Source organism: Anomaloglossus baeobatrachus, chromosome 9 (genome assembly GCF_048569485.1).
Source record: "Anomaloglossus baeobatrachus isolate aAnoBae1 chromosome 9, aAnoBae1.hap1, whole genome shotgun sequence".
Lineage (NCBI taxonomy): Eukaryota > Metazoa > Chordata > Amphibia > Anura > Aromobatidae > Anomaloglossus > Anomaloglossus baeobatrachus.
Window position 1 is genome coordinate 70,223,662 of NC_134361.1, and position 72,089 is coordinate 70,295,750.

A 72,089-nucleotide genomic window follows, 5' to 3' on the forward strand; every position below is an offset into this window, starting at 1 on the left:
TAATAGGGGGAGTAGTCCTGGGGGGGAGAGGAGGATAATAGGAGGAGTAGTCCTGGGGGGAGAGGAGGATAATATGAGGAGTAGTCCTGGGGGAGAGGAGTATAATAGGAGGAGTATTCCTGGGGTGAGAGGAGTATAATAGGGGGAGTAGTCCTGGGGGAGAGGAGGATAATAGGAGGACTAGTCCTGGGGGTGAGGAGTCTAGAAGGAAGATTAGTCTTGGGGGGAGAGGACTATAATAGGAGGAGTAGTCCTGGGGAGAGAGGAGGATAATAGAAAGAGTAGCCCTGAGGGGACAGGAGTATAATAGGAGGAGTAGTCCTGGGGGAGAGCAGGATAATAGGAGGAGTAGTCCTGGGGGGAGAGGAGTAAATTAGGAGGAGTAGTCCAGGGGGATAGGAGTATAATAGGAGAAGTAGTCCTGGGGGAGAGGAGTATAATTGGGGGAGTAGTCAAGGGGGGAGAGGAGGATAATAGGAGGAGTAGTTTTGGGGGGAGAGGAGTATAATAGGTGGAGTAGTCCTAGGGGGAGAGGAGGATAATAGGAGGAGTAGTCCTGGAGGTGAGTATAATAGGAGGAGTAGTCCTGGGGGGAGAGGAGGATAATAGGAGGAGTAGTCCTGGGGGTGAGGAGTAGAGTTGAGCGCGGTTCGCGGTTCTCCAGTTCGCGGTTCGAGTGATTTTGGGGCTCTTCTAGATCGAACTAGAACTCGAGCTTTTTTGCTAAAATTCTATAGTTCTAGATACGTTCGAGAACGGTTCTAGCAGCAAAAAGCAGGGCTTTTTACAGCTACAGTGTGCAGGAGCCATCGTTGGCAGCCTGCGTAAGCTGGTAACCAAGATAAACATCGGGTATCCAACCAAAGCGCTTTGGTTAGTAACCCGATGTTTATCCTAGTTACGTGCAGGAAGCCCATACTTCCCCGATCAGCTCGCTCCGCCCCCTCCTGCCCGCGGCATGTACACATATACACACACACACACACACACACACACACACTCTCTGCACACATGGCCCCGCTCGGCTTACCTGCGGTGATGAAGTCCCGCCATCCCGACCTCAGCGCTGTCACTGTCCTCCATGGCCGCCGCTTGTCACATCACCTTCTCTCGCTTCCGACCCGAGACTGACTAGCGGTGACGTCACGGGCCTCTCGCGATACTTGGCTGTGAAGGCGGCTGTCATTGAACTCAGTGACAGGTGCTGTCAGTGTGCTGGAGATCAGCGCAGGTAATGTACCTCGCTGAGAGTAGCACTTGTTATGCCCTGCAGTGACCTGGGCTGACCCATTGATGTTAGCTCAGGTCACTGCACTGCTCTCCCAGCCAATGGGGAACATCCTGCTCTTCATTGACTGGGACAGTGTGGATCGTCATGGCAACCCCTTGGATTACACCAGACTTGGATTTGTTTTTCTTTCTAATAAATTGGTTAAAGAGGGAATGTTTTGGGGAGTGTTTTTTCAAATAAAAATGTGTTTGTCGTCTATTTTTTTTATTACTGACTGGGTTGGTGATGTCGGGTATCTGATAGACGCCTGACCTCACCAACCCCAGGGCTTGATGCCAGGTGACATTACACATCTGGTATTAACCCCATATATTACCCTGTTTGCCACTGCACCAGGGCGCGGGATGAGCTGGGGCGAAGCACCAGGATTGGCGCATCTAAGGGATGCGCCACTTCTGGGGCGGCTGCGGCCTGCTATTTTTAGGCTGGGGAGAGTCCAATAACCATGGACCTCCCTAGTCTGAGAATATCAGACCCCAGCTGTCTGCTTTACCTTGGCTGGTGATCCAATTTTGGGGGGACCCCCTACGTGGTTTTTTTTTTTAATTATTTATTTAATTTAAAATAACAGCGTGGGGTGCCCTCAGTTTTGGATTACCAGCCAAGGTGAGGTTGCCAGCTGTGGTCTGCAGGCTGCAGCCGTCTGCTTTACCCTAGCTGGCTACAAAACTAGGGGGAACCCTACGTCATTTTTTTTTTCATTTTTTTGGCTAAATACAAAGCTAAGCACCCCTTAGTGCCACATGAAAGGCACCAAAGGGTGCAAAATTACAAAATGCAGGACAGTGGGACATTATGTGTCTTTCTGCCATTATAATGACAGAAAAGACTGATATGAAGTTTACAAACACAAGAAAATCACCAGAGCGCTCTACGCTGTGAAAAGCAGTAGAAAATGGCACTGGAGTGAACATGTGACCGCCTCATGTAAGATGAAGCTATGGATCCTGGGTAAATTTAGGCATTTACCCTCCTTCAGTTTTTTTGCAGTACACAAAAAAATCGGAAGGCACACGGATGACAAACAGATGACATACGGACCGTCTACGGAACGGAAACGGATGCCACATGGATGCACCCGTGAAAAAAAACGGACTGTTTTTTGCAGACCGCAAAAATGGATCGGTCGTGTTAATGTAGCCTTATTGTGATCTGAATTTTATAAACAGCAGGCAGAAATAAGTGAATAACGCCCCCCGGCGTCAGAAAATCTCCGGGGTTTCAGGGCTAGCTGAGACCCTGGAGATCATGATTCAGGACGATTTTTCCGGTCCCCGCTCACGTGATCACAGGTATACACCGTACACTGATGATCACGTTACAGTAAATGACAGAGCCGGTAAAAAATTATTTATCTCCTATCTGGCATGAACAAACACTTCTCCACTTCTTCTCCACTTCTTCTCCACTTCTTCTCCACTTTTTCTCCACTTTTTTTCCACCTTTTCTCCACTTTTTCTCCACTTTTTCTCCACTTTTTCTCCATTTTTTCTCCATTTTTTCTCCACTTTTTCTCCACTTTTTCTCCATTTTTTCTCCACTTTTTCTCCACTTTTTCTCCACTTTTTCTCCACTTCTTCTCTACTTCTTCTCCACTTCTCCACTTTTTCTCCACCTTTTCTCCACTTTTTCTCCATTTTTTCTCCACTTTTTCTCCACTTTTTCTCCACTTTTTCTCCACTTTTTCTCCATTTTTTCTCCACTTTTTCTCCACTTTTTCTCCACTTTTTCTCCATTTTTTCTCCACTTTTTCTCCACTTTTTCTCCATTTTTTCTCCACTTTTTCTCCACTTTTTCTCCACTTTTTCTCCATTTTTTTCTCCACTTTTTCTCCACTTTTTCTCCATTTTTTCTCCGTTCTTTTTCTATGGTCGGTCTACCCATTAGCTCTGCCATGCATAGTGTAGCTCTACACCTACTGCACATGTTACTTTATGATTGACATCTCTATCGTACCAGAGCTGTCTAAGCCTACTTTGACCCCATATTTGTCATTACTATATTGTCCTTGTACTGTATTATGACATTTGTATCATGTGTTTCATTTCTTGCTGTGTTGCAATTTTTTTGCTGCAACCCAATTGTACCTCTACATTGTTCGAGTTTATGTTATTGTTCTCTCACTCTTATGTGATACTGATTATTGTCATTTTTCATGATTACATGCAGATAAGTCCAATCTGACGAAGGCTCAGGCCGAAACGTCATTTATAACTTGTTTTGGACAAAAACATATATGCTTATGAAAAAATTATTTTTCTTAATACGGACCAATAAAGAGTGATTTTGCATTACTATCCGTTGTGACTTACTGACTTAGTCTGGGAGATTTAGAGTGCCGAGGTTACTCGCTAATTTTATCTATTATTACCTCTGAGAAGCTATATACCAGTGAGCAGAGCTTCCTCTACAGTAGATCTCCTGATTAGGCATGCCCTTACCTCATGAGCAGGGCATTGCAGCTTTGGTAGCAACCATTACGACATGGACTCTGCTGCTGTGGACCCGGGGAGAGTGAGTGCAGATTCATTGCACCCACACTCCTCAAATGAAGGGTCCGCACTCCTAGAAAATGGGGGATACGTTCCCTGAGTGTCTCCCCCCCATATTCTAGATGGTCCAGAGTCGTCGTGGGACCCCTTTATTTTTTTTCTTACAATAAATTGGTGAAAGAGGAAATGTTTTGGGGACTGTTTTTTCAAATAAATTTCTTTTGTCGATTTTTTTTTTTGTTAGTACTGACAGTTTATGATGTTGGGTATCTAATAGATGCCATGACATCACAAACTGCTGGGCTTGATCTCAAGTGACTTTACTGCTAGTATCAAATCGATTTATTACTCCGTTTGCCACTGCACAAGGGCACGGGATGAGCTGGGGTGAAGCGCCAGGATTGGCGCATCTAGTGGATGCGCCACGTATAGGGTGCCTGCGGCCTGCTATTTTTAGGCTGTGAAGGCCCAATAACTATGGACCTTCCCACCCTGAGAATAGCAGACCACAGCTGTCCGCTTTACCTTGGCTGGTGATCCAATTTGGGGGGGACCCTACTTCTATTGTGTAATTATTAATATTTATAAAATAATTATAAAAAAGAGCCTGAGGGGACCACCACATTGGATCCCCAACCACGGTAAAGCTGCCAGCTGTGGTTTTCAGGCTACAGCCGTCTGCTTTACCCTAGCTGGCTATCAAAAATGGGGGGACTCAACGTCATTTTTTTTTTAACTATTTTTTAAATAGAAAAAATTAATGGGCTTCCCTGTATTTTGATTGCCAACCAAGGTAACGGCAGGCAGATGGGGGTGGCAACCCATAGATGTCTGCTTTATCTGCGCTGAGAATCAAAAATACCGCGGAGCGCTACGTCATTTTTTTTAAAGATTTATGTTTACAGCACTGTGATGTCCAGCAATCAAAATACAGGGAAGCCCACCTTGTTTTTTTAGTTATTTAAATAAATAATTAAAAAAAAAATATATGGGCTCCCGCTGCATTTTTTGTATTGCTAGCTAAGGGTAATCCAAGCAGCTACTGGCTGCTAACCCCCACTGCTTGGTGTTATCTTCACTGGCAATGGAAAATCCAGGGAAGCATTTTTTATTTTTTTTGCCAAAAAACTACAAAAAAAGGACGTGAGCTTCGCCATTTTTTTGTATGCTAGCCAGGTATAGCAGGCAGGTGCTGGAAGAGTTGGATACAGCGCCAGAAGATGGCGCTTCTATGAAAATGCCATTTTCTGAGGCGGCTGCAGACTGCAATTCGCAGCAGTGGGGCCCAGAAAGCTCAGGCCAACCTGTGCTGCGGATTCCAATCCCCAGCTGCCTAGTTGTACCTGGCTGGACACAAAAATGGGGCGAAGCCTACGTCATTTGTTTTCTAATTATTTCATGAAATTCATGAAATAATAAAAAAAGGGCTTCCCTTTATTTTTGGTTCCCAGCCGGGTACAAATAGGCAACTGGGGGTTGTGAGCAGCCGTACCTGCCTGCTGTACCTGGCTAGCATACAAAAATATGGCGAAGCCCACATAATTTTTTCAGGGGGCAAAAACTTCTGCATACAGTCCTGGATGGAGTATGCTGAGCTTTGTAGTTCTGCAGCTGCGGTCTGTCTGTATGGAGAAGAGCAGACAGCAGCTGCAGAACTACAAGGCTCAGCATACTCCATCCAGGACTGTATGCAGAAGTTTTTTGCCCACCAAAAAAATGACGTGGGCTTCGCCATATTTTTGTATGCTAGCCAGGTACAGCAGGCAGCCACGGGCTGCATCCAACCCCCAGTTGCCTATTTGTACCCGGCTGGGAACCAAAAATATAGGGAAGCCCTTTTTTTTTAATTATTTCACTTATTTCATGAAATAATTAAAAAACAAATGACGTGGGCTTCGCCCCATTTTTGTGTCCAGCCAGGTACAACTAGGCAGCTGGGGATTGGAATCCGCAGCACAGGTTAACCCGAGGTTTCTGGGCGCCTCTGCTGCGAATTTCAGTCCGCAGCCGTCCCAGAAAACGGCACTCTCATAGAAGCGCCATCATCTGGCGCAGTATCCAACTCTTCCAACAGCCCTGGAGCCGGATGGGTTGTTGGGTAATCATGAGTTAATACTGGCTTTGTTTTACTAGCCAGTATTAAGCCAGAGATTCTTAATGTCAGGCACGTTTGACCCGGCCATTAAGAATCTCCAATAAAGGGTTAAAAAAAAGACACCACACAGAGAGAAAATACTTTAATAGAAATAAATACACAGACACATTAGAGACTCCATCTTTATTACCCCCTGTCAGCCCTCCACGATCCTGCTCTTCTGTCTTTCTCGTTCAACAAATGCAGCTCTGCTACATCACTGCTGCATGGGGGAAGACGCTGCTTTCCGTGGAGCCTTCACTCCGTGAGTAATTAGTGCTGCTAGCGGTAACAGCGGTAACGCTGACAGACGCATTACCATAGCAACGGTGCTCCCGGAGCCGCGGTTAGCGGTGACGTCACCGCTAACTGCGTTGCTATGGCAACGGTGATCTCCGTTAATGACCGGCTGTGTCAGCCGGTCCCTAACGGAACGGGGAGTCGACCGTGTGCTAGAGCATGTCGCCGGTACACAGCGATACACAAATGTGCACCGTGTACCGGAGAGATGCACTCGCAGGTCCTACATGACGCGTCATAGTCATGTGACCAGTCTGTAGCAAATGAGATAATAGCCACGTGACTGGTCACATGGCTATTTTGACATCACGATAGGTCCTGCATCTCTGCTGGCCGTGCCGGTCACCGGGAGGATTCAGCGATCATCGGATGGAATAGCGGCAGGAGACAGAGTGCAGGAGGGATCGCGGGGACCGGTAAGTGTTATGGCAATCTCAAATATTATTAAGGACCCCAGAATTATAATAATATCCTTTATTATAACAAAGCTAAAAATAACTCACAGACATAAATACATTCAATGTCTCAACTGGGTTCAACCAATTAGGGGGTAGATACATAACATTGCACAACTCATTTTTCCCTTTTTACAGTCCAATAGACACAGCTAAAATTTATCCTCCTCCAATATTCAAAAGGTAGATACCTCAGAAGCACAAAAAAGAAAGAACAAATGCAATCATAAATATTAGAGGGTTTGTGTACAAATCATATTGATACTCATCATTTTAACCCTCCAAACCCCTACTAAGCTCATTGCCAATCAATGGTAAAGGAGATGACTAAAGAGACAAAAAGATATTTCGTCTCTATGTCCAGTTCCAACCCCTACCCAGTTGTGGACCAATGATATATGACCATAGATATCCAGATATCACCCCTGGTAACCCCTATTGTGTGTTTTTAGTGACCGCTATTCAACATCCATATTACAGCTTTAGCCGGTCAAGAAAAATAGAGGAAAAACAGGGATAACCTTCAAATTATGCGCACCCTGGAATACCCACAGGTTATTCCCAACAGAACCAACACCCAACATGTAGTGTAAACCCATCCACTGAACTGTTGATTTAGATACCGTGCACACCCTGAAGTGCCAAAAAGGTCACTCCCTACAGGACAGAGATTTATTATCGGCCCAAGACCATCATCTGAACTGTTAGTTTAGAAAAATTTCATAGCAAAACAAACAAACACATATATGCCATAGATGGTACAAAAATAAAAAGTCCAATAACCATAACTTGTTCCTTAATAGGATTCTTGATAGATGAATTATTTATCACATATCCGCTGGAAAATATCCTGAAGGGAAATATTTTATAAATATCCTTCTTCACAGAGATAGTTGATTTCAGAAGCGTGACATGTCGCAGGTTCCTTCTGGTAATGGTTAGACACACTGTGATTGATAGCTTCACACTCTTAGGATACAGTTTACACCTTACACCTCGACGTGTTTTCCCCCTTGTATGATAAAACCAAAGGGTTCATCAGGAGGTTTCATTGATCCATGAGTTTAATATCAATATTCAATATGGATCTAAAAGAGGGGGAGAGAAATATATACAGTCTCTCAGTATAGATGAAGCACACTTCTTAATATATACATAAGAAAAATAGTTCATCAGGGTCTTTAAGCTATATAAGGCTACAAAATAGTCCCACATAAATAATGTCTGGGGAGAAAGATAGAACTTCCTAAAAAACAGGATAGTCCCCAAACCCTCAGATATCATGATTACCCCACTCCACACATGTAATCACTACACCGATATAAGTCTACTCCATATAAATTACATGGAGAACACACAGATACAAATATACATACCGCTATCACCCCAAAATTGTATAAGATAAACTCAGTCAGCTGATTCAAGATACACAATAAGTACACCCAATGTCACTTACACCAAGCACCTCAGATAAAGCGTATAATGCTAGACAGGACCACTACATCGATAGTTTAGGGGTCACAATGTCAAAAGACGGTATAAGCTGGCAAAACGCCATGATAACGTCCGTCACGGGAAATCCTGGAATAAGGATACCAGCACGCCAGCCAGCAGCCACCCGGCAGCCTTTTAAATGAGTGCGGGAGCCATTCTATTTCCGGCCCAGATCGCCCCCTACCATTCATCAGGACCGTGCACGCGCGCAGCCGCGTCACTCGCATCGTCATGTGGACAGCTCTAACACCAGTCCCACATACCTCATCAAGGCCACCGCGCATGCGCCATACTGCACCTTCTACGCAGCCACCGGTATTCTCCAAGCGGCTAAACGTAGGTTCCCACAGCGCAGCACCGCGCATGCGCCCAAGGTATTTCATATACATAGACCACAATCAAGAGCTGTTTATGTAAGGCAAGATTCAAAATAAACCCACGGGCCATACAGGGCTCTCAAAATCATTGATCTCCAATATCCCTCACCCCCTCACATCAAAATATACCCAAAACGGAGGTTGGGGGGTTGTTTATTACCTGACTGAAAAATGAGATATACACATAGGGGCTAAATATATATACCTAAGACCACTGGCACTCTAATATAGTTTAACCCCTTAACGACCGCGGGCCGTAAAATTACGTCCTAAATGACATAATCTTACTGCCCGCGGTCCTCCGGCGGCAGCATGCCGCGATCGGCACACATCTCAGCTGATTTTCACAGCTGAGATGTGTGCCTGCTAGGCACGAGCAGAATCGTTATCTGCTCGTGCCGATTAACCCCTTATAATGGCGCTGTCAATACATGACAGCGCCATTATAAGCGCAATCGCGGTAAAGTTTTACTTACCGCCGAAACCGGAAGTCACGTGACGCGATCACGTGACTCCCGATAGTTGTCATGGTAGTACAGGGTCATGTGATGACTCCTGTACTACACATGAATTGGTTTCACTTTCGCTGTGCCCGGGGCACAGCAAAAGAGAAAGAGAGCGTATCTGCTGTTTACAGCCTTCCAGCTGTGATCAGCAGATACTGCAGAGCGATCGGAATGCTGATCGCAATAGCCCCCTAGGGGGACTAGTAAAAAAAAAAAAAAAAGTAAAAAAATAAGTTTTAAAAAATTAAAAAAAAACAAAAAAACCTAAAAGTTCAAATCACCCCCCATTCGCCCCATTAAAAATTAAAGGGTTAAAAAAATAAAAAATATACACACATTTGGTATCGCCGCGTTCAGAAACGCCCGATCTATCAAAATATAAAATCAATTAATCTGATCAGTAAACGGCGTAGCGGCAAAAAAATTCCAAACGCCAAAACGACGTTTTTTTGTCGCCACAACTTTTGCGCAAAATGCAATAAGAGGCGATCAAAACGTAGCATCTGCGCAAAAATGGTACCGTTAAAAACGTCAGCTCGAGACGCAAAAAATAAGCCGTCATTGAGCCTAAGATCCCGAAAAATGAGAACGCTACGGGTCACGGAATATGGCGTAAAACGTGCGCCACTTTTTTCGGACAAACTTCCGATTTTTTTTTAACCCCTTATATAAAAGTAAACCTATACATGTTTGGTGTCTACGAACTCGCACTGACCTGAGGCATCACACCCACACATCAGTTTTACCATATAGTGAACACAGTGAATAAAATATCTCAAAAACCATAGTGCTATCGCACTTTTTTTGCAATTTTTCAGCATTTGGAATTTTTTTGCCATTTTCTAGTACACAATATGGTAAAACTGATGGTTTCATTTAAAAGTACAGCTCGTTCCGCAAAAAATGAGCCCTCACATGACCATATTGACTGAAAAATAAAAAAGTTACGTCTCTCAGAAAAAGAATGGCGAAAAAAAAAAACGGAAAGCGAAAAATCGGCCGGTCGTGAAAGGGTTAAGAGGCCCGTATGTATATGCATTTATATGTATTATTAAATGGGGCCAATTTACTAATCCCAGAGATGGGGACATTTCCACCCTAACAGACATTAATAATACTCCTTCCATTATAGATTATTGACCAAAAACCTTTAGCTTACTATTATTTTTGATAAAAACCAAATCCCAATAACGGGGGTTTGTGTTATAGGAAGCGACAATTCAGTCTCACCTCCTCTAGTCTTCCCAATATCACAGGGCCACGCACTAAAAACAATAAGGAGAAGAAAATATCCTCCCCACAGGGAAACCCTCTCTAGTCATCCCCAGACGCGCCTCTACCCACTATACCTCAATCCAGAAAACACCCATATGTTAAATTTTCATTAAGACCCATTGGTTGTACAGACCCCAAACGAAATATCCATTCCGTTTCCTTCCTAAGGATCTTATTATCCCAGTTTCCTCCTCTTTCATTTTGTGTGATTACTTCTAAGACCTCAAACTTAAGTATACCTGAGTAACCTCCATGGTTTTCCCAGATATGACGAGAAATAGGGGTATCTCGTTTGTGGCGAATATCCCCCAAATGATCTCCAATACGCCTTCGAAATTCACGTTGCGTTTTCCCAACGTAGTTCTTTGGGCATGTACATGTAGCCACATATACTACCCCTTTTGTCAGGCAGTTTGCAAAGTCCGTCAGAAAGTACTTGATTCCTGTCACTACACTGACCGAAAATTTAGAAACATTAATCCAGCCACAAAAGTGGCATCTACCACACCTAAAAGTACCACATACCCGACGGTTCAACCAAGTCCCTTCCAGCAGGGGTCTTTTATAGTGGCTATGAACCAATCGATCAGCTAGTGACCTACCTCTCCTGAAAGTAATTTTGGGATCCTCCGAAATATTTTCTCCTATAAGTTCATCCGCTTTCAAAATGCCCCAATGTCTTCTCAATATACTAAAAATTCGTTCCACCTGCACATTATAGGTCCCAATGACCCTGATTTCATCTGGATCAGTTCTCTTTATAGTTGGGACTAGCAGGGAACTTCTCTGTTTATGAAGAGCATGTTGAAAAGCTCCATTAAGGGCCATCTCTGGATACCCTCTGTCTCTAAATCTTCCCCTCAGACTGGAAGCCTCCAATCTGAATGAGTTGATCTCTGAACAGTTACGCCTTGCTCTAAGATATTGTCCCTTCGGGATACCCTTCCGAAGGGGCAATGGATGATGGCTCTCCCACCGCAATAAACTATTGGTTGATGTCGGTTTCCTAAAAATGATTGTATGAATGGAGCCTCTCTCATCCAAAGAGATAAGAAGATCAAGGAACGATATTTTTTGCTGGTCTATCCCGTATGTAAACCTTAGATTAAAGCTATTTATAGCTAGTTCATCCACCATTTGCACAAATTCATCCCTGGTCCCAGTCCAAATGATCAGAACGTCGTCTATATATCTGTACCACGCACTTACCTTATCCTGCCACCATTTCTGTTCCCCAGAAAATACGACGGTTTCCTCCCACCAACCCAGGAGGAGATTTGCATAGCTGGGCGCACATGAGCAGCCCATCGCAGTCCCCCTGAGTTGATGGAAGTACTTACCGCCGTATAAAAAATAATTGTGGTGCAGGATAAATGATAGTAGATCAAGGACAAACTCACTGTGCCGATTGAAGTGGACGGCCCTCCCTGATAGATAGTATCAAACAGCCTGTAGGCCCTTTTCATGTATGATACTACTATAGAGAGCCTCCACATCGCCCGACGCCAAGAATGTTCCTCGGTCCACCATCATCCCCTCTAATTTCAACAGAAGGTCCGATGTATCTCTTAAGTATGTGAACAGTGAAACGACAAAAGGCCGCAAGATTTTATCAATATAGACGCCGACGTTCTGACCAATTGAGCCTATTCCGGCCACAATGGGCCTTCCCTTCAGTGGTACCACCCCCTTATGCAATTTCGGAAGTGCATAGAAGGTAGGTACCACCGGGTGAGTAGGGACCAAGAATTTGTGCTCCTGGGCCGAGATCAAACCACTATCCAGAGCATCATCCAATAACACAACCATATCCTTAAGAAACCGTTCAGTGGGGTCAGTCTTAGGAACTCCATAAGTATCAACATCATTCAAAATTCTCATACACATGGAGTTATATTCTTCATGATCCAAAACAATAATGTTGCCCCCCTTGTCGGAGGACTTGAGGACAATATTCTTGTTTTTCTCCAAATTAGTCAATGCTTCCCATTCCAACTGATTAAAATTAGATGGCACATTACTATTATGAGGTTTTAGTTTCCCAAGATCTTTTTCAACTAGTTGTAAAAATAATTCAATCTTACCATAATCCCCAGAAGGAGGCATTTTAGTGCTCTTCCTTTTTAAATCGGTAAAGGGACCCTTTCCTAATTCTGGCAATTCATCATTGACAAGATCCATCAAATCTCCAAACACCTCAATATCCTCCTCCTCTACTCCCAGAGCAAGGCACTGTTCCTTACTGTTAGACTTAAAAAACTTTTTCCATTTCAATTTACGACAGAACAAATTCAGATCTTTTACCCAGGTAAACAGGTTAAAAGGCGTGGTAGGTACAAATGATAGGCCCTTCGATAGCAATTGAATTTCCTCATTTGAGAGGTGCTGTCGACTCAAGTTGACAACTTGTCCTGAATTCACTAAACCTATTGTACTCGACCTTTGTTGAGTAGATTGTTGGGTGCCACAAACGAGATACCCCTATTTCTCGTCATATCTGGGAAAACCATGGAGGTGACTCAGGTATACTTAAGTTTCAGGTCTTAGAAGTAATCACACAAAATGAAAGAGGAGGCAACTGGGATAATAAGATCCTTAGGAAGGAAACGGAATGGACATTTTGTTTGGGGTCTGTACAACCAATGGGTCTTAATGAAAATTTAACATATGGGTGTTTTCTGGATTGAGGTATAGTGGGTAGAGGCGCGTCTGGGGATGACTAGAGAGGGTTTCCCTGTGGGGAGGATATTTTTCTTCTCCTTATTGTTTTTAGTGCGTGGCCCTGTGATATTGGGAAGACTAGAGGAGGTGAGACTGAATTGTCGCTTCCTATAACACAAACCCCCGTTATTGGGATTTGGTTTTTATCAAAAATAATAGTAAGCTAAAGGTTTTTGGTCAATAATCTATAATGGAAGGGGTATTATTAATGTCTGTTAGGGTGGAAATGTCCCCATCTCTGGGATTAGTAAATTGGCCCCATTTAATAATAAATATAAATGCATATACATACGGGCCTCTTAAACTATATTAGAGTGCCAGTGGTCTTAGGTATATACATTTAGCCCCTATGTGTATATCTCATTTTTCAGTCAGGTAATAAACAACCCCCCAACCTCCGTTTTGGGTATATTTTGATGTGAGGGGGTGAGGGATATTGGAGATCAATGAGTTTGAGAGCCCTGTATGGCCCGTGGGTTTATTTTGAATCTTGCCTTACATAAACATCTCTTGATTGTGGTCTATGTATATGAAATACCTTGGGCGCATGCGCGGTGCTGCGCTGTGGGAACCTACGTTTAGCCGCTTGGAGAATACCGGTGGCTGCGTAGAAGGTGCAGTATGGCGCATGCGCGGTTTCCTTGATGAGATATGTGGGAGTGGTGTTAAAGCTGTCCACATGACGATGCGAGTGACGCGGCTGCGCGCGTGTGCGGTCCTGATGAATGGTAGGGGGCGGTCTGGGCCGGAAATAGAATGGCTCCCGCACTCATTTAAAAGGCTGCCGGGTGGCTGCTGGCTGGCGTGCTGGTATCCTTATTCCAGGATTTCCCGTGACGGACGTTATCATGGCGTTTTGCCAGCTTATACCGTCTTTTGACATTGGGACCCCTAAACTATCGATGTAGTGGTCCTGTCCAGCATTATACGCTTTATCTGAGGTGCTTGGGGTAAGTGACATTGGGTGTACTTATTGTGTATCTTGAATCAGCTGACTGAGTTTATCTAACAATTTTGGGGTGATAGCGGTATGTATATTTGTATCTGTGTGTTCTCCATGTAATTTATATGGAGTAGACTTATATCGGTGTAGTGATTACATGTGTGGAGTGGGGTAATCACGATATCTGAGGGTTTGGGGACTATCCTGTTTTTTAGGAAGTTCTATCTTTCTCCCCAGACATTATTTATGTGGGACTATTTTGTAGCCTTATATAGCTTAAAGACCCTGATGAACTATTTTTCTTATGTATATATTAAGAAGTGTGCTTCATCTATACTGAGAGACTGTATATATTTCTCTCCCCCTCTTTTAGATCCATATTGAATATTGATATTAAACTCATGGATCAATAAAACCTCCTGATGAACCCTTTGGTTTTATCATACAAGGGGGGAAACGCGTCGAGGTGTAAGGTGTAAACTGTATCCTAAGAGTGTGAAGCTATCAAGCACAGTGTGTCTAACCATTACCAGAAGGAACCTGCGACATGTCACGCTTCTGAAATCAACTATCTCAGTGAAGAAGGATATTTATAAAATATTTCCCTTCAGGATATTTTCCAGCGGATATGTGATAAATAATTCATCTATCAAGAATCCTATTAAGGAACAAGTTATGGTTATTGCACTTTTTATTATTGTACATTATTGTACCATCTATGGCATATATGTGTTTGTTTGTTTTGCTATGAAATTTTTCTAAACTAACAGTTCAGATGATGGTCTTGGGCCGATAATAAATCTCTGTCCTGTAAGGAGTGACCTTTTTGGCACTTCAGGGTGTGCACGGTATCTAAATCAACAGTTCAGTGGATGGGTTTACACTACATGTTGGGTGTTGGTTCTGTTGGGAATAACCTGTGGGTATTCCAGGGTACACATAATTTGAAGGTTATCCCTGTTTTTCCTCTGTTTTTCTTGACCGGCTAAAGCTGTGATATGGATGTTGAATAGCGGTCACTAAAAACACACAATAGGGGTTACCAGGGGTGATATCTGGATATCTATGGTCATATATCATTGGTCCACAACGGGGTAGGGGTTGGAACTGGACATAGAGACGAAATATCTTTTTGTCTCTTTAGTCAGCTCCTTTACCATTGATTGGCAGTGAGCTTAGTAGGGGTTTGGAGGGTTAAAATGATGAGTATCAATATGATTTGTACACAAACCCTCTAATATTTATGATTGCATTTTTTCTTTCTTTTTTGTGCTTCTGAGGTATCAACCTTTTGAATATTGGAGGAGGATAAATTTTTGCTGTGTCTATTGGACTGTAAAAGGGAAAAATGAGTTGTGCACTGTTATGTATCTACCCCCTAATTGGTTGAACCCAGTTGAGACATTGAATGTATTTATGTCTGTGAGTTATTTTTAGCTTTGTTATAATAAAGGATATTTTTATAATTCTGGGGTCCGTAATAATATTTGAGTTAATTTTTGACCCCTTCTACATATCGAATTGTATATGATAAGTGTTATGGCAATGTTTATTAACTGTATGTGTACATTTATAATGCATTTTTATGTGTTTGTGATTGCCTCCCATTATAGCCTATTGGTTCGAGTTCGGTTCGTCGAACGTTCGACGAACCGAACTCGAACGGGAGCTCCGTTCGGCGAACCGACTTCGAGCCGACCGGTTCGCTCATCTTTAGTGAGGAGTCTAATAGGAGGAGTAGTCCTGGGGGGAGAGGAGGATAATAGGAGGAGTAGTCCTGGGGTGATAGGAGGATAATAGGAGTACTAGTCCTGGGGTTGCGGAGTCTAATAGGAAGAGTAGTCCTGAGGGGAGAGCAGGATAATAGGAGGAATAGTCCTGGGGGGAGAGCAGGATAATAGGAGGAGGAGTCCTGGGGGAGAGGAGTATAATAGGAGGAGTAGTTCTGGGGAAGAGGAGTATAATAGGAGGAGTAGTCCTGGGGGGAGAGGAGGATAATAGGAGGCGTAGTCCTGGAGGGAGAGGAGTATAATAGGGGGAGTAGTCCTGGGGGAGAGGAGTATAATAGGAGGAGTAGTCCTGGGGAGAGAGGAAGATAATAGGAGGAGTAGTCCTGGGGGAGAGGAGTATAATAGGAGGAGTAGTCCTGGAGGTGAGGAGTATAATAGGTGGAGTAGTCCTGGCAGGAGAAGAGGATAATAGGAGAAGTAGTCCTGGGGGGAGAGGAGGATAATAGGAGGAATAGTCCTGGGGGGAGAGCAGGATAATAGGAGGAGGAGTCCTGGGGGGAGAGGAGTATAATAGGAGGAGTAGTCCTGGGGGGAGAGGAGGATAATAGGAGGAGTAGTCCTGGGGGGAGAGGAGTATAATAGGGGGAGTAGTCCTGGGGGAGAGGAGTATAATAGGAGGAGTAGTCCTGGGGGGAGAGGAAGATAATAGGAGAAGTAGTCCTGGGGGGAGAGGAGTATAATAGGAGGAGTAGTCCTGGGGAGAGGAGTATAATAGGAGGAGTAGTCCTGGAGGTGAGGAGTAAAATAGGAGGAGTAGTCCTGGCGGGAGAGGAGGATAATAGGAGAAGTAGTCCTGGGGGGAGAGGAGGATAATAGGAGGAGTAGTCCTGGAGGTGAGTATAATAGGAGGAGTAGTCCTGGAGGTGAGGAGTATAATAGGAGGAGTAGTCCTGGCGGGAGAGGAGTATAATAGGAGGAGTAGTCCTGGGGGAGAGGAGGATAATAGGAGGAGTAGTCCTGGGGGGTGAGGAGTCTAATAGGAGGAGTAGTCCTGGGGGTGAGGAGTCTAATAGGAGGAGTAGTCCTGGGGGGAGAGGAGTCTAATAGGAGGACTATTCCTGGGGGGAGAGGAGGATAATAGGAGGAGTAGTCCTGTGGGGAGAGGAGGATAATAGGAGAAGTAGTCCTGGGGGGAGAGGAGGATAATAGGAGGAGTAGTCCTGGAGGTGAGTATAATAGGAGGAGTAGTCCTGGGGGGAGAAGAGGATAATAGGAGGAGTAGTCCTGGGGGTGAGGAGTCTAATAGGAGGAGTAGGCCTGGGGGGAGAGCAGGATAATAGGAGGAATAGTCCAGGGGGGAGAGGAGGATAATAGGAGGAGTAGTCCTGGGGAGAAAGGAGGATAATAGGAGGCGTAGTCCTGGGGGGAGAGGAGGATAATAGGTGGAGTTGTCCTGGGGGGAGAGGAGTCTAATAGGAGGAGTATTCCTGGGGGGAGAAGAGTATAATAGGAGTAGTCCTGGGGGGAGAAGAGGATAATAGGAGGAGTAGTCCTGGGGGTGAGGAGTCTAATAGGAGGAGTAGTCCTGGGGGGAGAGGAGGATAATAGGAGGAGTAGTCCTGTGGGGAGAGCAGGATAATAGGAGGAGTAGTCCTGGGGAGAAAGGAGGATAATAGGAGGAGTAGTCCTGGGGGGAGAGGAGTATAATAGGAGGAGTAGTCCTAGGGGGAGAGGAGTATAATAGGAGGAGTAGTCCTGGGGGGAGAGGAGTATAATAGGAGGAGTAGACCTGGGGGGAGAGGAGTATAATAGGAAGAGTAGTCCTGGGGGGAGAGGAGGATAATAGGAGGAGTAGTCCTGGGGAGAGAGGAGGATAATAAGAAGAGTAGTCCTGGGGGGAGAGGAGTATAATAGGAGGAGTAGTCCTGGGGGGAGAGGAGGAAAATAGGAGAAGTAGTCCTGGGGAAGGGGAGTATAATAGGAGGAGTAGTCCTGGAGGAGAGGTGTCTGATAGGTGGAGTAGTCTTGGGGGGAGGTGTATAGGTGCCCAATGTGTGTGGGGGTCGTGGCTGTGTGGGGCAGACGTTGCCGAGCGTGTGGGGGCGTGGCTGAGGGGGGGCAGAGTATGAGGGCGTGGCCGAGGGGGGCAGAGTGTGAGGGGCGTGGCCGAGGGGGCATCTATGCAAAGTGGTTTCCATAGTTACCTGATGTGTATCATTGTTATCAGCGTACGTGTGCCGGGAGTCGGGGTATGCTAGTAAGCATGGTACACATCAGGTAAGTATTCAAAGAGACAGTGCTGGGTCACTTGTTGGTCTCCTGCTGTGCAACACGCATCAGCGTGACAGCGGGAGACCAACGATCTGAATGGGCAGGGAGCCGGCATACGCTGGTAACCATGCTACACAATATTACCCGATGTGTACCATGGTTACAAGCGTACCCCGCCCCCCGCACCAGCGTACGCCGGCAATCCCAGCAATGCGAGGGTATGTGTCGGCTGGGTTGCCGGCGTACGCTGGTGTGGGCTCCCGGGGATACAGCACTCACCTGGGAGTCGGGGCTCCGTGTCGGTTCGGGGAATGCGTGCGGCGGGCAGGGCCAGAGCAAGCGTGCAATTCGTGAGGGGGGCGGGGCGTGGCCGAGTTGCCAATGCTTGCAGGGGCGAGAGGCCAATCCGTGTGGGGGCGGAGCCTGGGCGAGCGGCCAATCCGTGCGGGGGGGGCGGAGGCGAGGCGAGCGACCAATGAGACGCTTGTCACGGTAACGACAGAATTTTGGACCAAGACAGACAGACAGACAGACAGATAGAATAAGGCAATTATATATATATATATATATATATATATATATACATATATATATATATATATATATATATATATATATACACATTTACTGTATTTTTAACCTTAAGAATTTTACCTTTCTTGTTAAATGTACATAAAAATTCATGTTATTGCACCCAGAGACAGATGGTCTATCAGTGTAGTATTATGCAGGAACAATTTCTGCTTTGCCTGAATAATATTGTTTTGCGGTAATTGTCTCGTTCTATGATAATTTGATTTCAGATACCAATAAGACCTCTCGAAATAATATCAGACGTCCTGTGATCAGAAACTGTTTTGACGATATGATCCTCTTTTTATATTTTTCTAGCATCTCAAAGATAAGAAATTAAATTAACTTTAAAGTTTATCTACCCTTGGGGGTTTACACATATCTTTTTTTCATTTTCTACTTATCAGATTGCAGAGTTTGTACATGCTGCTCTTCTATGTGCCTGCATTCCTAATTCTGTCTTTCTGTCTATATTAGAATACTTGTAACATTTGTCACAGCATCACTTCAGCATTTAGTTTTATTGCGCCACTGGAGTGGTGCTTTAAATGTAAGTCTCCTGCTTTGTGTCTTATACTCACCTTCTAGCATCTTCATCTGCTTCCAGCGCCCCTCCGGGCACTTTCCTGTCGTTTGTGACCTGTTGATTGGTCCAGTTTACTGGAGCGCGCCGGAAGTCACAACTCAATGCATTTCTATGAGAGCCTCATTTTAGCTTTGTTCTGGCCTCATTCTGGCTCGCATAGAGTCTTATTGAGACCTTGTGACATAGCTTCTGACTTTCGGCAAGTCAGTCGTTACTGGCACAAGACTGTGCCGAAAGGACAGCAGTGGTGTTGGTAAAACGGGACGCGGCTGTAAGCTGAGTATATGACAGGGGCAGGGTACTTATCTTTAAAGAGCTATACCAGCGCTAATCCTCCTTCCCCCACTGGAATTGTGCTTCAAGAAAGATGTTATTTACAGAAAACATTTAAAGCCTAAAAATATACAATACATGTCACCTACAGTTTTCATCAATGATGATGCTAGCACTTCACTTTCAGGGTATGTGTTCTGGTTTCTTTTGCTGATTGTCAAGATTGCCTACCAAAGATGTGGCTAATGTGGGAAAGCAAATCAACCAGTATCTTCTGAGAATCTGGAATCTAGTAGGAGTCATGTAATGACTGACAGACTGCTCTCTTGATGTAGCCCTATTCTGAAACCTAAGTCATTGCAAATCAAAGATGTATACAGGCAGGATGCCCAATGAAGCTGAAAGGAAGAGCAGTAAGGCAACAGGTTTGGGAAAGGGGTGAGATGAGTACTTTAATTGATATTAAAGCTAACCAATCACCAGGATTTTCCTCTATAAACTAAATCCAGTGCTATACTGGCACTATCAGGCTGATTCTATACATACCTTTAGTTGTTAGTTTGGATGTATAGTTTTTGAAATACAGGCAAGTAAAGTTACAGAAATGTACAGGTTTTTGATTGGCAGCAGCTGCCGAATAGCTAATATGTGGGTGGGGTTTTACTATCTATTCCCGCCCTTGTCTGCTGCCTGGCCTTGTAGATGTTAGACTGTATGGGCTGCATTTCTATCACCCCCCTATCACGTGACAGAAATGACTCATACCTGGAAGGAGCCCATACAGTCTAGCATCTATAGAGGCAAGGCAGATAGATAGGGGCGGGAATAGATAGCAAAACCCCACCTGCATATTAGCTATTTAGTAGCTGCTGCCAATCAAAAAGCTGTACATTTCTGTTACTTTACTTACCTGTATTTCAAAAACTATACAACCAATCTGACAACTAAAGGTATGTACAGTATAGAATCAGCATGATAGTGCCAGTATAGCACTGACATAATTTTATATAGGAAACTCCAGGTGATTGGTGAGCATGGTGAGGCATTCTCCTTGTCTCAGTTATTTTGAGGAACACGATGTAACCACTATTCAGACTGTAAGCTGTTCTTGGGGCAATTATGTTAAGTTATATAATTTGAGCGCTCTGAAGGGAAATTTCCCAACATAAATTCTATTGTAGAAGGTTGTCTTATTGAATTAATTATGTTGGAGACTCTAGTAATATGACAAGGACTAATATATTCTTGGCATAATTATTTTCATGGGTGCTGTTGGTACTTACTGGGCAGCGCAACATCTGGTTAATTCATTTATTTATGGAGCATTGGACAAGACTGTTACTTTTGGAAGAACTAAATCCTTTTCAGAGGTATAGTGGGCTGCTCTGTCTTTCATGGCAATTATAGTCTGAAACTGTATTCATGGCAATATAACCGTTAGACTTTGTTTGATACAATTATTTTGAGTGCATTGTAAGAGATCCTTTTACCTATTTGTTCAAGTGTTTCGAGTATCTCTACTGTGGTCACTGTATTTTAACATTTTTGGCAATGATAATATGTTTTTGGGGCATTATTTTAGATAGCAATTAGTGATGGGTGAATACAAAAAAATTCGGGTTTGAATTATTCATCTTAAATATATCGTACTATTGATGGATTTGTTATGAATAACAAATCTAATGCAAGTCAATGGGAAACTCAAAAAGTTTTCCGGTGGACCCTCCAAGGATGTCAAGTGGCGCTGTAAAAATGCTGAAATGGATGCAAAAGTGCTCAAATTGAATAGGAACAGCATAGCAAAAATGCCTGAATGCTACTTTGAAACACAGGTCACTTCTAGGAACAATCTTGTAAGAGCATTAGGCCACCTTGACATGTGGTCCCCGCCTACTTGCGATAACCAGCATAGATAAAGTAGATAGCTGAGGGCTGTAGTTTACAGCTGTGTGCTTTATCTTGTCTTGGTATTAAAAACATAGGTTCCCCATGCATTTTTTTTTAATTACTTAAATAAATAATAAAAATATGACGTGGGCTCCTGCCTATTTATTTATAACTGGCACTGATAAAGCAAACAGTTGGAGACTGGTATTTTCAGGCTGAGAAGGTTCATGGTTATTGGGCCCTCCTTAGCCTAAAAATAGCAGCCTGCAGCTGCCCCACAATTGGCGCGTCCATTAGATGCACCGATTGTGGCACTTTACCCCGCTCATCCCGATTGCTTTGATGCAGTGTCAATCAGGGTAATATAGAGGGTTAATGTCAAAAATCACAGCTGCCATCAAGCCCCAGGTTAGTAACGGAGAGATGTCTATGGGAGCCATTACCAACTCTGGAAGTAAAAAGAAAAAAAGCAGATACAAAGAAAAAAACCTTTACTTTACATTTTTTATAAAAATGCCCTTTCACCAATTTAATAACCTCAAAAATACCCCCTGAGGTACATCATAATCCATACGACTACCCATGAAAATCCCAGCGTTGCTACATTCAGAAGCTTCAGTGATGGAAAATGCGACCGATCACTGCAGCTTCTAGGACACACTGAGGGCAGTGGGGACCTTGTAGTGAGAAGCGGTGATATCAACCCCCAAGTTTTTTCTTTATCTCAGTCCTCATGTTTTCCACTGAAATGCTACTGTGTATACTCAGTTAAAATCATTCAGCCAGTGTCTGATACATGCAGCTTATGGATCGGGCAGCATGTATCATCTGTCAGGCTCCACTACAACTTGAATGTAAAAGTGAGCCCTTATATGGTTACTTAGATAAAATAATTTAAAAAAAAAACCAGGCTCTTAAAAAAGATGAGTAACAGATAAAGGAGCTAAAAGAAAAATTAGGTCTCTGTAGTGAAAGACAGAAGAGTATAAGTAAAAAGTCTTTTCTAGCTTTACTTGCTTGCATAACAGATTTTTCTAGTACTGGTGTATAAAACTCTTTAGTCAGAGCACATTTTCTCTTGACTCCATGTGGTTTCATTAATAGTTTATTTTTCTGATCTATATAACCTAAAAAAAGCTTCTAAATACTTTAAGGCTATGTGCCGACGGGGGAAAGTGTCCTGCGGTTATATCCGCAGGACATTCCGCAGCAGCTCCCAGAAAACCGCAGCACAACTTTGTCTGTTTCAATGCTGTGGTTTATTTGTGGAATGTCCTGCGGATATGCTGCGGGAATTCTGCATTGAGGATACAGTACCATGGCTTCGGCACTGCATCCTCAATGCAGAACAAGTGCTGCAGTGATCGGGGGAGGTCATACTTACCTCCATCACACAGCACTTCTCTCCGGCGTCTGTCAGCATCTCTACACTGTGCAGGAGAAGGTGGGCAGGCCTGAACTAGCTCTGGCTGTCATATGACCGGAGCTCGTGCAGGCCCCGCCCACCTCCTCCTTCCTGCTCATGGATCCACCGCGCTCCAGCCTCCTGTGCACCGAGGGAAAGTGACGGGGGTCTGCTATCAAGGCAGGTAAGTATGGGACCATCCGCAGGAATAATTGACATGCAGTTATGTGCAGCTGCGGGATATCCGCTACATATTCCGCAGTCGCACATTCTGCAACGTGGACACAGACACTCTACATGTCCCATAGGATAACATGGGGAGTGTCTGTACATGCTAAAACCTGTGGATCTATCTGGAAAATCCAGATAAAGCCACAGATTTTCCGAGGCAAAATCCGCAGAAGCAAGCTCCCGTGGGCACATGGCCTTAGGCCTGTAATCTACCATATATTCAGCTTAAAGGGAACCTGTCACCAGATTTGTCTCATATAAACTGTGGCAACCACCAGTGAGCTCTTATATACAGCATTCCAGAATGCTATATATAAGTGCCTAAACCAATCTGTATAACATCAAAAAGGCGCTCTATTATAGTCACCCATGGGGAACTTCAGTGCTTCTTTGCTTGCAAACACTGCTTTGTGCAAATGATGCATTCTTCATCATCCACACAATGTCCTCCATCGCGCTCCTGAGCAGGCACCCTTCTTTCTGACCTGCTGCTAGCAGTGCAAAAATCTGTAATGTGCAGGTGTGGGGAAAGGTCAAAGAACCCCGACGCATGCGCATTACAATACTTTGATCTGCTATCAGCAGGGCAGAGAGAAGTGAGCATGCGCGAGAATGCAATGGAAGACTCTATGTGGTTGCTGTAGGACGCGTCATCCACAAGAAGGAGGATGGCAATCTTAAGAATAGAGGAGGTGCCGGACCACCACGCAGTTGATATCATTGAAAGCTCTTTTTTATGCTACTGTATAAAAATTGGCTTAGGCAATTATAGATAGTATTCTAGAATGTTGTATAAAAGGATTACTGGTGGAGGCTGCAGTTTATATGGAATAAATATAGTGATAGGTTCCCTTTAAAGGGAACCTGCCGCCAGATTTGGGGCCTATAAGCTGCGGCCACCACCAGTGGGCTCTTATATACAGCATTCTAACATGCTGTATATAAAAGTCCAGGCCGCTGTATAGAACATAAACTCTTTATAATACTCACCTAGGAGGTCGTTCCGGTGCAGACTGGTCAAATGGGTGGCGCCGTTCTCCGGGACCGGCGCTTCCTCTTTCAGCCATCTTTGTTCTCTTTCTTCTGAAGCCAGCATGCATGACACGTCCTATGTCATGCACACAGGCCGGCACTGAGGTCCTGCGCAGGACCTCAATGCCGGCCTGTGTGCATCTCGTAGGACGCGTCATGCACGCCGGCTTCAAAAGAAGGAACAAGGAAGACTAAGTTGGCTGAATGAGGAGGCGTCGGCACCGGAGAACGGCGCCACCCATTTGACCAGTCTGCACCGGAACGACCTCCAAGGTGAGTATTATAAATTGTTTTTTATGTTCTACACAGCGGCCTGGGCTCTTATATATGTCATGTTAGAATGCTGTATACAAGAGCCCACTGGTGGTGGCCACAGCTTATAGGCCCCAAATCTGGCGACAGGTTCCCTTTAAGTTCTATACACACTGTAGAAGTAAATGAAATAAATATTGATAAAATGCTGCATTGTGCAAAAAAAAGTTGCTTTTTGTTAACTTTGTTTTCTTTGTAATTAATGATACAGAATACAACTTTATGAAACATATGTCTGCTGTGCTTGTGATTATTACAATAAAACATTAACCATTAACATAATAAATAAAACGTTGCAGCCCCACTTCAATGTATTTGGTATGCGTTATTAGGCACAATTCATAAATCTAACAAAGCATAAAGTGCTGGAAATGAAATTATGGATTCCTCGTGAAGGAAAATTATTAAGTGATAATGTATGATGTTAATAGCAAAACAACCATAAAACAAGTATCTATTATTAACATTTCTGTATAGAAAAATCTATGTTTGTTTTGTTTTGCTGACTGTGCTAAGTATAATAAAATTACACTCTTAGAATGATTATTATGAACTGTCCAACCACAGATAATATGTGAAGCTCAGAATTTGCCTATAAATTACTTTTGTGTGACATATTTACAATAAATAGATGTAATACAAACGTAATGGTAAGTTTTCAACTTTGAATGAATATTAATATAAGAAAATGGTACATTTTGTATTAATTCCATGAATTAAAAATATTTCTAAATTGCAAACAAAGCATTTTGGCTTTGGAAAGAAAGTAAACTGGTATTTTGTTACGAGTTAAAATAATATAAAAGAATAATGGTTTTAGAAATATTATCAAATTATGTCACAGTATTCGATATTAACCAACAGCCATACTTCACCACCTCTCCTGTTGGACTGATAAAGCAAGTGAGGAGCATAGCACATCGGTGCTGCTCAACTTCCTGAAAAGACATATATATATATACATATAGCACCAATAATTTCCGGAAATTAAAATATAATTTTTAATAATATCATTTCATTTAAAAAGCTCACAGGGACACAACCCAAATAGAGTGCTTAGTGTTAATAAAGTACACATAAAACTGAAACTATAAATGACTAGCCCCCTCACAAACACACCGGGGCATATACGTACTCAGCAGACATCCGCTCCGTGTCAAAGTACATGCCAAATAGGGACATGCCCAGAAATCCAATGTTCTCACAAAAAGCTGAGTACGTAGCGTCATGCAGACCATAAAGGGGTATACAAATATACCTCAATAATTCACAGTGGTTATTTTTGACCAAAAAACTCTGTTCACAATAGTGACCAAGTGCCGCCAGAAAATATTCACAGTGGGGACTTATATGCAAGATATGTAGATAATGGAGCAATTTCACCTATTCAGTTGGGTCAGCAGACTAGGAGTCATCCAAAATGGGTCCAGGGTACAGTATCAAAAGTAAAACAAGTAAGGACCTTCTAAGTAGTCCTCACCTGGCCCTGAATACACCCAAGACAAAATGAGATCCTTATAGTCGATTGTTTTTTTTATAATTGAATGTTAGGGTTTAATAGGTTTTTCAGTGAGAACCAGCTATGGACAAATGAGGATGCCATTTTGTTTTATTAGGGTGCCAATCTCCATGGTTAGGAAGGATATCACCTACCATAGGGTAATGCATGGGTGATTTAGGCACCCCAAATCTCTCTCTCACCTCTCCCTTCCTACCCCCTTAGCCTCAAACCCTTAACATTAAAATCTCTATAATAGGCTAAAACTATAGCTCGTTACCATAATTTTCTTCTATAAAACTAGATAAATCTCTACTTCTTAGTTGTGTTGATGCACTGTTGACTCTTCATGCTCAAATATCCTCCAGAACTAAATGATGGGGTCTAACATTTCCCATAACTTCCTATTTCCCCTCCTCTAGTCATTGTCACTAGTAATTGATTGGGGAATTCATTGTAGAGGAAGACACTCTGGTCTTTTAGGACTACTAATGGTTTAATTTGAAATATCCCATTCTCCTATACATTTGGTTATTTGGCACACCTCATCTTCTGTCATAATGCCAGGCCAGGTTTATCATATAGTGAACATGGTAAACAAACAAAAAAAAATTGTGGAATTACATTATTTTTGAAATTTCACCACACTTGGAATTACTTTCCCCTTTTACAGTACAATATGTGGCAGAATGAATGATGTCATTCAAAAGTACAACTCATCCTACAAAAAATAAGCCCTGGGACGGCTATATTGACAGAAAAATGAAAAGGTTACAGCTCTTGAAAGAAAAGGAGTAAAAGATTAAAATGAAAAATGGAAGATTGTATGAGATGAAGGGGTTAATCCATCATTTGCTGTAAGCATAGCTGTTCACATAATGCTATTTATTATATATCTAAAGAGTACCATTGATTCCATGATGTTGTGCATGAGAAGGGGGGTTACATACAAAACATATATATAAGTTACAATAGACATACTGGTATAGAGGGAAGAGGATCTTGTCCTTGCGGGCTTACATTCTATAGGATAATGAGGAGGAGACAGTAGGTGAAGCAATGGTGAAGCAGCAGCTCCAGTGGTGGTGATGCGGCAGCTCTGGTAGTGATGAGGCCGTTGAAGACTATAGGCATTTCTAAATAGATGAGTTATTAAGTTTCGTTTGAAGCTTGCAAGTGTAGCCGATAATCTGAGGCAGCAAATTCCAAAAGACAGGGGATGCTCGGGAGAAGTCTTGGAGGTGGTTAGATAAGAAACAAATGAGTGAGTAGGAGGGAAGGAGATCTTGGGAGAACCGGAGACTACATGTTGGGGTGTAGCCGGGAGATTAGTGTGAAGATATACAGAGGAGACAGATGCTACATTCTGTTGTCCATCCTTTAATTTTGGCTTCATTTCTGCCATTTTTGTTTTCATCTGCCCCTATGGTATTGAGGCTTCTTATGTATCTTACCTCATTTGTTTGTCTGACGTTTGGCATATCCTGCTGTCCAGGTCCTTGCTTTTTTACATGCCCTCCAGCCTGATATGCCAGTGCCCTGGGGCCATGTGTCCACCCTGACCAGCTGCATGAAAAATCCATCTCACCATTTGGGCCTAACCGGTAAAAGGTGTCAACAGATTTTTTTTTGAAGTTTTTCTATCATTATTCAAATTTTAGTTTTGTCACAGTGACAAGTCAGAACTTTTAATCTTTTAGAGCTCTGTAGCTGAGACCTTTACTGAATGCAAAAATAAAAAAGACAGAGACACATATTTTAACAACTTGTTTTTTGGGCTTCTCTCATCTTTTCTGTCATTTACTGTTACTGGTTACATTGGATGATGACAGCTGTTAAAAAACATCCATAAGAGTACACACAACTTTTTTGTCCAAAAATAATAAATACATAAATAAAAAGAACTTTGAATCTAACAATAGATAATAATTAGGGATGATCGAATACTTCGATTATCCGGCTTCGCAAATAATTTCCGAATACCTCGCCGATATTCGACTATTCGCGAATATTTCATGCGCAATGTAAGTCTATGGGAAACCCGAATAACAACTATTCGGAACTATTCAGCCTTCCCATAGACTTACATTGCGCATTGAATAATCGAATAGCGGCGAGGTATTCGGAAAATATTCGCAAAGCCGGATAATCGAAGTATTCGATCATCCCTAATAATAATAGATAGTAAACTTAAGGCTATGCATGTAATGCACATTTTAATTTTCTCCATTAGATAAAAATGTATTTCTAATTCTTATTATGCATTAAACATTATTGATCCACAAATCATGATATTCCCTTTGAAAGAAAGACTCCAGTTCACCACGAGAAAATTCTTTAGTGTTTTAACACATCCAAAGATTCATATCTTTACTATTGAATCATTTATGCTTAAATAAAAACCAAACATACTTCAAATCTAAATCTCTAAAAACAAAAAAATCTCAGGAACAGAAAAAACATATATTTAATAAATAAAAATATATACTATATTTATTCACAATGGAAACACAATACTTATGGTAATTTCTCACTGTCTTATGACATCAAACATTTCTGTGTGTCCTATTTTTCAAGAGCCCTATGTAAAGTTTTTCAGCTCTCTGTTTTTAAACCTCAAAGCTACCCTTAAATGATTTATTTGTATGAGATTTAGCGAATGTGATACCTTCAATTTTAGGTTTTGGATGGAAGGGTATGTTGTACACTTGAACTCTTGATCTGTCAAAATCAATGGTTCTGTTAGCCGCTGTTATTTGCAGCAATATATATTTCATTTATAAAAACCGTGAATTGAAGTCTTGTCTTGCTAACACAGGGGATGTTATCAATATGTTCTGTATTCTAAATTCAGAAAATGTTACGCACCAGTGTCTGAATCATTTGCATTACACAGTAGCTAAAGCTAAAATACAGTGCCTTAAAAAAGTATTCACACTCCGTAAACTTTTCCACATTTTTTCACTTTATATTCCAAAACTTAAATATAAGAACACTGACCCCAAGCACGATGATAAAACTACGATGGATGGTTTAGATCAAAGCTTAGTCATGTGTTTAAATTGCCCAGTTTCATTCCAGATCTAAATCCCATTGAGTATCTGTAACAAAACTTGAAAATTGTTGTTCACAGATGCTCTCAAACCAATCTTCCTGAGCCAGAGCTATTTTTCAAAGAAGAATGGGAAAAATTTCAGCCTCTAGATGTGCAAAGCTGCTAGATACATACCCCAAAAACGTGCTGCAGTAATTACAGTGAAAGATGGTAATACAAAGTATTGACTCAGAGGTCTGAATACAAATGCAAGTCAAAATTTACGATATTCCTTGTTTTATAAGATGCACCGGTTTATAAGACGCAACCCAAATTTAGAGTGAAATAGTAGAAAATAATTTTTAATGTTAAAATGATTGTCGGTCTTATAATCCTAGTGTGTCTAAATCCTAATGCTTACCAGGGAGAGTGGCAGTAGTGGAGTGCCTCAGAAAGGTCACAGGAGGCAGGGTAGGCGATGCTGTGGGCTCGGAGGATAGGGTGTTGCGGCTCAGGAGGGTCGGTGATACTGCTGGCTTGGGGGGGTAGCGGCAGATGCAATAGTTGTATGGGTTACCAGGGCGACAGTGGTGGAGCAGGGTCATAGGAGGCAGGCTCCCAGGACGTACTTGGGGCTGTTGCGATGAGCGCCATTGATCTGCGGAGGTGCCAAAGGACGGGATGCACAAAAGGTGCATTGATCTGACTGCTGGCTCAATTGAATTACCCACGGCTGAAGAAATGGGCTTCAAGAAAATTGCCACAGAGGCAGCGTGTGCGCAGATTGGACTATGTGGCCATTTTCTTGAAGTCCATTGCATCAGTCTGTGCACGCGCCACCTCTGCAGCCATTTTCTTGAAGTTCATTTTGTCAACCGCGTGCGATTCAATTGAGCTGGCAGTCAGCTCATTGCACCTGCTGTCAAGACACCCTCGCAGCCCATCCTGTAGACTAATGCCACCCGCCCACCAATCAACGCACCCACCACCAAAACACTCTCACAGATTGCCAACAGATCAATGCTACCTGCTGTGACACTCCTGAAAGCGTCTTGTGAGCCTGTTTCCTATGACCCCACTCGACCACCACCGCCCCGGTAAGCCCTATCCATTTTGTAATTGCACTCCCATTTTACCCTCAGTTTTTGTGGAAAAAAAGTATGTCTTACAAAGCAAAATATATGGTGCATTTTTATTTTTAAAATATTTTAGGGAACCATTTATCATTTAATTTACACTTCACAAATACTTGCTATTCGTTGATATTTTACTTAAAATAGGAAAAAAAAAATTACAAACGTTCACTGAGTATGAATACTTTTTCAAGGCACTTTAATTGGAAATAAGAAATGGTAGAGTCATGGCCGAAAGAGCTGGCATCCATGAAATTATTCCAAGCAATAAAGTATGTCTACCTGAAAATAATTGTAGTTACACATTTTTGTCATACACTTGTTTATTTCCTTTGTATGAATTGGTACAACACATGATAAAAAAAATAAAGAGAGAAAAAAAACCCCTTGGATTTAATTTCAGACAAAATCCCCAAAATGGGGCCACACAAAATTGATGGCACCTTTCCAAAACTGTGGGTAAACAACTTTGTTTCAAGAATGTGAGGGTCATTCAAACTCACCAGTGGCAAGTAGAAGGTGTAAGCAATATGAAAATCACACCTGAAACCAGATAAATAAGGGGAGACATTTACTCAATCTTTGCATCCTGTAAAGGTACCGTCACACTAAGCGATGCTCCAGCGATCCCACCAGCAACCTGACCTGGCAGGGATCGCTGGAGCGTCGCTACATGGGTATTTGGTGAGCTCACCAGCAACCAGTGACCAGCCCCCAGCCAGCAGCGATGCGTGGAAGCGATGCTGCACTTGGTAACTAAGGTAAATATCGGGTAACTAACTTGATATTTACCTTGGTTACCAGCGCACACCGCTTAGCACTGGCTCCCTGCACTCCTAGCCAGAGTACACATCGGGTTAATTACCCGATGTGTAGTCTGGCTATGTGTGCAGGGAGCCGGAACTGACAGCGTGAGAGCGGCGGATGCTGGTAACGAAGGTAAATATCGGGTAACCAAGGAAAGGGCTTCTTGGTTACCCGATATTTACATTGGTTACCAGCGTCCGCAGAAGTCGGCTCCCTGCTCACTGCACATTCAGTTGTTGCTCTGTCGCTGTCACACACAGTGATGTGCGCTTCACAGCGGGAGAGCAACAACTAAAAAATGGTCTAGGACATTCAGCAATAACCAGCGACCTCACAGTAGGGGCCAGGTTGTTGCTGGATGTCACACACAGCAACATCGCTAGCAACATCGCTGTTGCATCACAAACGTCTTGCCTCAGCAGCGATGTTGCTAGCGATGTTGCTTAGTGAGACGTGGCCTTAAGTATGGACAACATAAAGAGAAGAGAACTATCTGAGGACTTGTGAGCCAAAATTGTTGAAAAATATCAACAATCTCAAGGTTACAAGTCCATCTGTAGAGATCTTGATATTCCATTGTCAATGGTGTGCAGCATAATCAAGAAACTTACAACCCATGGCACTGTAGCTAATCTCCAAGGAAGTGGACGGCAGAAAAAAAGTAGAGAACAGTTGCAATGAAGGATAATCCAGTTGGTGGATAAGCAACCTCAGTAAAGTTCCAAATAAATTCAAGCTGTTTTGAAGGTTCAGTGTCAGTGTCAGTCAGTATCAGTGCGAACTATCCATCTATGCTATGGCATGAGACCCAAGAGGACCCCAATGCTGACATAGAAACATAAAAGCTAGACTGCAGTTTGCTAAAATGTGCATGAGTGAGCCTAAATCTTTATAGGAAAGTGTCTTGTGGACTGATCTTTTTGGTAAAGCACATCATTGTACTGTTCACCAAAAATGCAATAAGGCCTACAAAGCAAAGAACACAGTATTTAAAGTGAAAAATGGTAGAGGTTCAAAGATGTTTTGTGGTTGTTTTTGCTGCCTCTGGCACTGTGTCCCTTTACTGTGTACAGGGCATCGTGAAATGTGAAGATTTCCAAGGGATTTTGGGTAGCAATGTAATGTCATAAACGTGGGTTTGTATACGTTTGTATCCCAGGTCATGGGTATTAAACTGGTAATCAAATAGAGCCCTTGAGTGCTCTTCATGCCTCCTTTCAGAAGATAAAATAGATAATTAACAGTGGTATGTCCAAATGGCTAGGTCAAAACACATAGGTATAACCAAGGGCAAATGAAGTGAATGCTATAAATCCTTAAATATTAAACTTTTTTTAATAGAAAATATAGGCTCAGGGTATGAAACATAAAAGCTTTCATGCCCCACACCTGACAGACACCAGAAATACACCCGTTCATACTCAGAATATAGGGCATAGTGTTGTTATTACTCAAAAGGAACAAGTACAATAACTTAGATTTCTATTCTATGTATTGCATGTCAGTGCATCTACCTGTAGTGTGCACATGTATCAAACAGCAATGCTATGTTAAATAATCATAATAAAAAGGAAAATTTTCCAAGGTCACAGCTGCAAGTCACAATAATTGTGCCTCCATCACAACGTGTGTTTCATCCTGTTTCTGGGAGGGGGCTGGTCTGTTAAATATAATGTATTGGCCAATAGTCACGAGGGTACCATGACGGAGAGTGGTCCCTCCTATTTCTTGTGTCAGGAGATTATAGCACAGGGCTTCATACAGACTTGCTCAGGTTAATACTGCTGGCTGTGCAGATTCTCCTTTACCCAACACTGTTAGGGTTTAGTAGAGCCTCTAGTCTCCTGAAACTCTGAATGTGAGCAATAGTCAGCTGTGTTGTATTTCTAACCAGCTCTGCTGTAAAGACCTCTCTCCTAGTCCAGGAAACTGCTGGTTATAGTCTCTGCTATACTAGCTTCTAGAGGGAACCTGTGAGCTGAGGACCAGGAAGCCATTCAGAGAACCTTTGCTGAGTGAAAGTTGTGTTGTTTTCCGTTCCTTATTCCTGTTTGGTTTTTCCCCTCTGGTCCATTCCTTATTATTACTTCTTGTTGTTTGGAGTGCTTTGTATGATTTCTGTTTATTTTACCCCTGTCTGTCTTTTCCCCTCTGTGTCTTTAATCTAGTGCAAGACTAGCATTTCCACTGCCCTACCCACTATACAGGGCTGAGCCCAGGGAAAGACATAGATAGGCATGTGATTGGTAACAGAGTTAAAAAACCTGTATAGGGACATTAGGGAATGCAGTGATCAGCCTCAGGTGAGTTTAGGATGTGACCGTGCTCCCCTTTCTCTAGCGCAAGGGCCCACTGTTGTAATGTGTACCATTGTGTTGCGGCACTCACTGGGGGTTCTTGTGTTTCTGGTGGAACCCCGGTAGTCACTGCATGACACCAATCCAAAGTTTCAGATCAAATCATGTGATCTAGAGGGTCCAGAGTAAATGGACACCGAGAAAGCACAATTAATATATGGCGTATGATTCCGGTCAGTGGAACGCATGCCGACCTCATTATCCCAGGAAAAAGGAGCGATGGTGCAAACTTGCAAAAAAGTACATATTTACGGAAGACAGAGGGGTAAATGAGTAGGGCATCTAAATAGTGCATGCATTCAAGTTCATGGAAGATAAACTGAATAAAAGATAAAGCAGCCACTAAGCAATATATGGGACTGATGTTCTTCCCCGTACACAGCTTAAACCCAGTTGTTGCTAGAACACTTATAAATTGATTGCTGGGGTAAAAGATGTCCAACTCCACTGATCTTATGTTAATAAACTAACCTATGGATACAACATTCATTTTCATGGACAACCCCTTTAAGCCACTTGATTGCATAATAAAGCATCCTTCTGGGACTAACAAGAGGAAAAAAATGTTTTACTATTTACAGTATTTTCTTACTGGCTTAAATATGGAGATACTTTTTATTGACATCGCAGCTGATGTTAATAGTAGGTTGATTTATTTGCAATCTTCCTAACATGGATAATTGCTTAGAGAGCAGGCTTTCCTGTAAGCATCCATTCTCAATTAGCACCTTTATTGTAAATACAACATTTATACTGTTCGTGAAACCCATTATTTAAAACAGTTTTGCAGCAGTAAACAGGAAAGAAATCACTTTGAACATTGTTAGGGACATTTTAACAATACTACTAATTAAAAACAGCTCAACATACCACATTACAGACATCAGAAATTATTTGTGAGAAATATCTTCGCAAGTTATTATATTTGTGATATTATGCCATTAACAAGAAACATTCATTATCTCCATGCTGACTTTGACACAGAATCTAATGCAATGTATTTGTATGAAATGCTTTTCTTTGCATTTACTTTCACCACTCATGTCCTTTCTAATGGATATTACAAATGCTGCTTAATACATTACTAAATTAATGCAGAAATGTCTTATTTAAAGCACCACCTCAGCATGTAATTTTAATGGACTACTGGAGTGGTACTTTAAATTTTAGGTCCCCTTCCTTTCCACCTTCAGAAACTGGCTTCTTGAAGTAAAAGAGGAGGCAGGAAGAGTCCACATTAACACTGGGTGGAATCTCATCATCTATTGACGTTAAAATTACAGCAATGTCTTAAATTCTGAGTATTCTGAATCTTGTTCAAATCAGTATGAAAAAAATTACTCTAAAGGCTGCTTTACACGCAGTGACATCACTAGCGATGTCGCTGGTGAAAGAAACCGCCCCTCGTTGGTTGTGCACCACGGGAAAATCATTGCCCGTGGCCCACAACATCACTAGGACCCGTCACACATGCTTACCTGCCTAGCAACGCCGCTGTGGCCGGCGAACCACCTCCTTTCTAAGGGGGCGGTTCGTTCCGCGTCACAGCAGCGTCACTAAGCAGCCGCCCAATAGAACATCTTTCCTTCCTCATTGCGGGCAGCCACAGGTACGGTGATGTTCGTCGTTCCTGCGGTGTCACACATAGCGATGTGTGCTGCCGCAGGAACGACGAACAACCTGCATCCTGCAACAGCAACTATATTCGGGAACGACGCATCAACGATCAACGCTTAGGTAAGTAATTTTGATCATTAATGGTCCTTCCTGAGTTTCATATGCAACAACGTCGCTAACGAGGCCGGATGTGCGTCACGAATTCCGTGACCACAACAATATCTCGTTAGCGATGTTGTTGCATGTAAAGCCCGCTTTAAAAGAGGTTCCATTAAATAAATGAGCAAGGAAAATAAGGGTTTGCACACTGCCACACATTGAGCTTTTGTATGCAACAGAATTAAAGTTTTTCCTGTTTTCCAACCCAGTCAGTGTTTGCGTAGTAATGGGGAAAGCTGTGGCCTTGACTTCGAGGCCCAGTAACAATTGACTACTGAACTCCATATAGCTACATCACATAAAGGAAAATAGCACTGGGTGCTCAGGAGTGTGCTAGCAAGTAGAGGGGAAATACAAAACAGCATGAGTGGGCAACATATGAAAGCATATATCAGAAAGTTAAGATTATTAGGAATAAATTAATGAATAGCAAATGCTTGTAATAAAACAATATTTTTAAAAAATAAATAGCACCACTCTAGCATCTTTTTTCATTTCACTGCTGGAGTCGTGCTTAAAATCTAAGTCCCCTGCTCCACTCTCTTGTACTTCATCTTCTATCTGCAGTGCTCCCATCGATCTCCAGCAGTTTGTCACCTGCTGGCTGTTCCAGTGTTTCATGGAGTGCGCCAGAGGTCACAAATCAATACAAGTCTATGAGAGCCTCATTCTTACCTCTTTCTGGCTCTGATAAACTTGGAATTGGAGCTTGTGATGTAACTTCTGACTTCTGGCCAATCAGAAGTTAAAGACAAAATATGGCACCGAATGACCAAAACTACAGAAAAAAGGTGAAAACACCTAAGGTTGCGTATATTACTAGGGTCAGGAATCTAAGATTAAAAGCACCACTCCAGCTCTGAAAATAAAAATGCTGTTGTGCTTTAATGGGCTGCATAATTATATTAATGCGAATTTAAAGTAATGATACTTTCGAAAATTGGTAGAATGCAAAACAAATATGTACAAGCAATGTTAAAGGCTCAGAAAAAAAAATGGAGGGAGGGTTATGGTAGAGGAGGGGAACATATGCTAGTCTGTGTACATTATATAACAATGTTTTATATCTCCATCTGGACTCTCATATTAGCATATTGCAACATATATAGTACTCAATTATCACCAGATTGTTTTAACCAATGTGAGGCATCAGATGAATCCAAAGAAGCAAAACATCTTGTTAGTTTAACATTAGACAGATTTTAAGGCTCTACGTAGACAGCCCAACCACGGCCGATAAGCCCCCACTGATCGGCTGCATGTCGTTTCATAACCTAAATGCCCACAAAATGATCATTGATATTGTTCTTGCACATTATAATTATTATTTATTTATTTACTATTGCAGCACCATTTATTCCATGGCACTTTACATGTGAAAAGGGGTATATATAATACGGATGAGTACAATAATCATAAAGAAAACAAGGCACAGACAGGTACAGGAGGAAAGAGGACTCTGCCCACGAGGGCTCATTATCTACAAGTAATGGGTGAGGATACAGGAGGAGAGAGGACCTGCCCGCGAGGGCTCACAGTCTACAAGGGATGGGTGAGGATACAGGAGGAGAGAGGATCCTGCCCGCGAGGGCTCACTGTCTACAAGGGATGGGTGAGGATACAGGAGGAGAGAGGATCCTGCCCGCGAGGGCTCACAGTCTACATTGAATATCATTGTTCTTGGCAGCACATCATGTTTTCCTCAGGATAATCTGCTGCGAATAACAATGATTTTTAAGCCAACTTAAACATTATTTCACCTGACAAACAAATATTTTGCTCATTCTCAGGTGATTGCTATCCTGTTCGGACAGCACGATCATCAAAATCTTTTTAGCCAACTTTATTGGGTCCAAACTATACCTCATTTAAAGGTAATTAATCTATAAATATAGCCTTTTTATCAGACTTCTAAACTATTTATGTACCAGTTTGATTAAAGGAAAACAATAAAAATCTATATAATTTATTAAAATAATAGCTAGAATAGTGACATAATAATTTGCAAAGGTAGAATTAATTGTAAATTAATTTCATTTAAATGGATTTCATTTCTCTTGGCACTGAAGTGGTTAAGCACCAGTTTTGCGACTGCAGCTTTTCCTAAGCAGTTCCTTGCTGAGTGATCAGCTGGACCTACTCAGTAGTCACGCCATTCAGCTTCAAATAGTAGTGTATCCCAGCATTGCCTACTGGAGATACAAAATCATTTGCATCCTGGCCGCCTCTGAGAAAGGTTCTACTAGTTTGGTTCCTGTGTTCTGGCAATATTCTTTTGTTGTTATCTTTTACCCTGTTTGTCTTTCTTTCCCTGGTGTGTTGTCAGTGCAGCAGTGAAGTCTAGCGAACCCCACCTACCCCTCCTTAGTCTAGGTTACTATTGGGTCTTCCGAGGGTCCCAGGTTCCTGTTTGGCGACCGGTGCAGAGACTGTATAGGGACTGGTGAGGAGAGATGGGACAGTTCAGGTGAGGTTAGGAGGTGCCCACCTACCCCTCTCACTAGTTCGAGGGCCTCCCGTTGTTTGTGTGCCCCCAGTGCCCCCTTTTTCTGGTGTTTTTTGTTGTGCTTCAGATGCACATAAGTCTGAACGCATTCCGCCACACTTGCTACACCTGGCAAGCATGAAAATATGAGGCACAAAGAGTAGCAATTCGTAGTGTTAAAGCATTAGGTGTTAGCCTGAGAGTATAAGCTGTCTTCCATAGATGAATAAATGTGAGTGATTGCTCAACTAATGGCTTCAGCTCACGTGTAAACAAGATACATACCCATGCTGATTAACCAGAAAGCCACATGATATGGCACATGTAGGGAAATTGTAAAACCCCAGAGTATGTTTTACAAATATTAATTTTGTTGCTTTATCAGGGGGAGGAGAAAGCTGAAAATTGCCCCCCAGAATCAATGTTACCAGTGAACCCTTAGAATTACAGTCTGACACTGATTGCAGGAAAGTTTTACTTTAGCAACTTCAGCTCCAGGTTTGCCAATATCGATTCGGTAGTGAGCACTTCACAACCCTTCCTTTCTGCCTTTGGTTGATATTTTTATCCTGAAGAAGGCAAAAGTATTTGCAGAAACGCGTTGATGAATAAAAATCAGTATTTTATTACTTGGAATGGATTAGTTCCTCATGGCGGTGTGGTGATTGCCTTATCTCTTCCTTCAGCTTCCACATCTGGTAAGAGAGAAAAATGTTGTTCCTCCAGAAGAGAAAGCATACCTCTCTGTTATTGCTTCATACAGTTTGACAGACAGGAGAACAAGAGCTACAAAGATCTGCATCACTTCCTGCAACCAGTCTTAAGCAGGCTTTACATGCTGCGATGTTGCGAGAGATAGCACCCGACCACTTCGGTGGCGCAACACGGGGTGATCGCTGCCGTAGCGAACAATATCGCTACAGCAGCGTCACACGCAATTACCTGTTCACCGACGTCGCTGTGGCCGCCGAACAATCTCTCCTTTAAGGGGGAGGTCACTAAACGGCCACCCAATAGAAGTGGAGGGGCGGAGATGAGCGGCCGGAACAGCCAGCCCACCTCCTTCATTCCTCATTGCCGGCGGCCGCAGGTAAGATGTTGTTCCTCGTTCCTGCGTTGTCAAACATAGCGATGTGTGCTGCCGCAGGAATGACAAACAGGAATGACAAACAACCTGCGTTCCAAACGAGGACCAATTTTTTAAAAATGAACGATGTGTACACGATGAACGATTTGACATCTTTTTGTGATCATTACTGATAGCAAAAAGGTGTCACACACCGACATCGCTAACGAGGCCGAATGTGCGTCATCAACACCATGACCCCGACGATATCTCGTTAGCGATATCGTGTGTAAATTGGCCTTTAGTGTCTCTATTGCTAGAGATGGATTACTTTGACAGATGACAGTTGACAGTAGGATACACTAGAAGAAGACATCTGGTGGACACAATTTTGCAATATCTTTCAGGTTAAAAATATAATTTGGATAACTACATTTCAGTTTTGTTAGTCATTGCATTGGTTTCAGTTTATTGGAAACAGTGATTTTATTTTTTCAAAATCCATTGTGTTCTCTCTTCTAATAATATAGTAATAATGGGTCACAAAAATTATTAGATGGGCTTAATTGATTTTTAGGACTTTACTCTCAGCCACATTGAATATTATTCTAGCATGTGAAAAGATAATTGTCATATAGTAAAATCGACTGCATTTTCCTCCTCCTATTAATCAAGCAGCCAAAGTAAACAGTCATCCAAAAAAAGGATATATGTCTTCCTTTTCAGCCGTCAGTGAAACATATGCTAGACGTCTGAACATTACAGTAAGATACAATTACATTTCCATCTGGTTATTCAAATCTGTGCAATTGAACATATTTCTGTAATGACAATCATGATGAAGTAGGCTTTTCAACAGCATGAATGTCAAAATATATTTGTCTATTTGCAGGTGCAGTACACATAGCTGAACAAATGCTAAAATACAAAATATTCCTGCAATATGTATGTCGGTATGTGCGCATTCTGTGGGATGAGTATATTAGACTTCTATGTCTATCATGTTATACTACTATAACAACGAGAACTGACTTGGTATAAATGGATTCCTTCATACATAGCAATTCTCAGCAAATCCACTGTCATCATCATAGTAACATCATTAGTCTTTTAACATAATGCACTGTTGTGAACATTGAGACAGATCATCACTAGCAGTGCACATCCTAGTCAGCAAAGACTGATGTAATGTCCTACATAAATCAACCTTGTACATTAAATGCACGTTTAGTAACAGATAGAAATCTTCCTGATGAGCCCTTGTAGTAAACACTAGTGTTGAGCGATTAGTTAACTATTCGTACTCGCGATGCTGTTGGAGAGTACTGTCCGCTACTCACATATTCGGTATCAGTAGCGGGCGCAATGTAATTCAATGGGAAATACTCGCTAAATAGCAAGTAACCCGAAAGCCGTACTATTTGCTACTCGCACGAAAAGTACGGCTTTCAGGTTACTCATTTCTTAATGAGTATTTCCCATTGATTTACATTGAACCCACTACTCATAACAAAAATGCGAGTACCAGACAGCACTCGCTAACAGCATAGCGAGTACAAATAGTCAACTACTCGCTCAACACTAGTAAACGCTTATACATTTGCATTTTTTCTTGATTTTTGTTTAGTTTCCCTTGGGTCGTCTGACATGTCAGTTTCAAAGTTTTCTAGTGTTTAAGGTTGAAGGTAAACTTAAGTCCATCGAGTTCAACCCATGACCTAACCTAACATGCTTATCCAGAGGAAGGCAAAAAAACCCCATTCGATTTTGCCAAATTAGGGCTAAAAAATTCCTTCCCAACTCCACATATGGCATTCACACTAGTCCCTGGATCAACAGATAATCACAAAATCTAGTGTACTTAACCAGTAATATTATATTTTTTAAGAAAGGCATCCATGCCTCTCTTAAATTTTTAGTAGTGAGTCAACCATTAAAACATTATGTAGAAAAGAGTTGAAATAACAATTTCGGAGTTTATTTAACACTGTATTGTGCCATTCCTCTTTTGTTCTTCTAACAAAAGTACAATTTTTAGGGAGTTATACTGGGCTTTGCTTATTTTTTGCTACGGCGCTAAGATCTTACAGGAAGGTAGTTGCTAAACACCTGCCTGTTCTGCCTGACACTGATTTCTGCTAGCTCACAAACTGCTCACAGTGACATTATACTGTTTCACTTGATGTCCCATCAACAGGGCAGCTCTTTCTCTTTTGGTATGCTCTGTCACTGGCGTGTCACTGCCGATGTCATGATAGTTGACAAACTGCTCTCAGTATTTAGGCAGTGAGGAGTCGGATGTCAATCAGCAGACATGCCCTGTCAGCAGAGCAGAGCTTAAAAGAAGACTCTCTTCTATTGATGTCACAACAAGAAATTGATGAATCACTGGTAGGACTGGTGTGTGGCTGCTCTGAGACGACAGAAAAGGCAGTAGATAACAAGTACCTGCATGTAAATTCTTAGCCAGATAGTGAAAAATAAGCAAAGTCCCAAAAAGCCGCTTTAACTAAGGGGTACTTTGCACGTTGCAACATCGCTACTGCGATATCGTCAGGGTCAAATCAAAAGTGACGCACATCCGGCGCCGGTAACGACGCCGCAACGTGTAAAGCCTAGATGCGCCGATAAACGATCGCAAAAGCGTCGTAAGTCGGTGATCTGTATAGCGTCGGTCATTTTCATAATGTCGCACCACTAGGAGATACAATGTTGTTCCTCGTTCCTGCGGCAGCACACATCACTGTGTGTGAAGCTGCAGGAGCGAGGAACATCTCCTTACCTGCCTCCACCGGCTATGCGGAAGGAAGGAGGTGGGCAGGATGTTTACGTCTCGCTCATCTCCGCTCCTCCACTTCTATTGACCGCCTGCCGTGTGACGTCGCTGTGACGCCGCACGACCCACCCCCATAGGAAGGAGGAGGGTCGCCGGCCACAGCAACGTCTCAGAGCAAGTGAGTGTGTGTGTGTGTGAAGCTGCCGTAGCAATAATGTTCACTACGGCAGCTATTATAGATATTGGGGGGGTACTATCGCGCTTGGCATCGCTAGCATCAGCTAGCGATGTCGCAGCGTGCAAAGTACCCCTAAGTGTTACCATTACCATAGTCTGTATAGTCTGACTTTTGCCAGGACTTATTGGAAGTATAAGTGCATAAGCCATTGACATTTCTTTTAGACGGGTGAACCCTATGAGTTTTTCATGAGGTAGGAGCATCAGAAAATGATGGAACTTTTTTTTCCATGATATATCTTTTTTTTTGCACTTTTTTTTGTCATTTACTGAGCACTTTTTCATATCTTAGCTGCTGGCATTTTTTTCCCATCCTATTGATTTATTTTACATAGTATACTGCATCTTTACATTAATAAATGCCTGTAAAATGGTCAGCTCATTTCTTTTAATCACTTTGTGACTTGAAAATTTGAAATGGTTAAAAGACTTGAAATGGTTATAAGACTCAATATATGGACAGCAAGTGGTTTATACATAGAAATGCTTGTGTTCAGTGTTTTATTTTGAGTGTTTCATTTAGCACTTATTCAGGTGATTTTTCAGAGTGGGCCCATCTGAAAAACATAAAATGTGCACAAACCCTTAGGAGTAAATCTACATGGATCTGTCATGAACACACCAGAGGTAAGCCGCCCATTCAGCAGGATCCCGAGAACCCCAAAACCCTTTAACCCACTATTCAGGAATCTGAAATTATTACAGGGTCCAGGAGATCACTGCCTATGGAGGTTGCAATCCATGGAAGAATGGTCATCATGCAGGGTGAAAACCAGGAGGTTCAAAAAGGGGACAAAATCGGCAGAAAAGAGAGTAGTCAGGAAATCAGTTTAAGGTAAAACCGGATATGGCAGCGAGGTACAAAAGACAGCAGGCAGGAGAGTCGTCAGAGAACAGGCAGAGGTCAAAAACACAGGGATTAAAAGTTCAAGAGCAGGCTGTGAACCAGAGGCACAGCAGTATGCTGCAAGACTATATCTGGCGGCAACCAGCAGACATGAAGAGGAATAAGAAGAGTGTGGTGCCTTCCTATTGACCGTGGCTGAAAGGTGGTAACTTCAGCTAGAAGGCACATGCCACCACAGTCAGCCAGTAGTGCTGCAAGTACTGCTTAAACCCAGCTTAGTGGATAGGCAGAGCTTGCGCCTACCAAAGGCACTGGTACAGACTCCTCTCATATCACCAGCACTGCCCATGATGGGAATACGGTGGCGCCTGGTGACTGGTGAGGAACATTTTCTGTGTGGAAGTTTCCAATCAGATGGATTGCTTTGCTATGGAGCTCTTTGTTTACATTTTTTTCATTTGTGAGCTGTATTTTTTATTACCAAAATTTGGGGTTCATACAACATTATCATATATTTATTCCTCTTTTTTGTTGGGGTGATCAATTCAAGCCTTTCAATTTTTTCTTTACAGAGCTTATTATATTTTTTCTTATTTTATATTTTCATAGATTGGAGTTTCATGAACCTGACAATACCAAATATGTCTATTTTTCTTATTTTCTTGTCTTTGGGATATGGAAAAGAGGGAGTGACTCAAATTTTTCTATTTCTTATTTTTTTTTAATTTTTATTTCAATTGTTTTAATTAACTTTAGTTTTCTTTTTTTGTCTATCTAAGGGAAGTGAACCTGTAGTTGATTGATTATTTGAAGTATAAACTGCAGTACTTTAATGCCAAGAAGTACACAGGGTGTGCTTTATGGGAGTACAAAAAAGGTGGATACTAGCATAATATTCTAATTGTTGAAATTGCTGGAAGAGACAGTAAGCTCAAATTGGGTCTTATCCTAAAAACAACTGTCAACAAAATTGCTGTAAGGGTAGCCTCACCTGGAACGGTTGTGAGAATCACAACCACTATAAAGGCGTAAATACGGTGGCAGCAGAACCCACGTGGAAATGTAGCTCAAAGCTGGAGAGAAAAGGGTTAAAATCTGTGCTGACGTAAAAAGGGAGATCCATGTGGCAGAAATGATTTTATTTGTCAACGCTTTTTAAATCTTATGACTTCTTTCCCAGGAAAAATTATATACCAAAAGTAGGGAGATGATCCATGACTTAAATTGCAAATCATGGGTCATTAAAGAGTTAAAGTCCTTCCCACACCTCAATGCATAATAAAAGCAACATCCAAAAAATAATTTGGGGTCTGCACATAAATTGACACAATGTCATGATGTAACAACATGCGCCTCATCTTAGTCTGAAGTCCTGGCATATTGTGAGATACCTGGGAATTTCAACACTTATGGCAGTGATGAGATGATGCCTCAAGGATTGGATGGGTGTTAATGAGGAGCAGAGAAGCCAGAGAGGTCAACAGTAAGGTGGATATAAGAGGTTTTGTCTATTTTTTACCTTCTCCCTCTCTTTTATGATCAGAAAAATTGTCAACCTATGGCTGCCAATTTGCTAGACCTGTGAGGAAGCAAAAATAAAATATTTACATTTCGGTGAATTTTTGGAATATTTGACTAGCATTAATTTCCATTCAAATATATAATCTACAATAGGTTGGTAAAAAAAAAGTGCAATCTAAAATTAATTGCCGAGCCTTAAGGCCGCTTTACACGCAACGACATCTCTAACGATCCACTAACGATCAAAAATACTCACCACATCGTTGATCATTGACATGTCGTTCATTTTCCAAATATCGTTGATGTTTTGGGATGAGGTTGTTCGTCGTTTCTGAGGCAGCACACATCACTATGTGGTGACACCCCAGGAACGACGAACAACTGCGTTCCTGCGTCCTTCAGCAATGAGGTGGGAGTGTCCTTCATGCGGCTGCTCTCCGCACTCCGCTTCTTTTGGTGGTCTTCTGTGTGACATCGCTGTGACGCTGCATGAACCGCCCCCTTAGAAAAGAGTTTGTTCGCCAGCCACAGCGACGTCGTTAGAAAGTTAAGTATGTGTGACGCGTACTAGCATTTTGTTTGCCACCGGCAGCGATTTGCCCGTGACGCACAAACGACGGGGGCGGGTGCGATCGCTAGCGATGTTGCAGCATGTAAAGCGCCCTTTACAATACACATTTGATAGAAAACTATAATGGCCAAAAGCCCATAGTTTGAAGAATCACTTGATTTTTTTTTATACAAATTAAAAAACACTAACTTTTTTTGGTGAAAGCAATACTAAAGAAACCAATTTTATGAACTTTGACAAAACCGAGATGTCTTTAAAAATACACTAGATTAAATAGTTTTGCTTGTTATCACATTTAAATCTTCAAACTAGGAAACTATCATTCAAACATTTGTCAATAAACTCAATAATAAGATTGATAATTCCTATAAACAGCACATTCTTGCTGAGGTTTTGGAGACAATCTATACTGATTAGAGAAATCTTGATTTACTGGTGTTAGCATATTGACACTTATGTCATTTAATCATTTGACATGTGATTCACTAAACTGTGAGTCCAGGAAAATAATATATAAGATGAAGAGTCTCTTAGCTGTGAGCTCTATTACCTTATTGATTTTGAGTTATACCCAATTAGTATGCAGTGTTAATTAATTGTATTTGAAAATGCCTTATACAGTACATAGCAGTGATCTACTTAAACGTTAAAGGGGTCTTTTATCTGTAGAGGCTTTCATTCTACAAAATGGTTGGTGTGACGAAACTACTGGTTTGTCTTACTTTATTCAAATGAGTGATGGCGCCACTATGCTTTTTCCCTAAGTTACAAGTTCTGGTGAATAATAAATCTTATAGTATAACATGAGAACTAGACCTGAGCACACGTTCTGCTATAATACACTCAGCGGTTTGTTCTGTACACTGAGGAGTAGAGATGAGCGAACCGGTCGTGGTTCGGCTCGAGTTCGGTTCGCCGAACGGAGGTCCCGTTCGAGTTCGGTTCGTCGAACGTTCGACGGACCGAACTGGAACCGCATAGGAAACAATGGCAGGCATTCACAAACACATAAAAACACCTAGAAAACACCCTCAAAGGTGTCCAAAAGGTGACAAACAACTCACAACACAAACACATGGGAAAGTGACAAGGACATATACTCATGCGAAAACAAAAGAGCTGGACAAGGAAAAAGAGGAGCACACACAGATATATTAGTATATGCAAGGAAACGTCGATGCCATTATTGTGCAACTTGAGCCCTGCTCATTTAAGGCTTCCAATCTGGATAAATTGCCTTAGCTTGCCACGTTAGCCTTGGGGATCTTGTCGTGTCCTGCAGCCAGCGTTCTCTCGGAACCTGTCTTCAGTGCTGCTGGGGGTCTGCTGGCAGATAAGCACACGTGTCTGTCCACTGACAATGTGGACATGGCTCTCAGAGGACTTTTCTTCCCCTGGGTCATCCAGGGGAGGCGAAAGGCACATGTATTTTTGAGAGTGCTTCATGCAAAGCATCTGTTTCATTTTGAAAAGGGGGATCAAGTGATGCCAGTCAAGTGGGGTGTGTGTGGCCCAATTAGTGGAAACGAGGGAGACTGTGGTTGGAGTCCCCTCGCTTTTCAAAAAAGAACCAAGATGAACAAGTCATGGCTCTCAGAGGACTTTTCTTCCCCTGGTTCATCCAGGGGAGGCGAAAGGCACACGTATTTTTGAGAGTGCTTCATGCAAAGCATCTATTTCATTTTGAAAAGGGGGATCAAGTGATGCCAGTCAAGTGAGGTGTGTGTGGCCCAAATAGTGGAAACGAGGGAGACTGTGGTTGGAGTCCCCTCGCTTTTCAAAAAAGAACCAAAATGAACAAGTCATGGCTCTCAGAGGACTTTTCTTCCCCTGGGTCATACAGGGGAGGCGAAAGGCACGCGTATTTTTGAGAGTGCTTCATGCAAAGAATCTGTTTCATTTTGAAAAGGGGGATCAAGTGATGCCAGTCAAGGGGGGTGTGTGTGGCCCAATTAGTGGAAACGAGGGAGACTGTGGTTGGAGTCCCCTCGCTTTTGAAAAAAGAACCAAGATGAACAAGTCATGGCTCTCAGAGGACTTTTCTTCCCCTGTGTCATCCAGGGGAGGCGAAAGGCACGCGTATTTTTGAGAGTGCTTCATGCAAAGCATCTGTTTCATTTTGAAAAGGGGGATAAAGTGATGCCAGTCAAGTGGGGTGTGTGTGGCTCAATTAGTGGAAACGAGGGAGACTGTGGTTGGAGTCCCCTTGCTTTTGAAAAAAGAACCAAGATGAACAAGTCATGGCTCTCAGAGGACTTTTCTTCCCCTGGGTCATCCAGGGGAGGCGAAAGGCACGCGTATTTTTGAGAGTGCTTCATGCAAAGCATCTGTTTCATTTTGAAAAGGGGGATCAAGGGATGCCAGTCAAGTGGGGTGTGTGTGGCCCAATTAGTGGAAACGAGGGAGACTGTGGTTGGAGTCCCCTCGCTTTTCAGAAAAGAACCAAGATGAACAAGTCATGGCTCTCAGAGGACTTTTCTTCCACTGGGTCATCCAGGGGAGGCGAAAGGCACTCGTATTTTTGAGAGTGCTTCATGCAAAGCATCTGTTTCATTTTGAAAAGGGGGATCAAGTGATTCCAGTCAAGTGGGGTGTGTGTGGCCCAATTAGTGGAAACGAGGGAGACTGTGGTTGGAGTCCCCTCGCTTTTCAAAAAAGAACCAAGATGAACAAGTCATGGCTCTCAGAGGAATTTTCTTCCCCTGGGTCATCCAGGGGAGGCGAAAGGCACACGTATTTTTGAGAGTGCTTCATGCAAAGCATCTGGTTCATTTTGAAAAGGGGGATCAAGTGGGGTGTTGTTACGAACCGGCGCCGCCATAGCCGCAAGCAGCCTGCTGCGGTTCCTGTTGCGCCCAGGCGCCGGCTGCTGTTCTTGGCCGTGCCTCGGGTCATCCAGTTGGCTGTTCCTTCCACCACGTCTAAGTGTGGAGAGGCGGCTAGTGCGCATGCGTGCGCCGATTTACCCCAGCCAGAGTTTAAGCCCGGTGTTTTGCCTAGTGAGCATGCTCAGCCTGATTGTGTTATGTCTGAGACTAAGTCCTCAGTTCAGGCTACTGAGCATGCTCCCACAATTAACCCTAACAGCCTCTTTGCACAGGTACTTGGACTTCGTGCTGTGTCTAAGTTCTGGGATGTGCCTACTGAGCATGCTCAAACTGATAGTCTGCTTTCTGAGCCTGTTGCTCAGGCTACTGGGCATGCTCAGACACTTAGTGCATCAGAGGCTAGGTCCGGTAAGGACCTCACTGAGCATGTCCGTGAGGTGGCAGGCCCTGATAGGGCAGAGGGTGTCAGGTGTCCTGATGACGTGGCAACTCCGGACTGGCTCGCAGAGGCCCGCCCCTATGATCTGGCACCTCAGTATTGGTCGTCAGACGATGACTGGTGAAGTGTTTGGGGCGTGGCTGCCATGAGGTCATCAATGACGTGGCGGTTCCGGATAGGTCGCATGTGACGTCACTGATGACATGGTACTCTGCTATTGGACCTTGGCGGTTCCACCCTGGGTTTGGGGCGGACCCAGGTTATAAAAGGGGCTGGAGACAACATGGAGGTGCGCAGTCTTCACTTTTGCTCAGTCAGAGCACACCTCCATGTTAGAGCCTCATTGCAGCATAAGCCTATGTTGGGAAGCGGTAGGTAGGGTTAGGCGAACGGTGCCTGTCACGCCAAGATTCGTGGCTCGGCACATCAGGGTCAGGCGCCGTGCTTCCCTCCTGCCGTTCCAGTCTTGCTATAGCAGCCCAGTGGCGTTAACTGGGCTGCGGCTGCTTTGCTTCCTGTCTGATTGTGCCCCCTACGCACACGGACAACGCACCTGCTGCGCCACCTGTCCGATTGTGCCCCCTACGCACACGGACAACGCACCTGCTGCGCCACCTGTCCGATTGTGCCCCCAACGCACACGGACAACGCACCTGCTGTGCCACCTGTCCGGTTGTGCCCCCTATGCGCACGGACAGTGTACAACAGGACCCCTGTGGAGTTAACAGGGTGTTCCTTATCCTCCTCGGCTTCCCGGTCAACGCTACTGGTGTACCCATCTGGCCTGACGTGTCCTACACACACGTGGCCAGTCGAGAGGTGGCCAGAAACGCTAATCGGAGGACCGCTCGGCCTGACGTGTCCTACACACGTGGCCGACAGGGCGCTTTCGTGGCGGTCTTCCGGTCAACGCTACCTGGTTACCACCCGGCCTGACGTGTTTCCTGCACACGTGGTTGGTGTAGCGCTAGGTGCACCAAAACGCTAATCGGGTTGTCGTCCGGTCTGACGTGTCCCAACACACGTGACCGGTTCCCAGAGTTCCTGGGTTATCTCAGAGCCATCCAGCTCTATAGTCTCCGCCTAACCCTCAGGTGCCAGCAGCTCCTTTGTCATCTGGAGCACGGTGGGCCCCGACTGGCGATTAGGATATATACCCCCTGGTCCTAATCTGCCGGTCCCCCCGTAACAGGTGTGTGTGGCCCAATTAGTGGAAACGAGGGAGACTGTGGTTGGAGTCCCCTCGCTTTTCATAAAAGAACCAAGATGAACAAGTCATGGCTCTCAGAGGACTTTTCTTCCCCTGGGTCATCCAGGGGAGGCGAAAGGCACACGTATTTTTGAGAGTGCTTCATGCAAAGCATCTGTTTCATTTTGAAAAAGGGGATCAAGTGATGCCAGTCAAGTGGGGTGTGTGTGGCCCAATTAGTGGAAACGAGGGATACTGTGGTTGGAGTCTTCTCGCTTTTGAAAAAAGAACCAAGATGAACAAGTCATGGCTCTCAGAGGACTTTTCTTCCCCTGGGTCATCTAGGGGAGGCGAAAGGCACGCGTATTTTTGAGAGTGCTTCATGCAAAGCATCTATTTCATTTTGAAAAGGGGGATCAAGTGATGCCAGTCAAGTGAGGTGTGTGTGGCCCAAATAGTGGAAACGAGGGAGACTGTGGTTGGAGTCCCCTCGCTTTTCAAAAAAGAACCAAGATGAACAAGTCATGGCTCTCAGAGGACTTTTCTTCCCCTGGGTCATACAGGGGAGGCGAAATGCACGCGTATTTTTGAGAGTGCTTCATGCAAAGAATCTGTTTCATTTTGAAAAGGGGGATCAAGTGATGCCAGTCAAGGGGGGTGTGTGTGGCCCAATTAGTGGAAACGAGGGAGACTGTGGTTGGAGTCCCCTCGCTTTTGAAAAAAGAACCAAGATGAACAAGTCATGGCTCTCAGAGGACTTTTCTTCCCCTGGGTCATCCAGGGGAGGCGAAAGGCACGCGTATTTTTGAGAGTGCTTCATGCAAAGCATCTGTTTCATTTTGAAAAGGGGGATCAAGTGATGCCAGTCAAGTGGGGTGTGTGTGGCCCAATTAGTGGAAACGAGGGAGACTGTGGTTGGAGTCCCCTCGCTTTTCAGAAAAGAACCAAGATGAACAAGTCATGGCTCTCAGAGGACTTTTCTTCCACTGGGTCATCCAGGGGAGGCGAAAGGCACACGTATTTTTGAGAGTGCTTCATGCAAAGCATCTGTTTCATTTTGAAAAGGGGGATCAAGTGATTCCAGTCAAGTGGGGTGTGTGTGGCCCAATCAGTGGAAACGAGGGAGACTGTGGTTGGAGTCCCCTCGCTTTTCAAAAAAGAACCAAGATGAACAAGTCATGGCTCTCAGAGGAATTTTCTTCCCCTGGGTCATCCAGGGGAGGCGAAAGGCACACGTATTTTTGAGAGTGCTTCATGCAAAGCATCTGGTTCATTTTGAAAAGGGGGATCAAGTGATGCCAGTCAAGTGGGGTGTGTGTGGCCCAATTAGTGGAAACGAGGGAGACTGTGGTTGGAGTCCCCTCGCTTTTCATAAAAGAACCAAGGTGAACAAGTCATGGCTCTCAGAGGACTTTTCTTCCCCTGGGTCATCCAGGGGAGGCGAAAGGCACACGTATTTTTGAGAGTGCTTCATGCAAAGCATCTGTTTCATTTTGAAAAAGGGGATCAAGTGATGCCAGTCAAGTGGGGTGTGTGTGGCCCAATTAGTGGAAACGAGGGAGACTGTGGTTGGAGTCCCCTCGCTTTTGAAAAAAGAACCAAGATGAACAAGTCATGGCTCTCAGAGGACTTTTCTTCCCCTGGGTCATCTAGGGGAGGCGAAAGGCACGCGTATTTTTGAGAGTGCTTCATGCAAAGCATCTGTTTCATTTTGAAAAGGGGGATCAAGGGATGCCAGTCAAGTGGGGTGTGTGTGGCCCAATTAGTGGAAACGAGGGAGACTGTGGTTGGAGTCCCCTCGCTTTTCAAAAAAGAACCAAGATGAACAAGTCATGGCTCTCAGAGGACTTTTCTTCCCCTGGCTCAGCCAGGGAAGGCGAAAGGCACGCGTATTTTTGAGAGTGCTTCATGCAAAGCATCTGTTTCATTTTAAAAAGGGGGATCAAGTGATGCCAGTCAAGTGGGGTGTGTGTGGCCCAATTAGTGGAAACGAGGGAGATTGTGGTTGGAGTCCCCTCGCTTTTGAAAAAAGAACCAAGATGAACAAGTCATGGCTCTCAGAGGACTTTTCTTCCCGTGGGTCATCCAAGGGAGGCAAAAGGCACACGTATTTTTGAGAGTGCTTCATGCAAAACATCTGTTTCATTTTGAAAAGGAGGATCAAGTGATGCCAGTCAAGTGTGGTGTGTGTGGCCCAATTAGTGGAAACGAGGGAGACTGTGGTTGGAGTCCCCTTGCTGTGTTTTACATGATTTTCGAAGGGCATGACATGCCTAAGAGGTTGAGTTTCATCATCTGCAACTTGTTGGCAACAGAAAGGCTGCATTTACACCCTTTTGAGACCGAGGATTTTCGAGACCTTATGCCCATTGCAGTGCCCCAAGAGCCGATGGCCAGTCGTCACTCCTCCAAGAAAGGCGTGCCCGCGCTACCACAGCAGGTCGCACACAACCTCACCGATTCCTTGAGAAACTCTGTGTGTGACAGGGTGCATTTCACCACAGATACTTGGACCAGAAAGCATGGACAGGGGAGTTACATGTTGCTGACTGGGCACTGGGTAACTATGGTGAGAGATGGAGAAGGGTTTGCTGTACAAGTCTTGCCGTCCCCACGACTTGTGTGTCAATCTTTCCTCTGTATGTACAAGTTCCTCCACTGCTTCTGCCTCCTCAACCTCGTGTGGGTCCTCCACCTCGGCCCAAATCCTGTGTGGTCAGGCCACCCTTCCTTGTAACTGCGCCCAAGGAATCCCACACACCTCCTTACTATGCTGGCAGCAGAGCTCAAGGCCTTCAGGCGGTCAAATGTTTACTTTGAAATGTAGGGGAAATGTGAGACACCGCTGAGGAATTGTGGACGGTTAGCTCTGGAGAGTGAGACCGAATTTCATGAATGGTTGTCTACACTCAACCAGCAGTCAGGGAAGTTCGGGTGCGACATTGATGCAAACCAGTCTGCGACCCTTCTTTAGGGCAATGTAACACATGTGCCTTGTATGGCTCAAGTGTTGAACCTGGTTGTCCAGCAATTTTTAAAACACTATCCCGGCCTACATGGCCTTGTTTAGAGGGCACGGTGTAACGCCTGCCTGGATCGACACACTCAGATGGGCTGTAAAGGATAGGCTAGAGGCAAGCCACTCACCAAGCTGGACACCCAGAACCCTGAAACCCTTTAACCCCTATACAGTGATTTGGAATTACACAGGGCCCAAGTTGATCAATACCTGTGGAAGGCTGAAGTTCCAGAGAATAGTAGTCATGCAGGGTCAAAACATTAATTGAGGAAGAGGAACAGAATGGGATGGCCAGGACTTAATCAGAAAACAAGCAGAGGTGAAATGCGGATCGGCCAATGAGGTACATAAACAGCAAGCAGGAAAAGTAGTCAGGTAACAAGCACACAAACTCATAAAACTGAACTGGGGGTAACAGTAACAAGAGGTTCATAGCTTTGTCTGGCAGTGGTCTGCAGACAGGAGGGGCCTAAAAAAGGGTGTGGTGTCTTCCCATTGGTTGTAGCTGAATGATGGTACTTCATCTGTGAGATAACCACCACTTACATTCAGCCTGTGGTTCTGTATCTGTCAAGGTAACGCAACCCAGTGGGTGACCATAACCTGTGTCCACCTGCGCCGCAGGCATCGACTCCTTTCCCATCATCAGCATTATGCACGAAAGGAACATGTTGTCACCTGGCGACCGGAGTACAAATTGATTGAGTGGACTACGTTGGTGACTTAACAGCCGTGTGCGGCAATGATGCAAACCTGTCTGCGGCCCTTCGTCAGGGCAATGTGACACATGTGCCTTGTATGGCTCACGTGTTGAATCTGATTCTCCAGCAATTTTTAAAATACCATCCCGGCCTACATGGCCTTGTGCAGCAGGCATGCTGCTATGTGCTCACTTTCATCCTTCGCACTCAGCAGCTCAACAACTTTCATCGCTCCTGAAGTCTTAGGGTCTGGCGGTTAAACGCCGGAAATGCGATGTTCCGACACGCAGGAATTGGAATCTGCACATGTTGCAGCGTGTGTGGCAGCACCGCAGAGCCCTGCTGAAATATGGTATGACGTATACCCTGGGCTAACTTGATCCAGAGGTGGTGCAGATCACGCTGCTGGAGTGGTGTCAGATCAAGGACCTATGCACCCTTCTTCACAGTTTACAAATGTCGACGAAGATGTTTAGCACTAGCGATGCTATTCTCAGCGTGACAATTCTGGTCATCTACAAGATGAAGCACACTGTAAGCATTATTCGGAGTCAGGTGTTGGTCCAAGAGGAAGGGGAGGAAGTACAGGAGGAGTCATATGCAGAAGGGATAATAAGATCTACGAGGTCCATACGGTGAGCGGCACTTAGGCGGCAGTCATGTTGGGGGATAGGGATTAACAAGGGTGCATAGTATCAGCAAAAATTGTTGAGGAAGGTGCAGGAGCCCATGAAGAAATGGAAGACGAACTTGCGATGGGCATGGAAGACTCAGCTGATGAGTGAGAGCTTGCTCACATTTCGGTTGTGCGAGGTTGGGGGGAGAGGGCAGAGGAAGGAGGCACGATTCTCACCTCTCTGCCACCAACACACCAAGCACTTGGTCCTCCTGGATACACAAGACACATGAGCGCCTTCTTGCTGCACTACCTACAACATGACCCTCGGATTGTACGAATTCGAAGTAATGCTAACTACTGGGTTGCCACACTGTTAGATCCCCGGTACAAGACAAAATTTGGCGAAATAATTCCTGCCATAGAAAGGGACGCACGTATACAGGAGTATCTGCAGAAGGTGGTACGGATTCTTAGATCTGTTTTCCAGTAAACACCAGTGCTGCACAGAGTGAATCTCAATGCTTTGTCATGGATAGGAGGAAATGGTCTTTTACTTGTCCACATCTGAGGGACCGAAGGCTGGCTGCTGTGCTGAGATTGCATTGAGTACGGTGTCCCTGCAGAGTTGCACTTTTGGTCATATACCAAATGAGTTGAAAAAGGACAGATGCTGGTGGAAAGGGGAACAGGTGTGTTGGAAAGGGGAAAAAAGTTTTTGTCCGTGGGTTTGGTGGTTAAGCAAAAGTAACATTTTCTGAAGAAACACCATCTGTTACGGTGGGACTGGCAGATTTGGATAAGGTGGTATATACTATGTTACCGCTATATAACGAAAATTAATAAGAAAAGAAAGAGAAAGGTATATATCCCCATCAGCAGTCAGTGTCCACCGTGCTCCCAGATGGAAAAGGAGAGGTTGGCAACTGGAAGGTTAGGTGGAGGATACAGAGCTGTGTGGCTATGAAACTAATAGTAGCCTGAACCGAGTTAGACGCCACTCGGATCTGGAGACTGGGAGCCCTGTTAGCGTCACAGGGTCCACAAGCCCACCCAGCCCAGGAACTCCCTGTTAACATCACAGGGGCCATTGAGTACGCTGACCGTGTGCATTGGGGCCACACCTGTGGACAGCAGGCGCATCAGCAGCAGCAGGCCTGTTAATGCCACTGGGCTGCACAAGCAGGACTTAGACCCGGAACGGAATGCAAGTACCTGTGCAAAGAGGCTTTTCACACTAAGTGTGGGAGCATGTGCTGTATCCCGAAATGAAGACTTAGCCTCAGGAATGGCACAGTCAGGCTGCACTAGCTGCCTCTCCACACTTACACGTGGAGGAGAAATTGCTCTTCGGGTGTGGACTCGGAGATGCTGTCTATGAACAGAAGGAAAAGCTAAAGGAAGCCTCACTTTCTATCCCTCCGAATGATCAAATGCAGCAAGGAATTCCCTGAGTTTGCTATAAAATTAGCGTAGCAAAATGTGCATGAGGGTGTCATGCAGAGGTGCTGCAAATAGCTTGGCACCAGTGGGGCACTAATGGAGTACAACAGCCAGTTCTTGTATGCCACTAAATGGCAGTATTTTTTGCTATCATTATAGCTTATTAAAAACAGAGCAGGAGGGTGTCCTGCACAGGTGCTAGAAATAGCTTGGCACCAGTGGGACAATACAGAAGTCCAACATCCACGTTTAGGATGCCATTAAGTTCACTCAGTGTTTGCTAGTATAATGGCTTAGTAACAATGAGTTTAAGTGTGCAATGCAGGCAGACGTGCTGCAAATATTTTTGCACTAGTGGGACAATAATGAAGTCCAACAGCCACTTTTAGGATGCCACTAAATGGCAGCATTTTTTGCTATCATTATAGCTTATTAAAAACAGAGCAGGAAGGTGTCCTGCACAGGTGCTAGAAATAGCTTGGCACCAGTGGGGCACTAATGGAATACAACAGCCAGTTCTTGTATGCCACTAAATGGCAGCATTTTTTGCTATCATTATAGCTTATTAAAAACAGAGCAGGAGGGTGTCCTGCACAGGTGCTAGAAATAGCTTGGCACCAGTGGGGCACTAATGGAATACAACAGCCAGTTCTTGTATGCCACTAAATGGCAGTATTTTTTACTATCATTATAGCTTATTAAAAACAGAGCAGGAGGGTGTCCTGCACAGGTGCTAGAAATAGCTTGGCACCAGTGGGACAATAATGAAATACAACATCCAGTTCTATGATGCCACTAAATGGCAGTATTTTTTGCTATCATTATAGCTTATTAAAAACAGGGCAGGTGGGTGTCATGCAGAGGCGCTGCACATAGATTTGCACCAGTGGGGCACTAATGGAGTACAACAGACACTTCTTGTATGCCACTAAGTTTACTCAATTTTTGGTATTATAATGTCTTAGTAATTAACAATTAGTTGGAGTGTGCAATGCAGGCAGACGTGCTGCAAATATCTTTGCACTACTGGGGCAATACAGCAGTCCAACAGCCACGTTTAGGATGCCACTAAGTTCACTCAGTGTTTGCTAGTATAATGGCTTAGTAACAATGAGTTTTAGTGTGCAATGCAGGCAGACGTGCTGCAAATATCTTTGCACTACTGGGACTATACAGCAGTCCAACAGCCACGTTTAGGATGCCACTAAGTTCACTCAGTGTTTGCTAGTATAATGGCTTAGTAACAATGAGTTTGAGTGTGCAAAGGGCAGGAGGGTACAGTGGCAGGGTTGTGGGTCTCTGGGTAGAGGAAAGGAAGCCTGCCTTTCTATCCCTCCTAATGGGGAAATGCAGCGAGGAAATCCCTGACCTTAGCTACACAGACGATGTCATCTTGTGTAGCTGTTAAACTCTGTTTTCAGGATCTGTCACCTATGGCTCTGACCCTGCCAGTATGAGCCCTTAAAAGGACTGATAGAAAGTGCTATCCCTATGCTGTACAGTGCTGTGTATGGAGCGTACACAGCAGTATCGGCGATAGGAGCTGCGCCAGTGATGTCTGACACCAAGGACGCAGAAGGCAGATAATGGCGTGCTGGAGGAAAATGTCCAGTTTTATAATGCAGGGACATGTGACATGGACATCCTATCACACATGCCGTTGCTTCTCTTACACTATTACAGCGGAAAGCCAGCTAGGAATTAGCTGTTTTTTTTGCTGCTAGAACCATTCTCGAACATATCTAGAACTATCGAGCTTTAGCAAAAAGCTCAAGTTCTAGTTTGATCTAGAACAGCCCCCAAAATCACTCGAGCCGAGAACTGGAGAACCACGAACCGCGAACCGCGCTCAACTCTACTGAGGAGCAAATACTAAATATTTGCGGTCAGATTATTAACCCCTTCAACCCTGGGTGATTTTCCATTTTTTTGGAGGGCCTTTTGCTCCCCTTCTGCTGAGGGCTGTAACTTTTCTACTTTTTCTTTAATCTTGCTATATAAGGGCTTGTTTGTTTTTTTGAAAAATGAGTAGTACTTTTAAATGCAACCATAAGTTTTACCATTTAGTGCACTGGACAATGGCAAAAAAAAATCCAAGTGTGGAAAAATTGCAAAAAAAAGTGTGATTGCACAATTGTTTTTGGGGTATATTCTTTACCATGTTGACTATGTGGTAAAACTGGTGTGTCAGTGTGCTTCTTCAGGTTGGTATGAGTTTGTAGAAACAAAACATGTGTATGTGCGGCCCTGTGCCAGCAGCCAGCGCTGCTCAGATCCGGGCTTGCTGGGGTAGTGGCTTGAGGGTCTCCGGACCCGGGGGTCTCGCGGACATGCCAAATAAATGGGGGGACGTAGATGTGCGTGCTAGGCCATATTAAGTTCGTGACGCCACCCATGATGTGTGGTGAGTTGGACACCACCACTGCTGTGATGGGGCACCCGGGGGAGATGTAGTGGCAGCTGGATGTTAACCCCTCTGTGGGTAGGTATGGTTGCCCCGGAGCCCAGTGTCTGTTGCAGGGTATAGCGATGGCAAGGGGGAGGTTTGATTACTCACAGTCAATAAATCACACAAGTCTCTGGTAAACCAAGGTGCTGGTGGCCGGTGCCGCGACCGGTTGGATTCGGGTCCCCCACGCGGGGCTGGTGGTCTCTGGCCTTTTCCACTGCACTGTCTTGTGTAAGGTGGACTTTCTAGTCTGGAAATCAGGAGTCCGCTCCCGGCTGGATTTGGCCTAAGGAGCCGTGTTCCCAGATGCTGGCCCGTGGGATCTATGGGCCCTGGCGGTGACCTCTTATCCCTATCGGTGGGCTGTTGTCTTCTATGAGAGACTTTGGGTGGGACAGAACCTCTAGTCCTGGCTAGAGATGAGCGAACCGGTCCCGGTTCGGCTCGAGGTCGGTTCGCCAAACGGAGGTCCCGTTCGAGTTCGGCTCGTCGAACGTTCGACGAACCGAACTCGAACTGCATAGGAAACAATGGCAGGCAATCACAAACACAGAAAAACACCTAGAAAACACCCTCAAAGGTGTCCAAAAGGTGACAAACAACTCACAACACAACACAAACACATGGGAAAGTGACAAGGACATATACTCATGCGAGAACAAAACAGCTGGACAAGGAAAAAGAGGAGGACACACAGATATATGAGTATATGCAAGGAAACATTGATTCCATTATTGTGCAACTTGATCCCTGCTCATTTTAGGCTTCCAATCTGGATAAATTGCCTGAGCTCGCCACGTACGCCTTGGGGATCTTGTCATGTCCTGCAGCCAGCGTTCTCTCGGAACCTGTCTTCAGTGCTGCTGGGGGTCTGCTGGCAGATAAGCACACGCGTCTGTCCACTGACAATGTGGACATGGCTCTCAGAGGACTTTTCTTCCCCTGGGTCAGCCAGGGGAGGCGAAAGGCACGCGTATTTTTGAGAGTGCTTCATGCAAAGCATCTTTTTCATCTTGAAAATGGGGGTCAACTGATGCCAGTCAAGTGGGGTGTGTGTGGCCCAATTAGTGGAAACGAGGGAGACTGTGGTTGGAGTCCCCTCGCTGTGTTTCTAAAAGAACCAAGATGAACAAGTCATGGCTCTCAGAGGACTTTTCTTCCCCTGGGTCAGCCAGGGGACGGGAAAGGCACGCGTATTTTTGAGAGTGCTTCATGCAAAGCATCTTTTTCATCTTGAAAATGGGGGTCAACTGATGCCAGTCAAGTGGGGTGTGTGTGGCCCAGTTAGTGGAAACGAGGGAGACTGTGGTTGGAGTCCCCTCGCTGTGTTTCTAAAAGAACCAAGATGAACAAGTCATGGCTCTCAGAGGACTTTTCTTCCCCTGGGTCAGCCAGGGGACGGGAAAGGCACGCGTATTTTTGAGAGTGCTTCATGCAAAGCATCTTTTTCATCTTGAAAATGGGGGTCAACTGATGCCAGTCAAGTGGGGTGTGTGTGGCCCAGTTAGTGGAAACGAGGGAGACTGTGGTTGGAGTCCCTTCGCTGTGTTTTTAAAAGAACCAAGATGAACAAGTCATGGCTCTCAGAGGACTTTTCTTCCCCTGGGTCATCCAGGGGAGGCGAAAGGCACGTGTATTTTTGAGAGTGCTTCATGCAAAGCATCTTTTTCATCTTGAAAATGGGGGTCAACTGATGCCAGTCAAGTGGGGTGTGTGTGGCCCAATTAGTGGAAACGAGGGAGACTGTGGTTGGAGTCCCCTCGCTGTGTTTCTAAAAGAACCAAGATGAACAAGTCATGGCTCTCAGAGGACTTTTCTTCCCCTGGGTCAGCCAGGGGACGGGAAAGGCACGCGTATTTTTGAGAGTGCTTCATGCAAAGCATCTTTTTCATCTTGAAAATGGGGGTCAACTGATGCCAGTCAAGTGGGGTGTGTGTGGCCCAGTTAGTGGAAACGAGGGAGACTGTGGTTGGAGTCCCCTCGCTGTGTTTCTAAAAGAACCAAGATGAACAAGTCATGGCTCTCAGAGGACTTTTCTTCCCCTGGGTCATCCAGGGGAGGCGAAAGGCACGTGTATTTTTGAGAGTGCTTCATGCAAAGCATCTTTTTCATCTTGAAAATGGGGGTCAACTGATGCCAGTCAAGTGGGGTGTGTGTGGCCCAGTTAGTGGAAACGAGGGAGACTGTGGTTGGAGTCCCCTCGCTGTGTTTCTAAAAGAACCAAGATGAACAAGTCATGGCTCTCAGAGGACTTTTATTCTCCTGGGTCAGCCAGGGGACGGGAAAGGCACGCGTATTTTTGAGAGTGCTTCATGCAAAGCATCTTTTTCATCTTGAAAATAGGGGTCAACTGATGCCAGTCAAGTGGGGTGTGTGTGGCCCAGTTAGTGGAAACGAGGGAGACTGTGGTTGGAGTCCCCTCGCTGTGTTTTACATGCTTTTAGAAGGGCATGACATGGCTTGGAGGTTGACTTTCAGCATCTGCAAACTGTTGGCTACCAAAATGCTGCCTTTCCAAGACCTGTGGTTATAGACAATGAGGAACATACTGATGAAGATGAGACGCAGATACCCGATTGGGATGACAACTTAAATATTCGGTCAGGGCAAGAAGAGGCTCGGTCTGAGGGGGAGGGGAGTGCAAACACAACAATTGATGATGAAGTTCTAGATCCCACCTACTGTCAACCCACAGTCAGACACTCGAGGAGGTCAACAGAGGCGGTGGAGGAGGATGCAACCGACGACGAAGTTACCTTGCGCCTTCCTGGACAGAGTCGGAGCACTGGTAGCACGTCTACAACTGCATCCTCAGCCACCACTCTGCCTCTGAGCATTATTCGGGGTGGATCAACAGGTCGCATGGCCTCTAAGCCTTGCCTAGCCTGGTCCTTTTTTGACATAGAAAAAGATCGCCCAAATTATGTGATCTGTAAAATTTGTCATGGTTCTCTTAGTAGAGGTCAAAACCTCAGCAGTTTGACAACTTCTTCCATGAATCGTCACATGAATAAATATCATATGGCCCGGTGGGAAGCTCACCGTGCTGCAATGCGGCCTAGCGGAGCGAACCATCCACCGCCTGCCCCTTCCAGTGCATCTGCGCGCTCGTCATCTTCTAGGACTGTGGGGACAGCTGTCACACCTGTTTTTCCACCCACAACTTCCACCACTGTAACCGCAACAGGCAGTTTGCTTGGTAGGTCGTCAGTTGGTTTGGAAGGGGAAACAAGTGAGTGTGTACAGCTCTCTCAGACATCGATAGCACCAACGTTGGATGAAGGCAACATCATGTCTCCGCCTGCACTTTCCTCACAAACCTGCATTTTTCCAGGGACACCCTACTCAACACCGTCTACACACAGCAGCCAGATCTCTGTCCCTCAGATGTGGTCAAATAAAAGGCCACTTCCTGCGACCCATGACAAATCTAAGAGGTTGACTCTATCCCTCTGTAAGCTGTTGGCTACCGAAATGCTGCCTTTCCGCCTAGTGGACACACAGGATTTTAGAGACCTTATGTCTGTCGCTGTGATCCAGTACAAGATGCCCAATCACCACTGCATCTCCAAGAAAAGCATGCCCGCGCTACACCAGCATGTCGCACACAACATCACCACTTCCTTGAGAAACTCTGTGTGCGACAGGGTGCATTTCAACACAGATACTTGGACCAGTAAGCATAGACAGGGTCATTACATGTCACTGACTGGGCACTGGCAAACTATGGTGAGAGATGGAGAAGGGTCTGCTGTACAAGTCTTGCCGTCCCCACGAGTTGTATCAATCCTTCTTCTGTATGTAGAAGTTAATACACTGCTTCTGCCTCTTCAACCTCGTGTGGGTCCTCCACCTTGGCGCAAACCCTGTGTGGTCAGGCCACCCTTCCTTGTAACTGCGCACAAGGACTACCACACACCTCCTTACTATGCTGGCAGCAGAGCTCAATGCCATCAGGCGGTCAAAGTTTTACTTTGAAATGTATGGGAAATGTGAGTCACACCGCTGAGAAGTTGTGGACGGTTAGCTCTGGATACCGAGTTTCATCAATGGTTGTCTCCACTCAACCAGCAGCCAGGGAAGGCCGGGTGCGACAATGATGCAAACATGGGTGCGGCCCTTCGCTGTGACAATGTGACACACATGGCTTGTGTGGTTCACGTGTTGAACCTGGTTGTCCAGCAATTTTTAAAGCACTATCCTGGCCCACATGGCCTTCTGCAGAGAGCACGGTGTAACGCCTTCCTTGATCCACACACTCAGATGGGCTGTTAATGATAGGCTAGAGGGAAGCCACTCACCAAGCAGGACCCCTAGAACCCTGAAACCCTTTAACCCCTATACAGGGATTAGGAATTGCACAGGGCCCAAGGTGATTAATACCTGTGGAAGGCTGCAGTTCCAGAGAATAGTAGTCAGGCAGGGTCAAAACATTAATTGAGGAACAGGAACAGAATGGGACGGCCAGGACTTAATCAGAAAACAAGCAGAGGTGAAATGCGGATCGGCCAACAAGGTACATAAACAGCAAGCAGGAAAAGTAGTCAGGTAACAAGCACACAAAATCATAAAACTGAACTGGGGGTAAAAGTAACCAGAGGTCATAGCTATGTCTGGCAGTGGTCTGCAGACAGGATGGGCATAAAAAGGGTGTGGTGTCTTCCCATTGGTTGTAGCTGAATGATGGTATTTCATCTGTGAGATACTCACCAGCTACATTCAGCCAGAGATTCTGCATCTGTCAAGGTAATGCAGCCCAGTGGGTGAGCATAACCTGCGTCCACCTGCGCCGCTGGCATCGACTCCTCTCCCATCATCAGCACTATTCATGAAAGGAACACGTTGTCACCTGGCGACCGGAGTACAAATTGACGGAGCGGACTCCGTTGGTGACTTAACAGCCGTGTGCGGCAATGATGCAAACCTGGCTGCGGGCCATCGTCAGGGCAATGTGACACACGTGCCTTGTATGGCTCACGTGTTGAACCTAATTCTCAAGCAATTTTTAAAACACCATCACGGCCTACATGGCCTTGTGCAGCGTGCACGCTCGCTATGTGCTCACTTCCATCGTGCGCACACAGCAGCTCAACAACTTTCGTCGCTACAGAAGTCTTTAGGTCTGGTGGTTAAACGCCTGAAATGCGATGTGCCCACACGCAGGAATTTGAATCTGAACATGTTGCAGCGTTTGTGGCAGCACCGCCGAACCCTGCTGCAATACGTTATGACATATAGCCTGGGATAACTTGATCCAGAGGTGGTGCAGATCACGCTGCTGGAGTGGTGTCAGATCAAGGACCTATGCACCCTGCTACACAGTTTACAAATGTCGACGAAGATGTTTAGCACTGGCAATGTCATTCTCAGCGTGACAATTCTGGTCATCTACATGATGGAGCGCACTGTAATTATTATTCGGAGTCAGGTGTTGGGACAAGAGGAAGGGGAGGAAGTACAGGAGGAGTCATATGCGGAAGGGATAACAAGATCTACGAGGTCCAGATGGTCAGCGGCACCTATGCGGCAGTCATGGTGAGGGAGAGGGATTAACAAGGGCGCATAGTATCAGCAAAAAGTGTTGAGGAAGGTGCAGGAGCCCATGAAGAAATGGAGGACGAACTGGCGATGGGCATGGAAGACTCAGCAGATGAGTGAGAGCTTGCTCACATTTCGGTTGTGCGAGGTTGTGGGGAGAGGGCAGAGGAAGGAGGCACGATTCTCACCTCTCTGCCACCAACACACCAAGGACTTGGTCCTCCTGGATGCACAAGACACATGAGCGGCTTCTTGCTGCACTACCTACAACATGACCCTCGGATTGTACGAATTCAAAGTAATCCAGAATACTGGGTTGCCACACTGTTACATCCCCGGTACAAGACAAAATTTGGCAAAATAATTCCTGCCATAGAAAGGGACGCACGTATACAGGAGTATCTGCAGAATGTGGTACGCAATCTTAGATCTACTTTTCTACTAAACACCAGTGCTGCACAGAGTGAATCTCAACGCTTTGTCATGGATAGGAGGAAATGGTCTTTTACTTGTCCACATCGGAGGGACCGAGGGATGGCTGCTGTGCTGAGATGGCGTTGAGTACGGTGTCCCTGCAGAGTTGCACTTTTGGTCATATACCAAAATGAGTTGAAAAAGGACAGATGCTGGTGGAAAGGGGAACAGTTGTGTTGGAAAGGGGAAAAAGTTTTGGTCCGTGGATTTGGTGGTTAAGCAACAGTAACATTTGCTGAAGAAACACCATCTGTTACAGTGGGACTGGCAGATTTGGAAAAAGTGGTATATACTATGTTAACGAAAATTAATAAGAAAAGAAAGAGAAAGGTATATATCCCCATCAGCAGTCAGTGTCCACCGTGCTCCCAGTTGGAAAAGGAGAGGTTGGCAACTGGAAGGTTTGGTGGAGGATACAGAGCTGTGTGGCTATGAAACTAATAGTAGCCTGAACCGAGTTAGACGCCATTCGGATCTGGAGACTGTGAGCCCTGTTAGCGTCACAGGGTCCACATGCCCACCCAGCCCAGGAACTCCCTGTTAACAACACAGGGGCCATTGAGTACGCTGACCGTGTGCGTAGGGGCACACCTGTGGACAGCAGGCGCATCAGCAGCAGCAGGCCTGTTAATGCCACTGGGCTGCACAAGCAGGACTGGTAGGACAGGAGCTGGTCTTAACCGTTCTGCGTTACCAACTGTGGTGGTGGCCTGCATCGACACCCTATCCCTGCCTACCTCTGGCCTAAAGCCGCAATGGGTTCAACACATGGAGGTGTGCTCTTTCGGAGCATAATAGAATACTGCGCACCTCCTTGTTGGCTCCAGCCCCTTTTATAACCTGGGTCCGCCCCAAACCAGGGTGAACCACAATGCACCTCCTGGAGACAAAAGTAGAGTGACACGTCATGAGTGGCATAACTAGCGTCCTATTTGGAACCGCAACTTCAATGATGACCTCATAGCTGCTATGACCCAAACACCTCACCAGTCATCGTCTGACCATCAATAATGCGGTGAAAAGTCATAGGGGTGGGCCTCTGCAAGCCATTTGGGAGGACACCTGATGCCCTGTGGTCTATATGTGCCCCCCCACATCAGGGGCAGGGCCAAAGAGTTCATTACCGGACCTAGTCTCTGATGCAGTAAGTGCCTGAGCATGCTCAGTAGCATGAAATACAGTCTCTGAAAAAAGACTATCAGCTTTAGCATGGTGTCTAGGCACAAAACAGGACTTAGACCCGGCACGGAATGCAAGCACCTGTGCAAAGAGGCTTTTCACACTTAGTGTGGGAGCATGCGCTGTATCCCGAAATGAAGACTTAGCCTCAGGAATGGCACAGTCAGGCTGAGCATACTCACTAGGCGAAACACTGTAGTTAGGCTGCAGCTGGGGAAAATCGGCACACGCATGCGCACTAGCTGCCTCTCCACACTTAGACGTGGAGGGGAAATTGCTCTTGGAGATGCTGTCTATGAACAGAAGGAAAAGCTAAAGGAAGCCTGACTTTCTATCCCTCCGAATTATCAAATGCAGCAATGAATTCCATGAGTTTGCTATAACATTAGCGTAGCAAAATGTGCATGAGGGTGTCATGTAGAGGTGCTATAAATAGCTTGTCACCAGTGGGGCACTAATGGAATACAACAGCCAGTTCTATGATGCCACTAAATGGCAGTATTTTTTGCTATCATTATAGCTTATTAAAAACAGAGCAGGAGGGTGTCATGCAGAGGTGCTAGAAATAGCTTGGCACCAGTGGGGCACTAATGGAATACAACAGCCAGTTCTATGATGCCACTAAATGGCAGTATTTTTTGCTATCATTATAGCTTATTAAAAACAGAGCAGGAGGGTGTCATGCAGAGGTGCTGCACATAGATTTGCACTAGTGTGACTAGACAAAAGTCCAATAGCCACGATTAGGATGCCACTAGGTACACTGACTGTTTGCTAGCATAATGGCTTAGTTAAAAAGAGTTTGAGTGTGCAATGCAGGCAGACGTGCTGCAAATATCTTTACAATAGTGTGAATAGACAAAAGTACAATAGCCACTTCTTGTATGCCACTAGGTACACTGACTGTTTGCTAGTATAATGGCTTAGTTAAAAAAAGTTGGAGTGTGCAATGCAGGCAGACGTGCTGCAAATATCTTTACAATAGTGTGACTAGACAAAAGTCCAATAGCCACGTTTAGGATGCCACTAGGTACACTGACTGTTTGCTAGTATAATGGCTTAGTTAAAAAGAGTTTGAGTGTGCAATGCAGGCAGACGTGCTGCAAATATCTTTGCACTACTGTGACTACACACAAGTGCAATAGCCACGTTTAGGATGCCACTAGGTACACTGACTGTTTGCTAGTATAATGGCTTAGTTAAAAAGAGTTGGAGTGTGCAATGCAGGCAGACGTGCTGCAAATATCTTTGCACTACTGTGACTACACAAAAGTGCAATAGCCACGTTTAGGATGCCACTAGATACACTGACTGTTTGCAAGCATAATGGCTTAGTTAAAAAGAGTTTGAGTGTGCAATGCAGGCAGACGTGCTGCAAATATCTTTACAATAGTGTGAATAGACAAAAGTACAATAGCCACGTTTAGGATGCCACTAGGTACACTGACTGTTTGCTAGCATAATGGCTTAGTTAAAAAAAAGTTGGAGTGTGCAATGCAGGCAGACGTGCTGCAAATATCTTTACAATAGTGTGAATAGACAAAAGTACAATAGCCACGTTTAGGATGCCACTAGGTACACTGACTGTTTGCTAGTATAATGGCTTAGTTAAAAATAGTTGGAGTGTGCAATGCAGGCAGACGTGCTGCAAATATCTTTGCACTACTGTGACTACACAAAAGTCCAATAGCCACGTTTAGGATGCCACTAGGTACACTGACTGTTTGCAAGCATAATGGCTTAGTTAAAAAGAGTTTGAGTGTGCAATGCAGGCAGAGGTGCTGCAAATATCTTTACAATAGTGTGAATAGACAAAAGTACAATAGCCACGTTTAGGATGCCACTAGGTACACTGACTGTTTGCTAGCATAATGGCTTAGTTAAAAAAAGTTGGAGTGTGCAATGCAGGCAGACGTGCTGCAAATATCTTTACAATAGTGTGAATAGACAAAAGTACAATAGCCACGTTTAGGATGCCACTAGGTACACTGACTGTTTGCTAGTATAATGGCTTAGTTAAAAAGAGTTGGAGTGTGCAATGCAGGCAGACGTGCTGCAAATATCTTTACAATAGTGTGAATAGACAAAAGTACAATAGCCACTTCTTGTATGCCACTAGGTACACTGACTGTTTGCTAGTATAATGGCTTAGTTAAAAAGAGTTGGAGTGTGCAATGCAGGCAGACGTGATGCAAATATCTTTGCAATAGTGTGACTAGACAAAAGTCCAATAGCCACGTTTAGGATGCCACTAGGTACACTGACTGTTTGCTAGTATAATGGCTTAGTTAAAAAGAGTTTGAGTGTGCAATGCAGGCAGACGTGCTGCAAATATCTTTGCACTACTGTGACTACACACAAGTGCAATAGCCACGTTTAGGATGCCACTAGGTACACTGACTGTTTGCTAGTATAATGGCTTAGTTAAAAAGAGTTGGAGTGTGCAATGCAGGCAGACGTGCTGCAAATATCTTTACAATAGTGTGAATAGACAAAAGTACAATAGCCACGTTTAGGATGCCACTAGGTACACTGACTGTTTGCTAGCATAATGGCTTAGTTAAAAAGAGTTTGAGTGTGCAATGCAGGCAGACGTGATGCAAATATCTTTGCAATAGTGCGACTAGACAAAAGTCCAATAGCCACGTTTAGGATGCCACTAGGTACACTGACTGTTTGCTAGTATAATGGCTTAGTTAAAAAGAGTTGGAGTGTGCAATGCAGGCAGACGTGCTGCAAATATCTTTACAATAGTGTGAATAGACAAAAGTACAATAGCCACGTTTAGGATGCCACTAGGTACACTGACTGTTTGCTAGCATAATGGCTTAGTTAAAAAAAGTTGGAGTGTGCAATGCAGGCAAACGTGCTGCAAATATCTTTACAATAGTGTGAATAGACAAAAGTACAATAGCCACGTTTAGGATGCCACTAGGTACACTGACTGTTTGCTAGTATAATGGCTTAGTTAAAAAAAGTTGGAGTGTGCAATGCAGGCAGACGTGCTGCAAATATCTTTAAAATAGTGTGAATAGACAAAAGTCCAATAGCCACGTTTAGGATGCCACTAGGTACACTGACTGTTTGCTAGCATAATGGCTTAGTTAAAATGAGTTTGAGTGTGCAATGCAGGCAGACGTGCTGCAAATATCTTTACAATAGTGTGAATAGACAAAAGTACAATAGCCACGTTTAGGATGCCACTAGGTACACTGACTGTTTGCTAGCATAATGGCTTAGTTAAAAAAAGTTGGAGTGTGCAATGAAGGCAGACGTGCTGCAAATATCTTTACAATAGTGTGAATAGACAAAAGTACAATAGCCACGTTTAGGATGCCACTAGGTACACTGACTGTTTGCTAGTATAATGGCTTAGTTAAAAAAAGTTGGAGTGTGCAATGCAGGCAGACGTGCTGCAAATATCTTTACAATAGTGTGAATAGACAAAAGTACAATAGCCACTTCTTGTATGCCACTAGGTACACTGACTGTTTGCTAGTATAATGGCTTAGTTAAAAAGAGTTTGAGTGTGCAATGCAGGCAGACGTGCTGCAAATATCTTTGCACTACTGTGACTACACACAAGTGCAATAGCCACGTTTAGGATGCCACTAGGTACACTGACTGTTTGCTAGTATAATGGCTTAGTTAAAAAGAGTTGGAGTGTGCAATACAGGCAGACGTGATGCAAATATCTTTGCAATAGTGCGACTAGACAAAAGTCCAATAGCCACGTTTAGGATGCCACTAGGTACACTGACTGTTTGCTAGTATAATGGCTTAGTTAAAAAGAGTTGGAGTGTGCAATGCAGGCAGACGTGCTGCAAATATCTTTGCACTGCTGTGACTACACAAAAGTCCAATAGCCACGTTTAGGATGCCACTAGGTACACTGACTGTTTGCTAGCATAATGGCTTAGTTAAAAAGAGTTTGAGTGTGCAATGCAGGCAGACGTGCTGCAAATATCTTTACAATAGTGTGAATAGACAAAAGTACAATAGCCACGTTTAGGATGCCACTAGGTACACTGACTGTTTGCTAGCATAATGGCTTAGTTAAAAAAAAGTTGGAGTGTGCAATGCAGGCAGACGTGCTGCAAATATCATTACAATAGTGTGAATAGACAAAAGTACAATAGCCACTTCTTGTATGCCACTAGGTACACTGACTGTTTGCTAGTATAATGGCTTAGTTAAAAAGAGTTTGAGTGTGCAATGCAGGCAGACGTGCTGCAAATATCTTTACAATAGTGTGAATAGACAAAAGTAAAATAGCCACTTCTTGTATGCCACTAGGTACACTGACTGTTTGCTAGTATAATGGCTTAGTTAAAAAAAGTTGGAGTGTGCAATGCAGGCAGACGTGCTGCAAATATCTTTACAACAGTGTGAATAGACAAAAGTACAATAGCCACTTCTTGTATGCCACTAGGTACACTGACTGCTAGTATAATGGCTTAGTTAAAAAGAGTTTGAGTGTGCAATGCAGGCAGACGTGCTGCAAATATCTTTACAATAGTGTGAATAGACAAAAGTACAATAGCCACGTTTAGGATGCCACTAGGTACACTGACTGTTTGCTAGTATAATGGCTTAGTTAAAAAAAGTTGGACTGTGCAATGCAGGCAGACGTGCTGGAAATATCTTTACAATAGTGTGAATAGACAAAAGTACAATAGCCACGTTTAGGATGCCACTAGGTACACTGACTGTTTGCTAGTATAATGGCTTAGTTAAAAAGAGTTGGAGTGTGCAATGCAGGCAGACGTGATGCAAATATCTTTGCAATAGTGTGACTAGACAAAAGTCCAATAGCCAGGTTTAGGATGCCACTAGGTACACTGACTGTTTGCTAGTATAATGGCTTAGTTAAAAAGAGTTTGAGTGTGCAATGCAGGCAGACGTGCTGCAAATATCTTTGCACTACTGTGACTACACAAAAGTCCAATAGCCACGTTTAGGATGCCACTAGGTACACTGACTGTTTGCTAGTATAATGGCTTAGTTAAAAAGAGTTGGAGTGTGCAATGCAGGCAGACGTGATGCAAATATCTTTGCACTACTGTGACTACACAAAAGTCCAATAGCCACGTTTAGGATGCCACTAGGTACACTGACTGTTTGCTAGTATAATGGCTTAGTTAAAAAGAGTTGGAGTGTGCAATGCAGGCAGACGTGCTGCAAATATCTTTGCACTACTGTGACTACACAAAAGTCCAATAGCCACGTTTAGGATGCCACTAGGTACACTGACTGTTTGCTAGCATAATGGCTTAGTTAAAAAGAGTTTGAGTGTGCAATGCAGGCAGACGTGATGCAAATATCTTTGCAATAGTGTGACTACACAAAAGTCCAATAGCCACGTTTAGGATGCCACTAGGTACACTGACTGTTTGCTAGTATAATGGCTTAGTTAAAAAGAGTTTGAGTGTGCAATGCAGGCAGACGTGCTGCAAATATCTTTGCACTACTGTGACTACACAAAAGTCCAATTGCCACGTTTAGGATGCCACTAGGTACACTGACTGTTTGCTAGCATAATGGCTTAGTTAAAAAGAGTTTGAGTGTGCAATGCAGGCAGACGTGATGCAAATATCTTTGCAATAGTGTGACTAGACAAAAGTACAATAGCCACGTTTAGGATGCCACTAGGTACACTGACTGTTTGCTAGTATAATGGCTTAGTTAAAAAGAGTTGGAGTGTGCAATGCAGGCAGACGTGCTCTGCAAATGTCTTTGCACTAGTGGGACTATAGCAAAGTCCAATAGCCACGTTTAGGATGCCACTAGGTACACTGAGTGTTTGCTAGTATAATGGCTTAGTTATAATGAGTTGGAGTGTGCAGAGGACAGGAGGGTACAGTGCCAGGATTGTGGGGCTCTGGGTAGAGGAATGGAAGCCTGCCTTTCTATTCCCTCCTAATGGTGAAATGCAGCGACGAAATCCCTGACCTTGGCTACACAGACGCTGTCTCTGTTTTCAGGACCTGTCACCTATGGCTCTCTGACCCTGCCGGTTTGAGCCCTTAAAAGGACTGATAGAAAGTGCTCTCCCTAAGCTGTCTAACGCTGTGTATTGAGCGCATACAGCTGTATCGGCGATAGGACTCAGGAGGACGGAGCTGCGACAGTGATGTCTGACACCAAAGACGCAGAAGAGATAATGGCGTCCTGGAGGAAAATGTCCGGTTTTATAATGCAGGGACATGTGACATGGACATCCTATCACACATGCCATTGCTTCTCTGGCTAAAAGTCCACTTAGCTGTGTGTGTGTCTGGGATTGGCTGACATGCTGGCCCGCCCCACTACACGCGCGCGCTTTGGGAAGGAAGACAAGGAAAAAAAAAAAAAAATGGCAATCGCCATTATAGAAACAGCAGTGATCTGAAGGCGCTGTTCACGCACACTATACACTGAAATGTCATAATAGTGTGATTCACAGAGTGACTTACACTATTACAGCGGAAACCAAGCTAGGAATTAGCTGTTTTTTTGCTGCTAGAACCGTTCTTGAATGTTTCTAGAACTATCGAGCTTTTGCAAAAAGCTCGAGTTCTAGTTCGATCTAGAACATGCCCCAAAATCACTCGAGCCTAGAACTGGAGAACCTCGAACCACGAACCGCGCTCAACTCTAGTCCTGGCCTTAATCGGTTAATTAACCATGCCGCTTGTTTCCGGTCCTGGCTTCAGGGTCTGAGTACCCTCCTTTGTGCTCCGGTTTCCGGGTCGGTTCCCCGTGTGGGTACCGGCAGGCTACAATCCTGTCCCGGTCCACCTCGGTTCTGCCGAGATATCTTCCCGTCTCCTGCTGACGGAGACCACAGTCTGCCTCCTAGCCAAAGTATCAGGGCTCCTACCCTGGCACAGTTCAACTTTAACTTTCTCTGCTGGAGCTACACTTAGCTCCAGCCCACACTACTCTCCAAACTCTTTCTAACTAGAACTGCTTGTTTTCCCGCCCGGGGCTGTCTGGACCCCTGGTTGGGCATGTCCAATCACCTGGTCACGCCCTCTGATGTGTCTATCTTTCCCTAAGGGGGGGTGACTAGGATTTTAGGTTGGCTGTGTGTTTCCTAAGTGGGGGATGGGTGACTACCTGGTTTTGACAGGGGGTCACATATATGTTTACTTTTCTGTAAGTAGTTAAAAAAAATATGATATTTGTCCAAAAAAGTGGCGCACTTGTTGCGCCATTTTCCGCGACGCATAGAACTCTCATTTTTCAGGATATGGGGCTCAGTGCAAGTTTATTTTTTGTGTCTCAAGCTGATGTTTTTAATGTTAACATTTTTAATCATGTTGCTACGTTTTGATTGCCTGTTACTGCACTTTGTGCAAAATGTGCTACAACAAAAAAACGTAATTTTAGCATTTGGAATTTTTTTGCCACTACACCATGTATGGATTAGATTAATTGATTGTATATTTTAATATATCGGGCATATCTGAAGACAGCAATACCAAATATGTGCATATTTTCTATTTTTTTTAACCCTTTAATTTTCAATGGGGCGAATGGGGGGTGATTTGAACTTTTAGGTACTTTTATTTTTTTATTTTCCAAACTTTTTATTTACTTTTTTTTATTTTACTAGTCCCCCTAGGGGACTATAAGGATCAGCAGTCTGATCGCTTATTAATTTCTGCTGATCAGAGCAGCACAGCACTGATCTGCAGAAATGCTGCATTCTTGTTACCGCTGCTGCTCTGCCAGCTGTAACAGGAAATACGTCATGATAGTGACAGGAGTTATCACATGACCCTGTGCTACCATGACAACCGTCAGCTCCCCAACAGTGCGATTTAAGGGGTT